Raw genomic sequence first — 71,325 nt, forward strand, 5'->3', positions numbered from 1 at the left:
AAATTCCTGGGAGCGGTATTGCTGGGTGAAATGGTATTTCTACTTTGAGCTCTTCGAGGAACCTCCATATTGCTTTGCACGGAGGTTGAACGAATTTACATTGCCACCAACAGTGTAGGAGGGTTCCCCTCTCTCCACATGCTTGCCAACGTTTGTTGTGGTTTTTCTTTTGGATGGTGGCGATCCTTACTGGTGTGAGGTGATATCTGATTGTGCTTTTAATTAGCATTTCTCTGATGACAGGCCATGTGGTGCATCTTTTCATGTGTCTATTGGGCACCTGAATTTCTTCTTTGGACAACTGCCTGTTCAGCTCCCCTGCCCACATTTTTATTGGAATACTTGCTTTTTGTTTGTTGAGGTGTGTTAGCTCTTTCTATATTTTGGATGTCAACCCTTCATCGGATCTGTCATTTATGAATATATTCTCCCATACTGGAGGATGCCCTTTTGTTCTGTTGATGGTGCCCTTTACTGAACGGAAGCTTTTAAGCTTGATATAGTCCCATTTGTTCATTTTTGCTTTTCTTTCCCTGGAGAGATATGTTCACGAAGAAGTCGCTCATGTTTATGTCCAAGATATTTTCGCCTGTCCTTCTCTAAGAGTTTTATGTTTTCATGGCTTCCATTCAGGGGTTCGATCAATTTTGAATTTACTTTTGTGTATGGGGTTAGACAATGATCCATGTTTCCTCCTTTTCTGCAGCCATCACCTCCGGCTCTGGAGCAGTGACCCAGACCACCAGCTGTGGGGCCAGTACATCAGGGTTTGGCAGCACCATCTCTGCGCCCTTCACATCCAGGGTGTCAGCAGGCCCCACTGGCAGTGGGGGCTTTGGGACAAGCGTGGCTGCCCCCCACAGCAGCTCCACCACTGGGGCATTTGGCTCTGCGTCAGGACGGAGTGGGAGAACTGGTCTCAAGAACCCTTTCTGGGGATCCTTGAATCCAGACTCCCTGGGTGCAGCTGGCCAGAGCACACCATCTGCTTTCCATGTGGCCAGCACGCAGCAGAACACGCCCGGGTTTTCAGGTGAGATTTGGAATGGGCTCGGTCTGCCGTGCCAGGCGCTGTCTTAAGTGCTGACACAGTCTCCGCTTTCGGAGCTGTATGCTGTGGTGAAGATTTAGATGTTATCACAGAAGTTATCTGTAAACAGCGTCAGGTAGCAGTGAAACCCATAACCGGAGGAGCTATTTAGGTAGTCAGCGGCAGCCTTTCTGAGACAATAGCAAACTGAGGCCATGGCCACAGTTCCAGGTTTGGGAGCAGGGACAGCGGCTGGGGGTGAGGACGTTGCAGGCACAGGAGCAGAGGCCCGAAGGCAGAGGTGAGCTTATGTTTTCATGAGCACAGAAGAGCCAGGTGTGGCTAGAGGTTATAAAGGAAAGTGGAACAAAATGACATTAAGAGACAGGCAGAAAGGAAGATCATTCACGGCCTTTTAAAATGTTCTATTCTTTTTGGTATCTATCTACAATTACCTTAAGAACCTTATGTTTATTTGGCTCCCCTCTTCACCAAGTACCCCCCCACAAACCCCATCAGAGTCACTGTCCATCAGCGTAGTAGCATGCTGTAGAATCACTACTTGTCTTCTCTGTGTAGCCTAGCCCTCCCCGTGCCCCACCACATTATACATGCTAATCATAACGCCCCCTTTCTTTTTCCCTGCCCTTATCCCTCCCTTCCCACCCATCCTCCTCAGTCCCTCTCTCTTTGGTAACTGTTAGTCCACTCTTGGGTTCTGTGATTGTGCTGCTGTTTTGTTCCTTCAGCTTTTCCTTTGCTCTTATACTCCAGAGATGAGTGAAATCATTTGGTACTTGTCTTTCTCCGCCTGGCTTATTTCACTGAGCACAATACCCTCTAGCTCCAAGCATGTGCTTGCAGACGGTAGGATTTGTTTTCTTCTTATGGCTGAATTATATTCCATTGTGCATACATTCATCTACTGATGGACACGTAGGTTGTTTCCATTTCTTGGCTGTTGTAAATAGTGCTGCGATAATCATAGGGGTACATCTGTCTTTTTTCAAAACGGGCTGCTGTATTCGTAGGGTAAATTCCTGGGAGCGGTATTGCTGGGTGAAATGGTATTTCTACTTTGAGCTCTTCGAGGAACCTCCATATTGCTTTGCACGGAGGTTGAACGAATTTACATTGCCACCAACAGTGTAGGAGGGTTCCCCTCTCTCCACATGCTTGCCAACGTTTGTTGTGGTTTTTCTTTTGGATGGTGGCGATCCTTACTGGTGTGAGGTGATATCTGATTGTGCTTTTAATTAGCATTTCTCTGATGACAGGCCATGTGGTGCATCTTTTCATGTGTCTATTGGGCACCTGAATTTCTTCTTTGGACAACTGCCTGTTCAGCTCCCCTGCCCACATTTTTATTGGAATACTTGCTTTTTGTTTGTTGAGGTGTGTTAGCTCTTTCTATATTTTGGATGTCAACCCTTCATCGGATCTGTCATTTATGAATATATTCTCCCATACTGGAGGATGCCCTTTTGTTCTGTTGATGGTGCCCTTTACTGAACGGAAGCTTTTAAGCTTGATATAGTCCCATTTGTTCATTTTTGCTTTTCTTTCCCTGGAGAGATATGTTCACGAAGAAGTCGCTCATGTTTATGTCCAAGATATTTTCGCCTGTCCTTCTCTAAGAGTTTTATGTTTTCATGGCTTCCATTCAGGGGTTCGATCAATTTTGAATTTACTTTTGTGTATGGGGTTAGACAATGATCCATGTTTCCTCCTTTTCTGCAGCCATCACCTCCGGCTCTGGAGCAGTGACCCAGACCACCAGCTGTGGGGCCAGTACATCAGGGTTTGGCAGCACCATCTCTGCGCCCTTCACATCCAGGGTGTCAGCAGGCCCCACTGGCAGTGGGGGCTTTGGGACAAGCGTGGCTGCCCCCCACAGCAGCTCCACCACTGGGGCATTTGGCTCTGCGTCAGGACGGAGTGGGAGAACTGGTCTCAAGAACCCTTTCTGGGGATCCTTGAATCCAGACTCCCTGGGTGCAGCTGGCCAGAGCACACCATCTGCTTTCCATGTGGCCAGCACGCAGCAGAACACGCCCGGGTTTTCAGGTGAGATTTGGAATGGGCTCGGTCTGCCGTGCCAGGCGCTGTCTTAAGTGCTGACACAGTCTCCGCTTTCGGAGCTGTATGCTGTGGTGAAGATTTAGATGTTATCACAGAAGTTATCTGTAAACAGCGTCAGGTAGCAGTGAAACCCATAACCGGAGGAGCTATTTAGGTAGTCAGCGGCAGCCTTTCTGAGACAATAGCAAACTGAGGCCATGGCCACAGTTCCAGGTTTGGGAGCAGGGACAGCGGCTGGGGGTGAGGACGTTGCAGGCACAGGAGCAGAGGCCCGAAGGCAGAGGTGAGCTTATGTTTTCATGAGCACAGAAGAGCCAGGTGTGGCTAGAGGTTATAAAGGAAAGTGGAACAAAATGACATTAAGAGACAGGCAGAAAGGAAGATCATTCACGGCCTTTTAAAATGTTCTATTCTTTTTGGTATCTATCTACAATTACCTTAAGAACCTTATGTTTATTTGGCTCCCCTCTTCACCAAGTACCCCCCCACAAACCCCATCAGAGTCACTGTCCATCAGCGTAGTAGCATGCTGTAGAATCACTACTTGTCTTCTCTGTGTAGCCTAGCCCTCCCCGTGCCCCACCACATTATACATGCTAATCATAACGCCCCCTTTCTTTTTCCCTGCCCTTATCCCTCCCTTCCCACCCATCCTCCTCAGTCCCTCTCCCTTTGGTAACTGTTAGTCCACTCTTGGGTTCTGTGATTGTGCTGCTGTTTTGTTCCTTCAGCTTTTCCTTTGCTCTTATACTCCAGAGATGAGTGAAATCATTTGGTACTTGTCTTTCTCCGCCTGGCTTATTTCACTGAGCACAATACCCTCTAGCTCCAAGCATGTGCTTGCAGACGGTAGGATTTGTTTTCTTCTTATGGCTGAATTATATTCCATTGTGCATACATTCATCTACTGATGGACACGTAGGTTGTTTCCATTTCTTGGCTGTTGTAAATAGTGCTGCGATAATCATAGGGGTACATCTGTCTTTTTTCGAAACGGGCTGCTGTATTCGTAGGGTAAATTCCTGGGAGCGGTATTGCTGGGTGAAATGGTATTTCTACTTTGAGCTCTTCGAGGAACCTCCATATTGCTTTGCACGGAGGTTGAACGAATTTACATTGCCACCAACAGTGTAGGAGGGTTCCCCTCTCTCCACATGCTTGCCAACGTTTGTTGTGGTTTTTCTTTTGGATGGTGGCGATCCTTACTGGTGTGAGGTGATATCTGATTGTGCTTTTAATTAGCATTTCTCTGATGACAGGCCATGTGGTGCATCTTTTCATGTGTCTATTGGGCACCTGAATTTCTTCTTTGGACAACTGCCTGTTCAGCTCCGCTGCCCACATTTTTATTGGAATACTTGCTTTTTGTTTGTTGAGGTGTGTTAGCTCTTTCTATATTTTGGATGTCAACCCTTCATCGGATCTGTCATTTATGAATATATTCTCCCATACTGGAGGATGCCCTTTTGTTCTGTTGATGGTGCCCTTTACTGAACGGAAGCTTTTAAGCTTGATATAGTCCCATTTGTTCATTTTTGCTTTTCTTTCCCTGGAGAGATATGTTCACGAAGAAGTCGCTCATGTTTATGTCCAAGATATTTTCGCCTGTCCTTCTCTAAGAGTTTTATGTTTTCATGGCTTCCATTCAGGGGTTCGATCAATTTTGAATTTACTTTTGTGTATGGGGTTAGACAATGATCCATGTTTCCTCCTTTTCTGCAGCCATCACCTCCGGCTCTGGAGCAGTGACCCAGACCACCAGCTGTGGGGCCAGTACATCAGGGTTTGGCAGCACCATCTCTGCGCCCTTCACATCCAGGGTGTCAGCAGGCCCCACTGGCAGTGGGGGCTTTGGGACAAGCGTGGCTGCCCCCCACAGCAGCTCCACCACTGGGGCATTTGGCTCTGCGTCAGGACGGAGTGGGAGAACTGGTCTCAAGAACCCTTTCTGGGGATCCTTGAATCCAGACTCCCTGGGTGCAGCTGGCCAGAGCACACCATCTGCTTTCCATGTGGCCAGCACGCAGCAGAACACGCCCGGGTTTTCAGGTGAGATTTGGAATGGGCTCGGTCTGCCGTGCCAGGCGCTGTCTTAAGTGCTGACACAGTCTCCGCTTTCGGAGCTGTATGCTGTGGTGAAGATTTAGATGTTATCACAGAAGTTATCTGTAAACAGCGTCAGGTAGCAGTGAAACCCATAACCGGAGGAGCTATTTAGGTAGTCAGCGGCAGCCTTTCTGAGACAATAGCAAACTGAGGCCATGGCCACAGTTCCAGGTTTGGGAGCAGGGACAGCGGCTGGGGGTGAGGACGTTGCAGGCACAGGAGCAGAGGCCCGAAGGCAGAGGTGAGCTTATGTTTTCATGAGCACAGAAGAGCCAGGTGTGGCTAGAGGTTATAAAGGAAAGTGGAACAAAATGACATTAAGAGACAGGCAGAAAGGAAGATCATTCACGGCCTTTTAAAATGTTCTATTCTTTTTGGTATCTATCTACAATTACCTTAAGAACCTTATGTTTATTTGGCTCCCCTCTACACCAAGTACCCCCCCACAAACCCCATCAGAGTCACTGTCCATCAGCGTAGTAGCATGCTGTAGAATGACTACTTGTCTTCTCTGTGTAGCCTAGCCCTCCCCGTGCCCCACCACATTATACATGCTAATCATAACGCCCCCTTTCTTTTTCCCTGCCCTTATCCCTCCCTTCCCACCCATCCTCCTCAGTCCCTCTCTCTTTGGTAACTGTTAGTCCACTCTTGGGTTCTGTGATTGTGCTGCTGTTTTGTTCCTTCAGCTTTTCCTTTGCTCTTATTCTCCAGAGATGAGTGAAATCATTTGGTACTTGTCTTTCTCCGCCTGGCTTATTTCACTGAGCACAATACCCTCTAGCTCCAAGCATGTGCTTGCAGACGGTAGGATTTGTTTTCTTCTTATGGCTGAATTATATTCCATTGTGCATACATTCATCTACTGATGGACACGTAGGTTGTTTCCATTTCTTGGCTGTTGTAAATAGTGCTGCGATAATCATAGGGGTACATCTGTCTTTTTTCGAAACGGGCTGCTGTATTCGTAGGGTAAATTCCTGGGAGCGGTATTGCTGGGTGAAATGGTATTTCTACTTTGAGCTCTTCGAGGAACCTCCATATTGCTTTGCACGGAGGTTGAACGAATTTACATTGCCACCAACAGTGTAGGAGGGTTCCCCTCTCTCCACATGCTTGCCAACGTTTGTTGTGGTTTTTCTTTTGGATGGTGGCGATCCTTACTGGTGTGAGGTGATATCTGATTGTGCTTTTAATTAGCATTTCTCTGATGACAGGCCATGTGGTGCATCTTTTCATGTGTCTATTGGGCACCTGAATTTCTTCTTTGGACAACTGCCTGTTCAGCTCCCCTGCCCACATTTTTATTGGAATACTTGCTTTTTGTTTGTTGAGGTGTGTTAGCTCTTTCTATATTTTGGATGTCAACCCTTCATCGGATCTGTCATTTATGAATATATTCTCCCATACTGGAGGATGCCCTTTTGTTCTGTTGATGGTGCCCTTTACTGAACGGAAGCTTTTAAGCTTGATATAGTCCCATTTGTTCATTTTTGCTTTTCTTTCCCTGGAGAGATATGTTCACGAAGAAGTCGCTCATGTTTATGTCCAAGATATTTTCGCCTGTCCTTCTCTAAGAGTTTTATGTTTTCATGGCTTCCATTCAGGGGTTCGATCAATTTTGAATTTACTTTTGTGTATGGGGTTAGACAATGATCCATGTTTCCTCCTTTTCTGCAGCCATCACCTCCGGCTCTGGAGCAGTGACCCAGACCACCAGCTGTGGGGCCAGTACATCAGGGTTTGGCAGCACCATCTCTGCGCCCTTCACATCCAGGGTGTCAGCAGGCCCCACTGGCAGTGGGGGCTTTGGGACAAGCGTGGCTGCCCCCCACAGCAGCTCCACCACTGGGGCATTTGGCTCTGCGTCAGGACGGAGTGGGAGAACTGGTCTCAAGAACCCTTTCTGGGGATCCTTGAATCCAGACTCCCTGGGTGCAGCTGGCCAGAGCACACCATCTGCTTTCCATGTGGCCAGCACGCAGCAGAACACGCCCGGGTTTTCAGGTGAGATTTGGAATGGGCTCGGTCTGCCGTGCCAGGCGCTGTCTTAAGTGCTGACACAGTCTCCGCTTTCGGAGCTGTATGCTGTGGTGAAGATTTAGATGTTATCACAGAAGTTATCTGTAAACAGCGTCAGGTAGCAGTGAAACCCATAACCGGAGGAGCTATTTAGGTAGTCAGCGGCAGCCTTTCTGAGACAATAGCAAACTGAGGCCATGGCCACAGTTCCAGGTTTGGGAGCAGGGACAGCGGCTGGGGGTGAGGACGTTGCAGGCACAGGAGCAGAGGCCCGAAGGCAGAGGTGAGCTTATGTTTTCATGAGCACAGAAGAGCCAGGTGTGGCTAGAGGTTATAAAGGAAAGTGGAACAAAATGACATTAAGAGACAGGCAGAAAGGAAGATCATTCACGGCCTTTTAAAATGTTCTATTCTTTTTGGTATCTATCTACAATTACCTTAAGAACCTTATGTTTATTTGGCTCCCCTCTACACCAAGTACCCCCCCACAAACCCCATCAGAGTCACTGTCCATCAGCGTAGTAGCATGCTGTAGAATGACTACTTGTCTTCTCTGTGTAGCCTAGCCCTCCCCGTGCCCCACCACATTATACATGCTAATCATAACGCCCCCTTTCTTTTTCCCTGCCCTTATCCCTCCCTTCCCACCCATCCTCCTCAGTCCCTCTCTCTTTGGTAACTGTTAGTCCACTCTTGGGTTCTGTGATTGTGCTGCTGTTTTGTTCCTTCAGCTTTTCCTTTGCTCTTATTCTCCAGAGATGAGTGAAATCATTTGGTACTTGTCTTTCTCCGCCTGGCTTATTTCACTGAGCACAATACCCTCTAGCTCCAAGCATGTGCTTGCAGACGGTAGGATTTGTTTTCTTCTTATGGCTGAATTATATTCCATTGTGCATACATTCATCTACTGATGGACACGTAGGTTGTTTCCATTTCTTGGCTGTTGTAAATAGTGCTGCGATAATCATAGGGGTACATCTGTCTTTTTTCGAAACGGGCTGCTGTATTCGTAGGGTAAATTCCTGGGAGCGGTATTGCTGGGTGAAATGGTATTTCTACTTTGAGCTCTTCGAGGAACCTCCATATTGCTTTGCACGGAGGTTGAACGAATTTACATTGCCACCAACAGTGTAGGAGGGTTCCCCTCTCTCCACATGCTTGCCAACGTTTGTTGTGGTTTTTCTTTTGGATGGTGGCGATCCTTACTGGTGTGAGGTGATATCTGATTGTGCTTTTAATTAGCATTTCTCTGATGACAGGCCATGTGGTGCATCTTTTCATGTGTCTATTGGGCACCTGAATTTCTTCTTTGGACAACTGCCTGTTCAGCTCCCCTGCCCACATTTTTATTGGAATACTTGCTTTTTGTTTGTTGAGGTGTGTTAGCTCTTTCTATATTTTGGATGTCAGCCCTTCATCGGATCTGTCATTTATGAATATATTCTCCCATACTGGAGGATGCCCTTTTGTTCTGTTGATGGTGCCCTTTACTGAACGGAAGCTTTTAAGCTTGATATAGTCCCATTTGTTCATTTTTGCTTTTCTTTCCCTGGAGAGATATGTTCACGAAGAAGTCGCTCATGTTTATGTCCAAGATATTTTCGCCTGTCCTTCTCTAAGAGTTTTATGTTTTCATGGCTTCCATTCAGGGGTTCGATCAATTTTGAATTTACTTTTGTGTATGGGGTTAGACAATGATCCATGTTTCCTCCTTTTCTGCAGCCATCACCTCCGGCTCTGGAGCAGTGACCCAGACCACCAGCTGTGGGGCCAGTACATCAGGGTTTGGCAGCACCATCTCTGCGCCCTTCACATCCAGGGTGTCAGCAGGCCCCACTGGCAGTGGGGGCTTTGGGACAAGCGTGGCTGCCCCCCACAGCAGCTCCACCACTGGGGCATTTGGCTCTGCGTCAGGACGGAGTGGGAGAACTGGTCTCAAGAACCCTTTCTGGGGATCCTTGAATCCAGACTCCCTGGGTGCAGCTGGCCAGAGCACACCATCTGCTTTCCATGTGGCCAGCACGCAGCAGAACACGCCCGGGTTTTCAGGTGAGATTTGGAATGGGCTCGGTCTGCCGTGCCAGTCGCTGTCTTAAGTGCTGACACAGTCTCCGCTTTCGGAGCTGTATGCTGTGGTGAAGATTTAGATGTTATCACAGAAGTTATCTGTAAACAGCGTCAGGTAGCAGTGAAACCCATAACCGGAGGAGCTATTTAGGTAGTCAGCGGCAGCCTTTCTGAGACAATAGCAAACTGAGGCCATGGCCACAGTTCCAGGTTTGGGAGCAGGGACAGCGGCTGGGGGTGAGGACGTTGCAGGCACAGGAGCAGAGGCCCGAAGGCAGAGGTGAGCTTATGTTTTCATGAGCACAGAAGAGCCAGGTGTGGCTAGAGGTTATAAAGGAAAGTGGAACAAAATGACATTAAGAGACAGGCAGAAAGGAAGATCATTCACGGCCTTTTAAAATGTTCTATTCTTTTTGGTATCTATCTACAATTACCTTAAGAACCTTATGTTTATTTGGCTCCCCTCTTCACCAAGTACCCCCCCACAAACCCCATCAGAGTCACTGTCCATCAGCGTAGTAGCATGCTGTAGAATCACTACTTGTCTTCTCTGTGTAGCCTAGCCCTCCCCGTGCCCCACCACATTATACATGCTAATCATAACGCCCCCTTTCTTTTTCCCTGCCCTTATCCCTCCCTTCCCACCCATCCTCCTCAGTCCCTCTCTCTTTGGTAACTGTTAGTCCATTCTTGGGTTCTGTGATTGTGCTGCTGTTTTGTTCCTTCAGCTTTTCCTTTGCTCTTATACTCCAGAGATGAGTGAAATCATTTGGTACTTGTCTTTCTCCGCCTGGCTTATTTCACTGAGCAGAATACCCTCTAGCTCCAAGCATGTGCTTGCAGACGGTAGGATTTGTTTTCTTCTTATGGCTGAATTATATTCCATTGTGCATACATTCATCTACTGATGGACACGTAGGTTGTTTCCATTTCTTGGCTGTTGTAAATAGTGCTGCGATAATCATAGGGGTACATCTGTCTTTTATCAAAACGGGCTGCTGTATTCGTAGGGTAAATTCCTGGGAGCGGTATTGCTGGGTGAAATGGTATTTCTACTTTGAGCTCTTCGAGGAACCTCCATATTGCTTTGCACGGAGGTTGAACGAATTTACATTGCCACCAACAGTGTAGGAGGGTTCCCCTCTCTTCACATGCTTGCCAACGTTTGTTGTGGTTTTTCTTTTGGATGGTGGCGATCCTTACTGGTGTGAGGTGATATCTGATTGTGCTTTTAATTAGCATTTCTCTGATGACAGGCCATGTGGTGCATCTTTTCATGTGTCTATTGGGCACCTGAATTTCTTCTTTGGACAACTGCCTGTTCAGCTCCCCTGCCCACATTTTTATTGGAATACTTGCTTTTTGTTTGTTGAGGTGTGTTAGCTCTTTCTATATTTTGGATGTCAACCCTTCATCGGATCTGTCATTTATGAATATATTCTCCCATACTGGAGGATGCCCTTTTGTTCTGTTGATGGTGCCCTTTACTGAACGGAAGCTTTTAAGCTTGATATAGTCCCATTTGTTCATTTTTGCTTTTCTTTCCCTGGAGAGATATGTTCACGAAGAAGTCGCTCATGTTTATGTCCAAGATATTTTCGCCTGTCCTTCTCTAAGAGTTTTATGTTTTCATGGCTTCCATTCAGGGGTTCGATCAATTTTGAATTTACTTTTGTGTATGGGGTTAGACAATGATCCATGTTTCCTCCTTTTCTGCAGCCATCACCTCCGGCTCTGGAGCAGTGACCCAGACCACCAGCTGTGGGGCCAGTACATCAGGGTTTGGCAGCACCATCTCTGCGCCCTTCACATCCAGGGTGTCAGCAGGCCCCACTGGCAGTGGGGGCTTTGGGACAAGCGTGGCTGCCCCCCACAGCAGCTCCACCACTGGGGCATTTGGCTCTGCGTCAGGACGGAGTGGGAGAACTGGTCTCAAGAACCCTTTCTGGGGATCCTTGAATCCAGACTCTCTGGGTGCAGCTGGTCAGAGCACATCCTCTCCCATCCACATGGCCAGGTCAAGTCAAAACACGTCTGGTATTGCAGGTGAGATTTCTAATGGGCTCTGTCAGCAGTGGCTGTTGCTGTTTTAAATGCTGAGATATTCTCCGCCTTTGGAGCTGTACACTCTGGTCCAGATTTAGATGTTGTTACAGACGTTATGTTTAAAGAGAATCAGGTACCAGTGTAACTCATCACCAGAGGAGGTATTTAGGTTGTTAGCAGCAGCCTTCATGAGATAATAGGAAACTGAGACAATGGCCCCAAATCTAGAGTTGGGAGCTGGGCCATCGGGTGGAGTTGAGGACTTTTCTGGGACAGGAGCAAAGGTGCCACGGCAGAGACGAGCTTATATTTTCATGAGCAGAGAAGAGCCAGTGTGGCTAGAGGTTTAAAAAGGAAGGTGGGATAAAATGACATTAAGAAACAGACTGAAAGGAATTTCATTCACGGCCCTTTAAAATGGTGTTTTTTTTTTTGTTAAACTACAATTACCTTAAGAACATTATGTTTATTTGGCTCCCCCCTTCACCAAGTATCCCGCACAGACTCCATTAGAATCACTGTCCATCAGTGTAGTAACATGCTGTAGAATCACTACTTGTCTTCTCTGTGTAGCCTAGCCCTACCCATGCCCCCCCACATTATACATGCTAATCATAATGCCCCCTGTCTTTTTCCCTGCCCTTATCCCTCCCTTCCCATCCATCCTCCTCAGTCTCTTTCTGTTTGGTAACTGTTAGTCCATTCTTGGGTTCTGTGATTGTGGTCCTGTTTTGTTCCTTCAGTTTTTCCTTTGCTCTTATACTCTAGAGATGAGTGAAATCATTTGGTACTTGTCTTTCTCCACCTCACTTATTTAACAGAACATAATACCCTCTAGCTCCATCCATGTTGTTGCAAATGGTAGGATTTGTTTTCTTCTTATAGGTGAATTATATTCCATTGTGCATATGTATCAAATCTTTTTTATGCATTTGTCTACTGATAGACACTTAGTTTGTTTCCATTTCCTGGCTGTTGTAAATAGCACTGTGACAAATATTGGGGTGCATCTGTCTTTTTTCAAACTGGGCAGCTGTATTCTTAGGGTAAATTAGTTGGTTTGGAATTCCTCGGTCAAATGTATTTCTATTTTGAGCTTTTTGAGTAACCTCCATATTGCTTTTCACAAAGGTTAAACGAATTTACATTCCCACCAACAGTGTAGAAGGATTTCCCTTTCTCCACAACCTCACCAACGTTTGTTGTTGTTTGTGTTTTTGATGGCGGCGATCCTTACTGGTGTGAGGTGATATCTCATTGTGGTCTTTATTGGCATTTCTCTGATGACAAGCAATATGATGCATGATTTCATGTGTCTATTGGCCATCTGAATTTCCTCTTTGGAGAAGTGTCTGTTTAGCTCCCATGCCCATTTTTTAATTGGAATATTTGCTTTTTATTTGTTGAGCTGTGTTTGCTCATTATATATTTTGGATGTCAACCCTTAACCAGATCTGTCATTTATGAATATATTCTCCCATGCTGTAGGATGTCCTTTTGTTGTGTTGATGGTGTTCTTTACTTTACAGACGCTTTTAAGCTTGATATAGTCCCATTTGTTCATTTTTGCTTTTGTTTCCTTTGCCTGAAGAGAGACGTTCAAGAAGAAGATGCTCATGTTTATGTCCAAGAGATTTTTGTCTGTCTTTCTCTAAGAGTTTTATGGTTTCATGGCTTAGATTCAGGTCTTTGATCCATTTCAAATTTACTTTTGTCTATGCATTAGACAATGATCCATGTTTCTTCCTATTTTGCAGCCATCACCTCGGCCTTTGCAGCTATGACCCTGACCACCACCAGCGGGACCAGTACCTCAGTGTTCGGTGGCACTACGTTAACGCCCTTCACGTCCAGGGTGTCAGCAGGGCCCGCTGGCAGTGGAGGTTTTGTGATCAGTATGGCTGCCCCCCACAACAGCTCCACCACTGGCTCATTCAGATTTGGGTCAGGACGGACTGGGAGAACTGGTCTCAAGAACCCTTTCTGGGGATCCTTGAATCCAGACTCCCTGGGTGCAGCTGGCCAGAGCACACCCTCTACCATCCACGTGGACAGGACACTTCAGGACACGTCTGAGATTGCAGGTGAGATTTGGAATGGGCTCGGTCTGCAGTGCAAGGCACTGTTTTAAGTGGTGAGACAGTCTTCGCTTCTGGAGCTGTACCCTCTGTTGAAAATTTAGATGTTATCACAGAAGTTATCCATAAACAGTACCAGGTAGCAGTTTAACTCATGACTGGATGAGCTATTTAGTTAGACAACGGCAGCCTTTTAGAGACAGTAGAAACCTGAGGCCTTCGCCGCAGTTCCAGAGATGGGAGCAGGGACAGCAGCTGGGGGTGAGGACATTGCAGGCACAAGAGCAAAGGCCCGAAGGCAGAGATGAGCTTATGTTTTCATGAGCAGAGAAGAGGCTGGTGTGGCTAGAGGTTTAAAAAGGAAACTGGGGTAAAATGACATTAACAGACAGGCAGAAAAGAAGATCATTCATAGCCTTTAAAATTTTTTTTCGTTTTTTGGTATCTATCTACAATTACCTGAAAAACAGTAAGTTTACTTCGTTCTCCCCTTCCCCAAGTACCCCACACAAACCCCATTAGTGTCCCTGTCCTTCAGCCTAGTAAGATGCTGTACAGTCACTACTTGTCTTCTCTGTGTAGCCTAGCCCCCCCGTTCACCCCCACATTATGTATGCTAATCATAATGCCCCGTTTCTTTTTCCCTGCCCTTATCCCTCCCTTCCCACCCATCCTCCTCAGTCCCTTTCCCTTTGGTAACTGTTAGTCCATTCTTGGGCTCTGTGATTCTGATGCTGTTTTGTTCCTTCAGTTTTTCCTTTGTTCTTATACTCCAGAGATGAGTGAAATCATGTGGTACTTGTCCTTCTCCACCTGGCTTATTTCACTGAGCATATTACCCTCCAGCTACATCTATGTTGTTTCAAATGGTAGAATTTGTTTTCTTCTTATGGCTGAATTATATTCCATTGTGCATATGTATCACATCTTTTTTATCCATTCATCTACTGGTGGACACATAGGTTTTTTCTTTTTCTTGGCTGTTGTAAACAGTGCTGCGATAAACATAGGGGTGCATCTGTCTTTTTCAAACTGGGCTGTTGTATTCTTAGTGGAAATTCCTTGGAGTGATATTCCTGGGTCAAATGGTATTTCCTTTTTGTGCTTTTTGAGGCACCTCCATATTGCTTTCCACAATGGTAGAACAAATTTACATTCCCACGAACAGTGTAGGAGGGTTCTCCTTTCTCCACAACCTCGCCAACATTTGTTGTTGCTTGTTTTGGATGGTAGCTGTCCTTACTGGTGTGAGGTGATATCTCATTGTGGTTTTAATTTACATTTCTCTGATGAGAAGCAATGTGGCCCATCTTTTCATGTGTCTATTGGCCATCTGAATTTCTTCTTTGGAGACCTGTCTGTTCAGCTCCCCTGCCCATTTTTTAATTGGATTATTTGCTTTTTGTTTGTTGAGGTGTGTTAGCTCTTTCTATATTTTGGATGTCAACCCTTTATCGGATCTGTCATTTATGAATATATTCTCCCATACTGGAGGATGACCTTTTGTTCTATTGATGGTTTTCTGTACTGTACAGAAGCTTTAAAGTTTGATATGGTCCTATTTGTTCATTTTTGCTTTCCTTTCCCTTGCCTGGGAAGATATGTTCATGAAGGCACTCATGTTTGTGTCCAAGAGATTTTTTCCTGTTGTTTTCTAAGTGTTTTATGGTTTCATGACTTACATTCAGGTCTTTGATCCATTTCAAAATTACTTTTGTCTATGGGGTTAGACAATGATCCATGTTTCCTCCTTTTTTGCAGTCATCACCTCGGCCTTTGCAGCTATGACCCTGACCACCAGCAGTGGGACCAGTAGCTCCATGTTTGGCGTTACCACCTCATCGCCTTTCACGTCTGGGGTGTGAGCAGGTCCCGCTGGCAGTGGGGGCTTTAGGATGAGCATGGCTGCCCCCCACAGCAGCTCCACCACTGGGACATTCAGCTTTACGTCAGGACGGACTGGGAGAACTGGTCTCAAGAACCCTTTCTGGGGAGGGTTGAATCCGAACTCCCTGGGTGCAGCTGGCCAGAGCACACCCTTTCCCTTCCACATGGCCAGCACGCCTCAGAACACGTCTGGGATTGCAGGTGAGATTTGGAATTGTCTCGGTCTGCAGTGCAAGGCACTGTTTTAAGTGCTGACCCAGTCTCTGCTTTTGGAGCTGTATGCTGTGGTGAAGATTTAGATGTTATGACAGAAGTTATTCATAAACAGCATCAGGTAGCAGTGTAACTCATGACAGGAGGAGCTATTTAGGTAGACATTGGCCACCTTTCTGAGACAATAGCAAACCGAGGCCACGGTCACAGTTCCAGAGTTGGGAGCAGGGACAGCGGCTGGGGGTTAGGATGTTGCAGGCACAAGAGGAACGGCCCGAAGGCAGAGACGAGCTTATGTTTTCATGAGCAGAGAAGAGGCCGGTGTGGCTAGAGGTTTAAAAAGGAAAGTGGGATAAAATGATATTAAGAGACAGGCAGAAAGGAAGATCATTCATGGCCTTCAAAAATTTTTTTCTTTTTTTGGTATCTATCTACAATTACCTGAAAAACAGTAAGTTTACTTGGTTCCCCCCTTCCCCACGTACCCCGCACAAACCCCATTAGTATCCCTGTCTGTCAGCCTAGTAAGATGCTGTACAATCACTACTTGTCTTCTCTGTGTAGCCTACCCTCCCCGTTCACCCACACATTATGTATGCTAATCATAACGCCACCTTTCTTTTTCTCTCCCCTTATCCCTCCCTTCCCACCCATCCTCCTCAGTCCCTTTCCCTTTGGTAACTGTTAGTCCATTCTTGGATTCTGTGATTCTGATGCTGTTTTGTTCCTTCAGTTTTTCCTTTGTTCTTATACTCCAAAGATGAGTGAAATCATGTGGTACTTGTCTTTTTTCGCCTGGCTTATTTCACTGAGCATATTATCCTCCAGTTCCATCTATGTTGTTTCAAATGGTAGGATTTGTTTTCTTCTTATGGCTGAATTATATTCCATTGTGCATATGTATCACATCTTTTTTATACATTCATCTACTGGTGGACACGTAGGGTTTTTCCTTTTCTTAGCTGTTGTAAACAGTGCTGCGATAAACATAGGGGTGCATCTGTCTTTTTCAAACTGGGCTGTTGTATTCTTAGTGGAAATTCCTTGGAGTGATATTCCTGGGTCAAATGGTATTTCCTTTTTGAGCTTTTTGAGGTACCTCCATATTGCTTTCCACAATGGTAGAACAAATTTACATTCCCACGAACAGTGTAGGAGGGTTCTCTTTTCTCCACAACCTCGCCAACATTTGTTGTTGCTTGTGTTTTGGATGGTAGCTGTCCTTACTGGTGTGAGGTGATATCTCATTGTGGTTTTAATTTCATTTCTCTGATGAGAAGCAATGTGGCCCATCTTTTCATGTGTCTATTGGCCATCTGAATTTCCTCTTTGGAGACCTGTTCAGCTCCCCTGCCCATTTTTTAATTGGATTATTTCCTTTTTGTTTTTGAGGTGTGTTAGCCCTTTCTATATTTTGGATGCCAACCCTTTATTGGATCTGTCATTTATGAACATATTCTCCCATGCTGTACGATGCCCTTTTGTTCTGTTGATGGTGTCCTTTACTGTACAGAAGCTTTAAAGCTTGATATGGCCCCATTTGTTCATTTTCGCTTTCCTTTCCCTTGCCTGGTAAGATATGTTCATGAAGAAGTCACTCATGTTTGTGTCCAAGAGATTTTTTACTGTTGTTTCCTAAGTGTTTTATGGTTTCATGACTTACATTCAGGTTTTGATCCATTTGAAATTTACTTTGTCTTTGGGGTTAGACAATGATCCATGTTTCCTCCTTTTTTGCAGCCATCACCTCGGCCTTTGCAGCTATGACCCTGACCACCAGCAGTGGGACCAGTAGCTCTGTGTTTGGCGTTACCACCTCATTGCCCTTCACGTCTGGGGTGTGAGCAGGCCCCGCTGGCAGTGGGGGCTTTAGGATGAGCATGGCTGCCCCCCACAGCAGCTCCACCACTGGGACATTCAGCTTTACATCAGGACAGAGTGGGAGAACTGGTCTCAAGAACCCTTTCTGGGGAGGGTTGAATCCCAACTCCCTGGATGCAGCTGGCCAGAGCACACCCTTTCCCTTCCATGTGGCCAGCACGCCTCAGAACACGTCTGGGATTGCAGGTGAGATTTGGAATTGTCTCGGTCTGCAGTGCAAGGCACTGTTTTAAGTGCTGACCCAGTCTCTGCTTTTGGAGCTGTATGCTGTGGTGAAGATTTAGATGTTATGACAGAAGTTATTCATAAACAGCATCAGGTAGCAGTGTAACTCATGACAGGAGGAGCTATTTAGGTAGACATTGGCTGCCTTTCTGAGACAATAACAAACTGAGGCCATGGCCCCAGTTCCAGAGTTGGGAGCAGGGACAGCGGCTGGGGGTGAGGACGTTGCAGGCAGAAGAGCAAAGGCCCGAAGACAGAGATGAGCTTATATTTTCATGAGCAGAGAAGAGGCTGGTGTGGCTAGAGGTTTAAAAAGGAAAATGGGTTTAAATGACATTAAGAGACAGGAGAAAGGAAGATCATTCATGGCCTTTAATACTTTTTTTCTTTTTTTGGTATCTATCTACAATTACTTGGTTCCCCCCTTCCCCACGTACCCTGCACAAACCCCAATAGTATCCCTGTCCGTCAGCCTGGTAAGATGCTGTACAATCACTACTTGTCTTCTCTGTGTAGCCTAGCCCTCCCCATTCACCCCCACATTATGTATGCTAATCATAAGGCCCCCTTTCTTTTTCTCTGCCCTTCTCCCTCCCTTCCCACCCATCCTCCTCAGTCTCTTTCCCTTTGGTAACTGTTAGTCCATTCTTGGGTTCTGTGATTCTGCTGCTGTTTTGTTCCTTCAGTGTTTCCTTTGTTCTTATACTCCAGAGATGAGTGAAATCATTTGGTACTTGTCTTTTTTCACCTGGCTTATTTCACTGAGCATATTACCCTCCAGCTCCATCCATGTTGTTGCTAATCGTAGGACTTGTTTTCTTTTTATGGCTGAATTATATTCAATTGTACATATGTATCACATCTTTTCTATCCATTCATGTACTGATGGACAGTTAGGTTCCTTCCATTTCTTGGCTATTGTAAATAGTGCTGTGAGAAAAATAGGGATGCATATGTCTTTTTCAGGTTTTTGCCTGTTTTTTTCTAAGAGTTTTATGGTTTCATGACTTATATTCAGGTGTTTTATCCATTTTGTATGTACTTTTGTGTATGGGGTTAGACTATGATCCATGTTTCCTCTTTTTTTGCAGCCACCACCTCGGGCTTCGGAGGTATGACCCTCACCACCAGCAGTGGAACCAGTAGTTCTGTGTTTGGCAGCACTACCTCATCGCCCTTCACGTCTGGGCTGTCAGCGCGCCCTGCTCACAGTGGAGACTTTGGGTTGAGCATGGCTGACCCCCACAGCAGCTCCACCACTGGGGCGTTCGGCTTTGGGGAGGACAGAGTGGGAGCACTGGTGGCACGACCCCTTTCTGGGGTGGCTTGAGTAAGAACTTCCTGGGTGCAGCTGGCCAGAGCACACCCTTTCCCTTCCACGTGGCCAGCATGCCTCAGAACACGTCTGTGTTTGCACATCAGATTTGGTATGGGCTCGGTGTCGGAGTCCAGCTCCAGCTGAGGTGTGGGTCACGAAGGAAAGGACAGTGTCAGCGAGTGAGATCAATGAGGAGACGAAACACCCAATTAAAGTTGTAACATCTCCTGACATCAAGCGGCAGGGTCTTTATTTTTGTATCTTTTTACGGTTTACATAATGTTGAACATTTTTTAAAATTATGAATAATACAATCCTTTTTCTGTCAGTTTACATAATTTCAGCTTATCACCCTTAAGTAAATATCACTATTTCTTCTAATAGTAGCCATTTAACATTTAATTTTTAACTTTCCCCTAGTCTATTGTGATTAGTAATTCATGTAAGCTATGTGGTAGGTGCTAAACAGAAAATGGCGTAAGACAGTGTGTGGGTTAAGCATGTGGGCTATGATTTTTACTTTAAGTGTGTAAGATTATATAGACTTTTAGATATGTGTCTAAGGCTATATAAAGTTTAAGCAGGTTATATAAAATGCAAGCCATATGCCTTTTGGTTATTAAGTGTAACTATATTATTAATTAAATCCTATCCTACACGTGGGTAGAGGCTTACATCTAAAATCTAGGGCTGGTACTCCTATCACCCATTCCTTAACATTCCTATGAATACAACAAAAACACCTTATTCTTTTATAATATTCATTCCACAATTTCAGATGTTTACACCTTTCCTCCTGCGTCTACAGGCACCAGGGCCTTGCAGTCAGTCCTCTTTATCCTTTATATAAGAACACTAAATCTGCTCTTACTACCTTACTATTAATATAGTAATATTTTATAAATTTATCGTAAACTTTTATATATGGGATATTTGTAAATATAAATTTTATTTTGCTCATAAATTCTATGAGGGCGTTACCAGAGGTGTCTTCTAATATTATAAGCAACATAAGTGGGGCCCTGGGCAGTGGGGTCTATTAATCTTTATTACTTTGCTGTTTCATATATGTTTCTTGGGAGAATGGGTTTTTCCATGGCCTAGGTTCCAATAACTCCTTGTCTGCCAATATTCTAAAGAAATCCCAGTTAGTCATGTTTGAATTGTTACAAAGGGGAGGACAAACTGCATCTAGGTTTAAGAGAGGCCTGGGTTGTTCTACCTCACTTATTTGTGGCAGTATGCCTGGAACAGTTGGTCCCATAACACTGCTTTCATTTCCGGAATTGCTGCTTTGATCAATATTGTGGGTTATGTTGTTTACTAAAGATGAATAATCTTAAGTACATAAGATTTCCCATATATGAGCCCAATCACCATCATAACTGCAAAAATAAGTGCGGGAATTAGCAGGGGCCAGCTATGAGGTTTCTGTTTTCAGGATTCCTCCTCGTGCCTGGACCTTGTCAAACACTGCAACAGCTCGGTCTACAGTGCCAGGTGCTGTTTTAAGTGCTGACACGGTCTCTGCTCTAGGAGGTGTATGCTGTGGTGGAGAGAGAGATGTTATCACAGATGTTATCTGTAAACAGTTTCAGGTAGCGGTGTAACTCATGACCGGAGGAGCTATTTAGGTGGTCAGCGGCAGCCTTTCTGAGACAATAGAAAACAGAGGCCATGGCCATAGTTCCAGAGTTGGGAGCAGGGACAGCGGCTGGGGTTGAGGACGTTGCAGGCACAGGAGCAAAGGCCCAAAGGCAGACACGAGCCTAATGTTTTCATGAGCAGAGAAGAGCCAGCTGTGGCCAGAGGCTTCAAAAGGAAGGTGGGATAAAATGACATTAAAAGACAGCAGAAAGGAAGATCTTTCATGGCCTTTTAAAATGCTTTTCTTAAAGTACTAATGGAAGTCACTATAGAATTTCAGGCAGAAGTGATTTTATTTCCATTTGGAAGATGCATGATAAGTAGTTTGGGCCCTGGTAGCTTCCATTTTCCTCACTGAATAGAAAAGCTCCTTGGCGTGGGTTAGGGGGAGATGTATACCAAGGAGGGCCTCTCTCAGTAGTCATTTTGGAGAGGGGGAGAAAACGACGTGTGAGAGCTGTGCCGGGCAGTTCTGAAGTCTGGGAAATTGTGGTTAGGAATTTGAAGCAAGGCCGGTCAGCACAGTTGTGTCTGCCCAGCAACATTCAGTCTTGAGGTGTGGACCTAAAATCAGTGGATAGAGAGTAAACCCAACCTGGTTAAATGGCACAGGGAGCAGGAGGGGCACGGGGCTGACTACAGGCCCTGATGAGGCAGAGGATCTGGAGTGGGTGCGGTTGGCACGGGAGCAGGGACAGCACTGTGCTCGCAGCTGAGATCTGGGAGCAAGAGCAGTTCCTGGTTGCGATAAGGTGTGACCCCCCAGAGGTTGGGTGTGGGGGAAGATTACGTGCAAGGTCAGCACCTCGGGGGGGCACCCTCCCCACCTCAGGCCTAGACAGATACAGTTACATGTGAGAGGATCTTCCCAGAGAGCCGCTGTGGAGGGTAGCCCAGCACTGGGCAGGAGTCTCCATGAGGGCAAGCATGTGCAGGAGACCGAGTTCGAGTGGGCCTGTGGGAGGATGGGGGCTGACTCTGGGGTGGGGCTGTGGTGAAGTAAAGGAGCGGTGGCAGGCAAATGGGGAGGAGACATAACATTAGTCCTGAGAGAAGAGAGGTCCACTCAGTGTCCCACTCAGCTGCGTTGTGGTGCCCAAGGGAGTGCAAAGGTTCTCCTCAGGTGGCCAAAGGACAGCTCGGGCTCTGCTGCAGTTGTGGGTGGGGGGCTGGGCAGGCTCACCTGGAGCACAGAGGTTAGGACCCAGTCACCCCATGTGCTTCCTTACCAAGGGGTGAGCTGGATAGCGGTGTGGGCTAAGGGATCCTGTGGGGATGCGTTTGCAAGCAGACCTCCCCCCAGTTCATTATCACCTGCTTTGACACCTTTTGCTTGTGGGCCTAGTTTTCAGTTCTTTGCAGTCTCTCCATTCTAGGCACATTCACACCCACCTTTGGTCAGAACACCCCTGGAGTAGGTGCATCAGGCAGCAGCCTCTCCTCTGTGGTGTCCTCAGCACCTGCCCAGGGCTTTGCTGGACCTGGAACCTTTGGTAAGCTGCAAGTCTCTCTAGTCAGGGTGACCTGCATATTCCTTGAAGATGGGGTGGGGTTGTTGGGGAAGCACTGTCTATTTTCCTTGGTCCTTGTCCCCACCGCAAAAAAGAATCAAAAGGCAGAGACACAGTAGTGAAGCAGAGGAAAAGTTTTATTTAAAGTTACTTACAGAAAAAGTGCAGGCAACTTCAGAGAGAGACAGCACCCTGAAAGGTTGAAAAGAAAGTTTAAAGTGAAAAGGTTATGCACTTAGGAAGTGCAGGCGACCTCAGGGAGAGGAGCACCCTGAGAGCTTGCGGGTTCCCCCTTTTAAGGATTCTTCAGGAATGTGACTAAGGGCTGGGGTTGCAGAGCTGTTAGGTGGTCTCTGAATAATACTTAGAACTAACTTAACACAAGCAACTTCCTGCTGTGATTTCTCCCTGGGAGCTGAGCCTTCTTGGTCTGGGAGCATATCAAACAAGACTGCTTCCCCTGCCCCCAGGGTGGGCCGAGTTATTGTCTGTTTGCTAAAGAGTAAGTTAAGAATCTTCTCAACTTCCTGGGTATTAAAACACAATCTTATTTTTAAGATGAAATCCTTCCTGCCTGTGACTATGTTGTTTATGCTGGGCTTTATTAATTGCCCAGACTGCAAACTACTTGATTAGGGCCAAAGGAGAAAAAAAAAAAGCATGTAGGTTAACTCAAAAAAATAAGCTGGGCCTGCATGATTAACACAATAAAGCCATGGGCTATGCTGACATATCCTCCTTTCTCTGGGGAATATTCAAACATTCCAGGTCAAGTTGCTCCAGGCTTTTTGAGCTTTAACTGATCCACTCTGGGTCATTTTTAGTGGGCTTTTTCCTGGCCTTATTCTCTTTCCATCCCACTCATATCTATTTTCCTGCCTAACAGGGTGTGGTCCCTTCCTCTGTGGGAAAAAAACAGGCTAATAAGCACAAGAAAGTTGTGACCTCGCTGGCAGTCAGGTGCCACTGAGGAGCCATTTCTGGCAGAACTTCTCCCAAGCCACTGGAAAGCCAGGTGGCCTCCTGCCTCCTAAGGAACCCAGCCTGGGAAGCCCTGTTGAAGCACCCAGGGTTCTGTTGGCCTGGCCCTCCACAGGGTACGGCACCCAGAGAAGCAGTCTCTGGTAGTAGCCTCCCTGATGAGGTCCTTTTCCACTGGTGCAGGATCAGGGATCCAAGAATTCCAACAGAAAACACAAGCGATAAGCACATCGGCAAGAGGTAGCCTACGTCCCTTGCCCCCACCCTGGACCCCTTACCTGGATAGGGAGTTCAAAATAAAAATCATCAACATTCTAATGGAGGTATGGAAAGACATTCAAGAACTCAGGAATGAATTCAGGTCAAAGATCCAATCGTTGAAGAGCACAATGGAGGGTACTAAAAGCAGGTTGGATATGGTGGAGGAGACAATGAATGAAATAGAAACTAGAGAAGAGGAATACAAAGAAGCTGAGGCACAGAGAGAAAAAAGAATCTCTAAGAATGAAAGAATATTGAGAGAACTGTGTGACCAATCCAAGCAGAACAATATTTGCATTATAGGAGCACCAGAAGAAGAAGAGAGAGACAAAGGGATAGAAAGTGTCTTTGAGGAGGTAGTTGCTGAAAACTTCCCCGATCTGGGGAAGGAGATAGTCTCTCAGGCCATGGAGATCCACAGATCTCCCAACACAAGGGACCCAAGGAAGACAACACCAAGACACATAGTAATTAAAATGGGAAAGATCAAGGATAAGGACAGACTGTTAAAAGCAGCCAGAGGCAGAAATAAGATCACATACAAAGGAAAGCCCATCAGGCTAACAACATCAGACTTCTCAGCAGAAACCTTACAGGCCAGAAGGGAGTGGCATGATGTATTTAATGCCATGAAGCAGAAGGGCCTGGAACCAAGAATACTTTATCCAGCAAGATTATCATTTAAATTTGAAGGAGGGATTAAACAATTTCCAGTAAGCAAAAGCTGAGAGTTTACCTCCCACAAACCATCTCCGCAGTCTATTTTGGAGGGACTGCTATAGATGGAAGTGTTCCTAGGGTTGGGTAGCTGTCACCAGAGGTAGTAAAACAACAGTAGGGACGGTGGAGCAGCTGATAGCGAGGCAAATGCAAAATTAAAATGACTATCCCCAATGTCAATCAAGGGATAGACAAAAAGTACAGAATTTGATACCTAATATATAAAGAATGGAGGAGGAAGAAAAAGGAGGAGAAATAGAAAAGAACTTTTAGATGGTGTTTGTAACAGCATACTAAGTGAGTTAAGTTAGACTCTTAGATAGTAAGGAAAGTAACCTGGAACCTTTGGTAACCACAAATCTAAAGCCAGGGTATTATGCTCAGTGAAATAAGCCAAGCGGAGAAAGACAAATACCAAATGATTTCACTCATCTGTGGATTATAAGAACAAAGGAAAAACTGAAGGAACAAAACAGCAGCAGAATCACAGAACCCAAGAATGGACTAACAGTTACCAAAGGGAAAGAGACTGGGGAGAATGGAAGGGTAGGGAGGGTTAAGGGTGGGGAAGAAGAAGGGGTATTATGATTAGCATGTATAATGTGAGGGGTGGGGGAAAGGGGAGGGCTGTGCAACACAGAGAAGACAAGTAGTGATTCTACAACATCTTACTATGCTGATGGACAGTGACTGTAATGGGGTTTGTGAAAACAAAAAAAAGAAGAAATGGGTCTAATTTAGGAGGGATTAAAAATGAAAGGCCTTATCCTACAGTAGGGGAGAATATATTTGTAAATGACCCATATGATAAAGTGTTAACATCCAAAATATATGAACTCATATGCCTCAATACCAAAAAAACAATAACCCAATTAAAAACTGGGGGAAGGACATGAACAGACACTTCTCCAAAGAAGAAATCCAAAGGACCAACAGGCGCATGCAAAGATCCACATCACTAATCATAAGGGAAATGCAAATTAAAACCACACTGAGTATCACCTCACAGCAGCCAGGATGGCCACTATCTGAAGACAAGAAATAACAAATGCTGGTGAGGATGTGGAGAAAGGAGAACCCTCCTACGCTTTGGTGGGAATGTTTAAATTGGCGCAATTGCTGTGGAAAACAGTATGGAGGTTCCTCAAAAAACTGAAAATAGAAATACCATTTGACCCAGTAATTTACACCCCCCAAAAAAACAAAACCCCTGATTTGGAAAGACATATGCACCCCTATGTTTACTGCTGCACTATTCGCAATAACCAAGGTACGGAAGCAACCTAAGTGTCCATCAATAAAATAAAAGATAGATAAATTTAAATAGAATAAAGGATAGATAAATTTATCTATAGGATAAAGAAGATGTGGTACATATACATAATGGAATATTATTCAGCCATAGAAAGAAAAGAAATACTGCCATTTCCAACAACATGGATGGATCTCGAAGGTATTATGCTCAGGGAAACAAGCCAGACAAAGACAAATACTGTATGATTTCACTTATTTGTGGAATATAAAAACAAAGCAAAACAGAAGGAACAAAACAGCAGTAGACTCAGACACTGAGAAGTGACTAGCGGTTACCAAGGTGGTGGGGAATGAGGCTGAGGGGGATAAAAGGATACAATAACTCACAATCACAATATAATCTGGTCAGAATAGTACAGCATGGAGAACATAATCAATGATTATGTAACATTTTTCTACGTTGATTGACAGTAATCACACTAGAGGGGTGAGGATTTAATAATATGTGTAACTGTTGAAACACTGTGTTGTATATTTGAAACTAAAAGACTGTATATCAATGATACTTCAATTAAAAAAAAAGAAAAGCCTTTTAATTAAAAAGATTTTCAATATTAGAATTCATTACTAAAGGTCAACCACGGTGTTTTCATATCTTCTAATCTCAGCATGTTAGCCAACCACCTATCTTTGATTATAAATTTAAGGAGTTGATGGATTAGAAAAATCTTTCCCCCATGCACCTAATTCAAGAACTGCTTTTCATTACTCCCAAGAAAATTATATTCAAAGCAGACTGACATTTCCTATAATCTAGGATTCTGTATTACTTTTTATAGAAAAATCTAAGAGATAGCTTTCATAAATACATTTATGTTCCTGGTGGTGATGACAGAAGATTTTAGAGAAGACCTAAATTCCATCAGAAAATACTAACAACGATCATACTGCAAAAATTACTTAACATCAGCTTTCCCTACAAGTAATGTCATTTTATTATTAATTTTTCTTAAGTTGGGGTAACCTGTTTTGTCTCCTTTGTGTGAATGTTTGCAATGCCCAAAACATTCCATTAAATTCACTCTATTATTTAACAGAAAACACTTACATTATTTGTCCTCCAATGGTTGACTTGCCAGCATCTAAAAGTAATCATCAACAATGTGTAAACCAGGTGTAAAAGACAAAAACCCCAAATACCAACAATTAAATACACCAACAACTGAAGGCATCATTTAGCTGATATAATTACATCTTGCAACAGCAACTGAAATGATAGGAATTTGGGGCACACGCTCTGGCTAGTTACCTTCTTCTTTGTAAAATGAAGCTGCTAAGATCCCTTGCAGCTCAACAATGACTGAGAACTGCTTTACTGATATACAAATGAATTTTTGGACAGATTCCTCCCTGACCGTTAGCTTAGAGCACAGCAACAACAGAATATAAATTACCCCAGCGGAGCCTCAGTGGACAGCAAGAGCAGACCAGGACTGAGAGCTCCATTTAGGTGGTCAGCCTGCCCTTCACTCTTAGCAGATACAGTTGTGCCTTTACAAATTTCAAAAGGGGGCTCGCTACTGAAAAAGGAGGGGAAGCCAGAGACAAAGAGAAGAAAAAAGGACACATAATCCTGTATTTTCCTTTCACAATTTTGGGAGTAAGTCAGAGAACACCTGAATAAATAAAATAGGGTTTTGTTTTGTGCTAAACCAGCAACCTGACTAGCATCCACAACTCACTCCAATTAATTTCTTACATTACGCAAAATCAAACTATGTAGTAAAGTGAATCCTAAAAAGTTAACAGAATAACTGAAGTTCAAACAAAAAAATAGGCACATTTTCTAGACTGTTAATTAATAAATGTCATAATATGCTGAGCCATCATCAGTGGTCTAGAGACCAATTATGCATCATACAAATATACTGTAGCTTATTTTCTTCCAGCTTCTATTCCATTATACAACTGTTCATCGGCCCAACCTTCAAGAACAAAGTGCTGCCACTTTTTTGCCAGCTAAAAAATCAAGTTAAAAGTCAAGACATTTAGATCAATTCCAGTTTCACTAAACATCTCCAAGTAGCCAAGTAAGATGTTCTGTTTGTTGTACACAGTAATTCTGGTCATTTCTTATTGCTGTGAACCCAACTTACCTACATGCCCAATGAATACAACATTTACATGTTCCTTCTTAGGAGCACCTGGTGGTGCAACCACAGATTTGGGTTTTGGTATCTCCTCTTCCTCCTCCATCATCTCCTGGGCACCTTCCTCTGGGGGCCTTCCACCTCCCAAGGAGCCACCCACTGGCTCTGCTTCACTGATTTCTTCTTTGTGCTCCCGTGATTCTTCTGGGGACATTTCTGTCTCCCCATTTTCTACTGAAATAAGGTATTTTAACTCAGTATTCTGGTAAAAAATTTAGAGTCTATACTTTAAAACACAGATGCTTTCAAACAACAAATAGAACTTTGCATATTTAGTTCCAGTTTCCAATGTCTAGTGACACATAGGAAAGTATCTTTCACAACAGAAATGGATAATAGCTTTCAAGCTGGCCTCACTGCTGACATCAGGGCTCTGACTCAGACACTACAAGAGATTGCTATTTTTATAAAGCTCCATTTCATAAGGACAAACAAAATGTGAACAGGAGATGTATCATTCGTAACAGCCCAGTAACTCCAGCGTCAAAATGCCCTGACAGTGGAAAAAAGGGAAAGTTTAAAACCAGAACACAGGATTTAGGGGCTCCTTTCTTTTCCCTCTACAAGTAATATCTTTGGTATCAACTTTTTGGAAATATAAAACCCTTCAAATTAACAAAGTTACATAAAGGAAGGAATTTCTCACAAAGTAAATGGAACAAGTATAACTATTTAAACTGACTAGCATTCTTCCACCCAATTCCTCTATATTGACAACTACTAAATTTATCACGGCATGGTTAATCCAAACACAAAGATTCAATGCCAGTGTTAACTGTAGGGATTACAATAATCATAACACTTACATTTGCACCTTAAATCTTGAGAGTGAAAGAGTTTCATAATACTGTATTAATATGGTCAGAAATTTTCTTACCAACAGTTTCTGAAAGTTCCATGCTAACAGCTGAATTTGAACCTAGACAAGAAATTGAGATATAATATACATTTACAAAACAATATCTAGCTCTATATACTACAGACAACTTAAATGTTTTCTCAGTCAGATATTCAAAGAGTCATATTATAGATGCTTACCTTCACACAACGATTGTTCCTCTTCAGAAGGTTCCACAGGTGCTATTTAATAGAAATAAGTTATATTAAAAATTGGAACTATACATCTATTTTATTTATGTTCTAAAATACAGTAAAAATGTAAGTTCAATAACCCAACAAAAATCTCAATAACCCAGACCTAACTAATGGCAACTAACTCAGGTTTCGAACTACAAATCTGTTTAACCTACTTCTAAAAACCTGCCAATCACAGCCAATTTTCAAACCTTTTAGTAACTGAAATGTACTCATAAAAGTATGCTTATTCTCATATTTTGCTTCAAAAACTTTTCTATCACAGATATTTAAAGAGTAATCGGCAGCATACACAGATCAGATTAGGAAGATTTTGCTCAACGAAGACACATTACTTCTCTAGTTTCTCTTGGTAGCTGTAGTCAAAGAAGGCTGTGATTAGCCCTTTTAAAAATTCTATAATCATACATGTTTTATCATCAAGATCCTTGAATAAATTCTATTTGATACCAATGAAGTTAAAAGGACATTCGTATAAAGTCCCTGAAATGTGTACGGGCCCTTATAACAAACATCTCAGAAAAGATGATTAAAATGACACTGGTTTTGTCCCTCTATTAGAATTGTAAGATCAAGCAACAATCCAGTTTCCACAATTGTCACACTGAAAATCTACTTTGATATCACTGAAAGAGATGTATGAGAAATATATACTGATACTTACATGTTTAAGTTTCTTTTTATATCTGAAAGCCTAATGATACTCTGGTATGAAAGTGCCCTTGCTTTAAAGAATCTCCAAGATGCAAAAAAGACACTGAAGAATTTGAAGTCACAGGAATCCCGCACACCAATAAACACTGAATTGATAATCTGTCAAAGTCATATTTAAAATCACTCCACGGAAAGTATTAAGACCTGTAAGTCAAGAAAAGTTTTCGGCCCAATCTTCTATAATGTGCACTAGTGAAGAAAGGAGTTTCTTGACCCTGAAAGGTAAAGGGCAACCAAGATCTCTTGAGAAGTGACATGCTTAGTGTCACTGCTGATGATCCCACACAGTGGTATTTGGATGACCTTTGAACGGAAAGACACCTCAGCCAGCAACAACAGCATGGCTTCCACCGCGGCGCGGTGCAGCTGGAGAGGAGAGGCTAAGCGCAGAGGTAACAGGGGTGACACCGGACAGGTGCAGGAAGGAAGAGTGAACGGTCTAAGACACCCCAACCTACGCGATTAGCAGGATGTTAACAGAAATGGAAAAAGCATTTGAACTAGGTTTGGAAGAAACAGGAATTGTACTTCACAAAAGACTTTTTTTCACTTCCTATTTCAAAGAAAAGTTTACAGGTATAGTAAGGAAAAATCACTCAACTTCCAGAGAAAGTCAGGCAGTGCTAGGTGATCAGGCGGACGTGCCAACCTCAGGATGGAGGAGGCAGCAGACGCTGGTGCTGAGAGGCCAGCACTGGGCTGACTCCTGGTTTTAAAGCCTAGAGTGTCATGTACAAGTTGTGAGAGGCAATTATTTCACTGAATCATGGAAATGACATGCCATCTGCCTGACAGGATTGCTCAGAGCACTGAATGAGAGTACACATCTGTTTAGTATCAATTAAAGAACTCCTCGCACCTAGGAGATATTCAACAAGTGACTCCCCACTCCCTAATATGTAATGAGCCGTCAGTTCAATTCTATCAACTAACATATACTGCACATCTATTATGGGTGCAGACAGGGATAGAAACACTCACAAATCCACACAGTGCTGGAGGCAGGGTTGGAGGTTGTGGCAAGTTACCCTAAATCCACTTAAATGTTTATTGAGCCCTCATGTGCTGATTGCTATCTTATTTAACCACCCCCCAACCCTATGAAGTAAGCGGTAACTTACCTAACATTCTGACATATTAGAATGGGCTCCTCCAAGTTACACAAATGCTACCTTGCCCTTCCTCAGACAGCCCTTGCTGAAAATCCCTCAGTAAAAGTAAACCGAGTAAGTGATGACACAGTTAGGATGGTCAAGCATTTTAAGGCAAGGAAGACTGAGACAATCAGTATGGGGGCTCTCTCATCACTTATAAGACATCCCAAACTGCAAATGGGCATTATAAGACCGAACAGTACACACACCTCAACACCTGTTCTACAACCAAGTCTTAGATTTACAAATACACAATACATGCCTAAGGCTGTAAGGCACCTCTCAGGACAGTGACATCAGTCGTAAGACTACCTCCATGGCTGCATAATGCAGCATAATAACTGCTCATGGTTTTATTTTTCAAAACACCCTACATTTATAACACATTTGTCTTCAGTTTGTACAGCTTACAGAGGCAGAGACAGGGTCAAGTACAAACAGCAATTAAGTTATTAATATACACGTAATGATGACATTAAAGGGCCTCAAAATAAGAAGCTGACAGTAGTTTCCCCAGGATGGAAGAAAAAGAGCTTATCCTTGCATTCAGACCACGGATCACATTACAATTCAAATGACAATGGTAGCAACATCTGCGAACTGATGTTTTTGGAACAATGAACCAGAAAAATCAGATACAGCAACACGTTCTTTACATTTAAACTTATCAGTGTATTTGTACCCGTCTCTTCTCTCACACACATATGCATTCACACACATCTCCAACCCTTTCTCATTCTACTCCTATTATTCATAATATACATCACATCCAGATTTACTGGCTACTAATGCGCATAGGCTTAGAATTCTACCAGGTCCAAAGTTACTTATTCATGGCTGGCAAACATACCCATTAAGGGCTTGATTTTCAAGTCCTGCATGCTTCATATCTGCTAGTCGAGCAGAAGTTAGTAAACCTCCCAAGGAATGAAAACAGTTTCATATTTTCTAATGGTATCTCCATGTTCAGAAGATACATCCTCATCAGGAGCACACCCTCGTTCAAAAAAGAACAATTCTAATTAGGTGGGAAAGTTTATCAGAAGTGTACTAGTTTATAAAACTGCCATACCTCAAATTAAAAGAAACTAATGCTATAGTTGATGATAAAGGAAGATTAATGAACTGGCTGTGATACAAGGTACATTACCAAAAGTTTTAAAACAAGAAGTGAAAGTGTTTACCAAAAGACAGTCAGGCAACAGAACTGACTATGGTTTAACACAGACGATACTGTGAGTCTTAAAACTCTTAGTTAAAAGTTGATAATGGTGCAATAAGCCAGACACAAAAGATCACATGTACAATTCCATTCACACGAAATATTCAGAACAGGTAAATTCATACACTCAGAAAGTAGATTGGTGGTTGCCAAAAGCTGGGAAAAGGGGAGTGTTAAATGACTGCTAAAGAGTATGATTTCCTTTGGAGGCGATGAGAACATCTGGAACCTTGAGGTAGTAAGCTGCACAACGCTGTGAATATACCAAATGCCACCGAACTGTTCACTTTCAAATGGCTAATTTCATGTCATATGGATTTCACCTCAATTTTTAAAAACACAAATTTTTTTTTTAAGATTTGATTATGGATCAAAGGACTTTAACACAGAGACTCTTACTTGGCCAGTTCATGTGAAGGCCACACTGGTGGTGGGCTGTGAAAGCCAGGTTTCAGTTCAAGTTATATTTTAAATATAACGTCTGGCCAATTCTTAAGGTGCTTAATCCACATAGTCCATAAATCAGCAATTTAAGTGTGTACTGTTTTAGATATATAAAACTAATCTTTCATCTCTTTACACACAAAACAACAATATGTAAAAGTCATCCTACTTAAATTTCTTAGTCCTGTTAGCTAAATGGTGTTCACTATTAATGAATAAAAACTTCAGTGCTGTCGCAAACGTCACAAGTGTCTTACACTACACTGAAGTAAGAAACTGTGTGACAAAATTCTGTCCAATACAAGCTTCTGCAATCATGGAAATGTTCTGTTTCTGTGCGGTGATATGACCGTCACTTAGCCACATGTGGCTATTAGGCACTTGAAGGTGGCTGTGAACAAGGAACTGACTTTTAAATTGAAACATTTAGTTTTAATTAAAGAGCCATAAGTGCACAGTTCTAGATCCCCTTAAGGATTCTCCTCAATTGTAATACAAAACTTTCCACTTTTATCCCACCACCCCGCCCACCCCATTACCCAGCTTAGGATGGCTCTTCTGAGCTCCTCTAGGGTAGGACCCTTCTTGCAGCTGTAAGCACACCTACACACAGATCTCAGTTCTGGTTTCCTAAGACATTAGAAACTTCCAGAATGACTGTGGTTTTCTGAAATACAGAGCCTTTTCCCACCTCCTGTAAAGTCTCCACAGGCTGAAACGGTGTACATACCGGTTAAGTATGTAATTCATTGTGCCTGGACTGTAGCCGTTTCTTTTGGTTTTCATAGGTCACTAGTTCCTTATAGTCTTATCACTTCAGTTTTCTCACCATCTGTAGCAGTCCACCTATATATTTACTGCATTTCCATCAGGGTTCAATAGACTAAAAACAACTTTGTATGTGTCAGTTTTCCAAGAAGGGGTTAGAGAAACAATACTGAAGAGATGCTGAAGTACAATTTGCGTAAGGAACTAAAAATTCTCTAGCACCCAGATGACCATACACTCCCAACCAAATCTGCCTGCCTGAGGTATTTCTCTCCCACAGACAATACTGAAAACCAGTAAAGGCAGACATCACAGCCAAACGCCCACACAACACATGAAATGTCCATGGTTTTGCCTTAACTACCTATGCTCTCAAAATAAAAAGGTACAATGCTATAGCGGTGAAGAGAGCTGTTTCAAATTATCTCACATTATTTCCTAAAATGTAGGAAGAAGTAATTTCAAAGTAGGGCATTGCCTACTTATCACAATGTCACCCTGCTACTACTGAGACAGAACAGGGAGGTGGTGCCATAGGCCACAATCTCACAGACGTGGTTTCTGAAAAAGTGTCTCAGCCAAAAAGACCTTTTCATAGCAAATAACAGGGAGAAGACTAGCTGAGTTACTATTACTAGAATAAACTTTGAAATCAGACATAGAGTTTAACCCTGGCTCCTCCACTTACTAGGAGATGTCACCTCATTTATTTAGCTTTTCTGAGCCTTAATTTTCTTATCTATAAAAGGACTCAACATAACCTCAATAACCTCAAGAGATTGTTGTGAAGATAAAAGCATATGAAGCAAGTAACTGCTCAATAAGTTTATTATTACAAGCTTTTCAAAGCCCCATATTAACAAAACTTTTGAAGAATAAACACAAGAAAGGCAAATTCTAGGGCCTCTCTCAGGAAATCCATGCTGGTTGGTGGTCAAGATGTTAGCCCCAGGGATGCCCTTCTCCCCAGTCAACAGCACGGTGTAATGGAAAGGGCACTAAGCTAGCAGTTGGCTAACAGATTCCAGACTCCACTGTTGCTGAATCGGAGTCACTGAGTATCTGTAGGCTTCAGTTTGTTTCTCTGACAAGACTGTACTACTGCCAGGGTCACTTTCAGCCCTAACATTCTACGAACTATTCATTCACTAAAAGCAATGACACACATCCACCTGAGTGGGCTTTCTGTAGAGTAACTGAGATCCACTATGTTTTTCAAACAACCGTAAAACATAGGTTTATTTATAATTTATACCCCATTTACTTAAAAAATACTGTAGGTGAACTTAAAATACTTTGCAGACAACCAACCATCCAAAGGAGCTGGACACACCACTGAGTAGTACAGTGGCCCACTGTGGTTCTATAGAAACGGTCAATGCAGAAATTGCCCCAACAGCATTCTAAGGCATGCACTTTCTGCTTGTTTCAAGGCGAGTGGCTTACAATTACCTGGTTGGAATGTGGTTTGGATTGCGTGTAACCACTCTTAGGTTAGGCTGGTGAAAGATGCTCAAGAAATCCTTACTGTTTCTCTCACCTAGAAAGCAGAATTATGATGGGGAACTGGCTCAACTTGGAGTACTGTGACAACTAGATTTCCTAAAACAAAGTCACTTAGGAAAAAAATACACCTACAGCCTAGCCTGCTTTGTTAAAATCTACTGAAAACAAGGACACCACTTTTAAGAAGCTTTGGTATGAATCAACAAACGACAGCTTAAAAGGAAGCCTAAGGATGTCAGAATAATCAAGAACTTTCACCTAGTGGCCATATTCTTGCTTCCCAATAATTTAAGAACTGTGAATTTAATGATGAAATTCTTAATTAACATGCCCAGTAGACATACCAGTAAATAAAAGCTGCTCCAAAGAGGGTCTATTCTCAATCAAAATTTCATAATGGCAGTAACTCACTGTTAGGTATGAGCACCAAGCAGTGTAAAAAGGTAACTGATGCTCTACTCTAGCAATTTCATAGCAAGCTGAAATAAAATACCAAAACACAAGAAATGTAAATTTTATGTGAATTATATCTGAACTTAAAAAACAGTATGGTATTAACAAAGAAGAGTACCAGAAAATGTATCTCTAGGTTTATGATTAGGATAAGATTGAAATGAGTTACAAAGGGCACCTATGAACAACTCCTCTGCTCAGCTTTGAAACCCTCTCAAGCATGTTATGTCTTCCATTAGAGTAAATTGGGGGTCTGACCCCTTTCTAGACTCCAGGACTACGATTAATTCATCTTGTGGTGTCACTTCAAGTGCCCAGCACAGTATCCTGCGTTCTGTAAACACAAACATGTTTGTTCATTAATTGCTATACATCATTCTGAGCAGAAACCAGACTTACATCTCAAAAAATTCCATTCTAATACTGCCAACTCACCACAAAAGACTATTGAATCCTTTTCATTCCTTTCTCTTCGACTAGAAAAACAGTAATATTTTAACACTCTAAGACATTTCCTCCCCAGCAAACAAAAACAAAACAAGGCTTAAAATTTGTCATCTACTCTACTTCCCTAACTCGCCCTGAGAAATTTTAATCGCTATCTTTTCTTGCAGTACAATTCCAGAGGTGGTGAAAAACAAGGGACAGAAGAAAGCCATGTACAAAACCTGCAGTAAATAAAAGCTGCTCCAAAGAGGGTCTATTCTCAAGCAAAATTTCTTACCAGTTCAAATAGCTGCTCACAAGGAAAGCACTGGTTCATGTAATGCCTTCACTTACTCCCTAAATCCTCACGCTGGAGCCATTGCAAGCATGTAAAATCATGAAATAAGAGCCCAAATCTAATAATTGGTTAAGTCAAGATAAGAAATAACTAGCTAGAAAACGAGGTAGGAAAAGAAATAACACTCCTGGAACAGTATTTCCCCCTCACCTTCTCTGCCTACTTTACTTACTGTCCCACTGAAGACTTTGTTACTGTAGAGATTTCAGTCTCATGGGAAAAGGAAAATCCAGTCAAGAACCTCATCTATCTTCTGTCTAAACTTATCTCTCAGTCAACAGGTATCACTTAAAATCATAATAAAGTCTAAGAGCCCTTCTGAACAAAACAATTACGTAAGATTCTGCACTCTACTCTGGTGACCCTGAAGAGGTCACTTTTGAGACTACTCAGTGATTAACAAGCAGCCACCACGTACTAGTGACGGTTGCATTAACTTTGTGCATATACTAAAAACCACTGAAGCATACACTTAATGGTGAATTCTGTGATATGTGATTATATCTCTGTCACTAAAAAAAGAAGAAAATCCCTTCCCCATAAAAAGATATCCATCAAAAACCAAGTACTATGAAACAGAACATTCCTCTTTAAAATTCAGATTCCATAATACAATGTGCTACGTTTTGGAGATAGTTCCTCCTCTGAGGACTGCTGGTTTTATTCTATACTCATTTTTTACTGGCAGAGTTCTGAGAGATGTTAAGGGTGGGATGGTGAAAGGACACCACACCATTACTAGAGAAGCCTGGATGTTCTACAAGTCCAAGTTCTATGCTCTAAAACTTTTGTGTCCCCCTCAAAAATTCATATGTTGAAATTCTAATGCCCCATGTATTGGACTTAGGTGAGGTTTTCTGGAGGCCGTAAGTCATAACGGCAGAGCCATGACGAATGCATTTCACAAAACAGCTCCTTTATAAAAGAGGCCCCAGGGAGCTCCCTTGCCCCTTCCACCATGTGAGAACAAGAAGCCAGCAATCTGGTCTGAGAGAGGGAAGGAGGCCCTCATCTGACCAGGCTGGCACCCTGATCGCGGTCTTCCAGCCTCCTGAGCTGTGAGGGATAAATTTTGTTGTTTACAAGCTACCCAGTCTGTGGTACGGTACTACACAGCAGCCCAAATGGACCAAGACACCAAGTAATCCTGAATTAAATCGCTAAACTTACTTCTCATTCAACAATAAAAAAGAATGAACTGTGTGCAAATTGAAACTCAAAATAAGTACATTCTAGCATAGAAAATGTTTGTTCTCTTACACAGAACCCTTGTCCTCCACATTTTCATTCATTTCAGGACCTCTACTTTAAAGAGTATCACGTAGTCAATTTACTTGGATCCACAGAGAATTGAACTTAAATGAATTACACTTGGTTACACTTAATTTGTATTCTACTTAATCATTCTGTTGGAAACCTGTATTACTTTTTCAGAGAGCTAAGATCAACACTGAATCCCAAGTTTTTACTTGGGAGGCTGGAAACAGGCATAACCACCCAGCAGCATTCTACTTAAGGTGGATGACACTGTGCAAAAACTTTTATGGTGACTGGTTGCTCAAGGAACCACCAGAAAAACCCAACTAGCCTATTTTCAGGAGAAACGACAGATATTCATCCTGGACAGGAACACTTAAGAAGTCATTCAGTGTTCTACCTCTAGACTTCCTCCTTCAAGAGCTCTTCCTCCTATCCAGCTTAAAAACAGGGACCCTACCACAAATTTCAACAAGGGCTTAACAACCAAAGAAAACATGCTCCCCTTGTGTCTATTTCCTCACTATAAAAAAACTTGCAACTTTTATGGCTCCCCCTTTGTCAATTTCTAAGGACAAGTTTCCAATTTTTTCTCTGCTTCTTCCAGGCATAGTTCTCTGCTATGATGGTGGTACTTCATGGACCTGTATGGGTTCAAACATGCAATCCAACAGTCCCACATCTCTCTGGACCTCAATTTATAAACCATTCTTTTCCAAATAGACAACCCTAAAGAGGGCACTTTTTAAAATATGAACTGGCATTTTGTAGAAGCAGTTGACAAAGTCAGTAACACCAAAATAGTTTGATAAAACTGAAAAAAACTGACCACCAAGTAACAAAGAAAGTACTTTTCTTATAACCGCTTCCTTACATATTTTTACATCTCCACTTCTAACAGTGTCACAGAGAAAAGGATTAAGAATAAACCAGCAAGTTGGCACATACCAGTAAGAGGAAAGACAGCTCTTCTACCTAACAGGTAAAGCCTAGTCACCCAACAATGTCTACTCCAGATCACTGCTCTGAGGATGGCTGTCCCTTCCTGACTCACTGGCTGATGGGTGGACAAGCTGGAAATGGAGTTCCAAGTCTAGCCAGAGTGGTGCTGGTGGCTCCAGAGTGAGGAGGGACGGCCAAAAAAGAAACAAGAAAATGGCTGGATAAAAGGAATCTGCATGATAAGGTATGGGGAACCGGGCACTTTTAGGGGTTGGTAAGTGAACTTTATTTAAGTAGGCCAGATGGCTTGATCTAAGCAAAGAAATAAAAGCTAAGCTTTCTTGTTCAAAGGCAAAACATCAAGTAAAATCAAACAACCAAATTCAAACTGTGCTCACATATGTACTTACTTCACAGAAGTACTTCTCCAAACTCTCTGCCTCTACACAGAAAACTGTAGCAAGTTTCTGAAGAAGCTAAACTCCCAGAGCACTTTCATGATGTCCATTTACCTAGGAAATACAACGTGGAACTTCAAAGAGAAATCAACAATCTATTCTCACAAATTGCCAAGAACATCTGTGATCTGGTTCTCCAATACCCTGGCTCACCAAGGTACATTCCTTTCTCTCTTTAAGCCAATATTGACAGTTCCTAAAATAAGCACTTTTTTATACAGGGGAGAATAGTTAACTTCACTCATTGGACATTCCCAGAAGATCAGTACCCGAAAGCCTGTCATCCTATCACTTAAGCAGCCCCGAAATACAGAAAGCTTTTTAAAGACCAAACCTGACTTGAAACCACACAAAACATTCTACTAGCTATGGTCAGAATGGCACGTGAGAACTATTAAGCTATAATACCAAGTATCTGAACAGACTAATTACTGACACGTGAAAATAAAGAGTGACTTACAATACCAAGCAGCCTGAATAAGGTATCCGATTTTGACACGTTTAAAATTCTAAACGTGTCATTAAGGCGAGAAGTCCCACTTAAGAAAAAGGGAAAACAAATCAATGTAGTTTCCTATACACATTACGGGAGGAACTCTTACTTTTAACACTGTGAACTTCACAAGCTTACACAATGCTGAGGACTAAAAGATCTCTGAAGTGAGGGCCAACAGTTTCTGCCGGATCACAAGACTGCAATGCATCTTGGGATTCCTTCAGGACACTTCGGTGCCAGATACCCAAAACGTTAATTACAGTTTCAAAAATAGAAGTTGGAGCAAGAGACGCTCTCTCGCCTAGGCATAAGGTGAAGGGAAAACTCGGGCGCTCGTCCTCCCAGCTCCTCGGGTCTGGCTCGCTCAACGTCCACCCACCTCCTGGTTCCATCTGTCCCACGTCTGGGCCTCGTGGCACTGATGGCCGCGGTCCCCTCTCCGTCCCATATGGTTCTCAGTTCTAGTGGGTAGCTGCGGTCCCCGGGGAAGGGACGGGCTCTAGATCCCTCCCGTGTCGCCGACACGCGGCTACCGCTCCTCCGGGCCCTCCGCTGCGCCCGGGCCGCCCCACCCAGGGCTGCCCGCGCCCGGCGCCGCTGTCAGCGCCCCACGTGCCGCCGGGCCTCGAGGCCGCGCGTTCCCCGCCCTGCGGGGCAAGCCGCAGACCCGTCCCCCCACCAAACCAAGGTGGGCTCCGGCCTCCCGCTCGGCTGCTCCCGCGTCCCGGCCCCTTTACCCGAAGGGCCTCCCGCGCCACTGTCGGCTCCATGGTGGTGGGCGCCGGCGCGGCGCCAGCCGGGGGTGGCGACGGCTGGGCCGGGCCACGCAGGAAGGACGGCACGAACTCGGCGGCGTGGACGTTGGGCACGAAAGGTTTGGCACTGACGTTGAGCTGCCGGCTGAAGGCCGCGCTGAGGTGCTCACGCTGGGCCTCGGCGGCCACCGCCGCCAAGGGCCCGCCGGCACCGCCGCACGGGCCCGACCCGGGGGCTTCCATGTCCGCCTGGTCCCAGCAGTCGGGCGCTGAGTCGCTGCTGCTCCCGCCGCTGCTGCCCGGATCCACGATCGGGGGTGGGGTGGGGGGGCGCGTGTGTGATGAAGAGAGGGCGGGAAATGGAGGAGGAGGCAACAAGCCGGGGAGGAGCAGGCCGCGCTGACCCCGGGAAGTGGGAGGCAGAAGGGCTGGGGGATAGCGACAGAGTCCCCGGAGTCCCTGCGGCAGCAGCTCCAGTCCCCACTCCGAACTCGCGACAACGGTGGCGGCGGCGGCAGCTCAACCCTGCTCGTGTGGACCAGCCGATATCCTCCCACCCAACCCAGGCACCTCCAACTGCCTCACCGGCCACCCCACGCCCGGCGCAGATTGTTCCTTCGCCGCCACCCTTACCTGAGCCTCGGTAGTTCTCGGCTCCGTTCGTCCCTGCTTCCGGCTATGAAGCACGGCCAAAGACGGAACTACGAGTTCCGACAGGGCCCGCGTGACCCCGTTGCGGTTTTCCCGGGGGCCGATGGGAGTCGGAGTTCCGTGGCCCGGAGCAACCGGAAGGGTCTCCGGCTCCCGGCAGGCAGCGCGAAGAGGCGGGGACCTGGTCGCCCTCGCGGCTCCACCTGTCACCGGGTGGGGCAGCGCAGGGTTGGGTCTTGGCGCCGGTCCGTGCGGGGCCTCCGATCCAGAGCCTTTCAGCTGTCGCCGGCGGTCCACTCTGTCCTGTGAGGCACAGGATGAGGGAAAACCGACAGCAGTTCTACGGGGGATAAAGCTTTCAACCACTGGACATCCCTTCCTTCCCTTTCACCGGCCTCTGAGCGTTCTCCGTCGCACAGTCTCCCTACGTTCATTCTCTTCCCACCTTTCTTCTCCCCGCCTCGAGCAAGATTTTGTCCTACATTATGACGCCCAACTTAGAGCGTCTCTCATTTCATGTATTCATTTGGTAGAACAGACAATAAACCGTAAGACATTATAACTTAACCTACAATGTGGCTCGTAAGGCGCTCGGGTCCAGGCTCAGCGCCAACAGAGGGCATTATTAACTGGAAGCCCCTGACGATTCACTGTCTGTTTGACGAGTCTTCCAAACTTTTCCATCCCTTCCTCCTCCCGGTCCAGGGCTTTGCAAATTAAACAGGATTGCCATATTCCATGACGTACCCAGCTGTACCCAACTATTAGGGTGAGTTTGGTGCGTCTAGCTTCTTTATGCACCATTAAATGAAGTGGTTTTCTTTTGAATGGCCAGATTTGCTGTAAGTATAACCGCAGTACTTCACTGACTGCATCTCACCGTGACTGGGTGCATTTAGGTAAATGTGGGAAAAGCACGAACGAAAGACAAAGATAAATACTTAGACCCAACTGCATGAAGTAGGAAAATAACGTTGCCCTGAGCATCTGTTGTTTTCCTGTAATTCACCCATGTGGAGTCCAAATCAGATAAAAACATTGTCGAGATTTTTCTGCAAGGAGTCTAGACAGAGTGCAACTAACCTTCTAAGAATTACAGAGCAAAGGCTTGGACACATGGAAAAGATGGTTCTTAACTTTATGTTAAGGTCCAAATCTCGATTTAGAGGTGAATTTTACTTTTTAATATTTGTATTTTAAGGATAAAAGGGAATTCAGCTTAATGAGGTAGGTCAAAAACAAAGCTGTCAGGTATGCATTAAAATAAGTCTTACACTAAAGTGGTTTGAAATTGTGTTTAACATTAAACTGGCAATTTTATGGATACTTTAAAAAATACACAACACTTAGGCAACTGTAACTGTAAAGAAACCTCTGTTATAATAGCAAAGCTGGCTTTCAGTGTCTCCTCAGGCCTGTGGTCCATAATCCCTGGAATCTGGACATTGATTTTTCCCTCCAATAATAGGTAATGTATTCCTCTGATTAATACAAAGTTCTGGTTACAGCTTATTAATATAGTTCTCTGAAGACCCAATAGAATCTTTCCTAAGAGTGTCCCACTTTCAAATGATCGTCCTCAGATTTACAGAAACATCTTAACAATTGACATAAAAATCAGACCTTCATATATGGGAAATCTGCTTTACTCTTGAATTAGTTAATATTTTTATCTTACACTCACAACAAAAATAAAATACAGTGTGTCTAAAGTAAAGCACCTTCTCACTCAAGGTTTGCACCCCATAACCTGCTCCTAAGAAAATGTCAACGCAAGCAGCTTACTCAAATAGTGAACCACACTGTAGGATGCCATACCTCAAGATATATCCCCCAAAGGGCTACATATGATCATGCTGATAGGTTAGTTCTTCACCTCTAATTAAATTAGTAGTGTTTCTTTGTGCCTGGTACTTTTTCTAGGGACAAGGACAGAAACGGCTAAGCCTGCAGATGAGAAAAGCAGTAGATGTCATTAACTTCCCTGTCCCTGAATAGAATAATTATGGATATTCAGGCAAGAATCCACTCCATTGATTTTCAAATGCTTTGACCTGCCAGGGTTGAGGCACTGCTCCAGCAGGAAAGTGAGAAGCTCTTCTTGATAATTACTGTCGTGCTAAAACTGAGCAACTCGAGGTCAGGGGCTTTTCTTCAACTTCTTTATGTTCCCAATGCCCAATAGAACGCCTTGCATAGAAAACATGCTTAGTAAGTGTTTAATGAATGAACGGGTGAATCAATACGGAGTTTAGGAGGACACTGCCCTTCTATACTCATCTAGGGCTGTTGAGACACAGGATGATCAACTTTAAGAGAGTTTTTCCAAGGACATCCTGCTATTTTTTGTGAATGTGCACACGGGGTTAGCTTAACAACAGCTTTACTTTGGAAAGCTATGCTTATTCATGGTCTGAGGCATTTTACGACACATCATTCCCATTGCCCAGTGCAAATTCCACCACCTGGCATTCCTAGTAGTTACTCTTGTTCTATGTGGTTTTCCTCTCCTCCCTTAGCTATTCTACCTTTAAATTTAATCAGGGTCTCAGCATTTGTAACTTTTAGTCAACTGCACAGTATTTTGTTTGTTTTTTAAATCTTTTTATCTTTTTTTTTTTGAAGCAGAGTAAATGTTTCATGTAAAGTTGGTTGCTAAACGAGAGAAAATGTGCAGGCGACCTCAAGGAGGACAGGCGCCTTGAAAGGTTTAAGTTTTATTTGAAGAAAGAAAGTGCACACTCAGAGAAAGGGGAGTGTGGGCTACTTCAGGGAGAGAGACACGCTGAAACATTGGGAAAAAGTTAAAAGTGCGGGTGGCCTCAGAGAGAGAAGCCAATCTTTTTTATCTTTTAAAAAATCTTTTTCTCTTTTATACTTCTGAACACAAGGCCAAATGAAGGTCCCAGGGTTTAGTGGGTGAAAACACATCCACGTGAATGGACCCTGATGCAGCAGTCCCAACTCCTGGGAATGTTTTCTATGCCCAAGGGTGAAAAGCTATCCTTTCCAGCATGTTTGCAGTAGCTCCAAACTTGAAACAACCTAAATGTCCCTCAACAGGGAAATGATTAGCTAAGTAATAGTATATGAATATTATGGAATAATATGCAGCTATTAAAGGAGTGAAAGAGACAAGGTGCCAACATAGAAATACGTTTATAATATATGGTAAAGCAGGGAAAGAACAATGACGTAGTAGTGTAATAAACAGTAAATCAATCTCTCTCATACAATCCTATTTCTTTAAAAGTATCTAGTTTTTCCCTCTCTGGAATGCTCTTTCCCTAGATCTTCACCTCTCTAGCTCATTCACATTCAACTCAATTACCGTGTCCTCAGCTCAGAGGCCTCTCCTAGCCACCCTGGCCCTCCACCAACCCACGTCACTCTCTACCTTCTTACCTAGTTTTATTTTTTCACAGCACTTACACAATCTGAAATTCCTACTGGTTCCCATGCTTACTGCCCTTTTCCTCCTACCAGAAAATTAATCGCATCAGACTGTGCTCCAGTCACCTGCATCATTGCCTGGCATGGATCAAGTGTTCAGTAAACATTTTGGAGAGAAAGAGACACATGCATCTTTTTGTACATCATAAAACTTTTAGAAATGTGGACAGTTAAATATTAAACAGTTAATGGAAGGTGTACTAATGGAGTGGGATTGGATGTGGAGAGGAGAGCAGCTGGGAGAAGAAGAAAGTGCAATTTTGTACTTATACTATTATGTTTGGGTTTTCCTACAATAAGCAAATTGCTTTTTCCAAAACTTTTTAATGAGGTGAAATTTATATAACATAAAATTAACCACTTTAAAGTGAACAAGTCAGTAGTGTTTAGTGTAATCACAATGTGCAGCTTCCACCTTCATCTAGTTCCCCAACATTTTCACCGTGGCACACGGGCTCCCGTAATCATTATATGAACGCTTCCCATTCCCGTGGGAACTCGCTCCCCTCTCTCCTGTCCTCCTTGTCCCCATATCCACCAATCTCATTTCTGTCTCTAGTATTCACCCATTCCAGTCATTTCATACTAATGGAATCATACAATAGATCATCTTCTGTGTCTGGCTGCCTTCACCAGCATCATATTTTCACGGTTCATCCATGTTGTAACAGATGTAAGAGCTTCATTCCATTTTATGGCCAAATGATATTCCATGGATGTACCACTTCTTATTTATCCATTCTTCCGTTGATGAGCAACTTGCTTTTGTAACTTCAAGACATTAAAAATAAAAGAAAGGATAAACAGGTGAATCACAGTAAGGTACACAGTCTACTTAATTGTATCAGGGCAATGTCAATTTCTTGGTATTGATAGTGTATTATAGTTACATAAGGTGTTACCATTGGGGAAAGTAGGGTGATAGGGGACCTCTTGTAATATTTTTGCAATTTCTGGGGAGTCTTTAATTATTTCCAAATAAAAAGTTAGAATGTTAAAAATGCTCATACCAACAAAAAAGAGAAGTTTTCTGAACAAGTAAAGCCCACTTGTAATTAAACTGACTTTAGCCTTGATTGCTATGTCTTTATTGAAGGTTTTTTCTGCCTTCCTTAGTTAAATTTGTTTGGGCCATGGATAGCCCTGGGGAAAGGATCTTCTTTTCACTTTGAGAATTTGTAAATATAGAACAGTATCAAGAATCACAAACACCTACCTATGTAGAATCCCCAGATTGTCCATTGTTAGCATCTGATCACCTTGTTTTATGTTTTAAGATCAGAAATAAAGTAGTTCTAATACATATGTTGCCTCTTTTACTCCCATCCCAGTCAAATTCTACCCTCCCCAACAGGCTATCATGTATGAAATGTGATCCATTTAATCTATTTAGAAACATTCACATATACAACATATAAATCAATGAAAACCACCTTATTGTTTTAAAATTCATATATCATACATAAAACCTGTTTTCATGCCATGTGTTTGTCTCTTAACTGTGATAGAGTAACTCCATCGATGTTTATACCTCTTCTTTATTCACCCATTTCCCTTTTAGGCTTTTATGTTATTTCCAAATTTTTGTTATACCCACAGTATTTGTACAAATGTGTCTGGATACTGTCAGAGGCAAGTTACAGAAATTTAACTGGATTTAATCAGAAGAAATGTATTACCTTACATAACCATGTTAAAAAACAAAATTCAAGTGAATAAATTTTCAATACCTTATTGTCACTATTCAACAATTCATGAATCGGGCAGCATCCAATGGAGCAGATAGAATGGAGCTCTGGGGAGTTAAACCAAAGGAAGGACTTTTATGGGCAGAAGGGAGCAAGAACAAAGCAGTTACACTAGCAACAGGTGGATTGGTGTGGCAAGTTTTATGCTCTCAAGGGATGGCAGAGGTCTATCAGGCAGGGTATATCAGTAGTGTTGACCAGGTGAGCCCTGACTGACTGTTTTCAGATCGTATTTCTGGGGGAGCTGAAACTGTAACTAAGTTTCAGTTTGGTTATGTGGGGCTTAGGATAAATGACTCCATTTTGGACCTAATGTCCTGTTTCTAACAACCATAAGCCCTTAGATAAGACTGACTTGAGTCCATTGTATCAGGAGCTTAATGACCTCAAGGACTTACACCTTTTCATCTGTCTGCTGCCCTGCGTGTTGGCTTCATCATTAGGCTGGTTCCCAGACGGCTAGAGTCCTAGATGTTAGGTCTGGAGAAGCAAGGGAGTGCATCTCATCCTGCAGCTGTCTTCTAGGATCAGGAAACTTTTCTCAGAAGCCCACCAGGAGCTATCTCCTCCCATGTCATTGGCCTGAATTGGGTCACATACCCAATCTTGAAAAGGAGATCTCTCTCTCCTTATTGTGGTTAAATATACATAACATCATATTGTTTCCTCATTGGCTGTACCATTACACATTCTCACCAGCAACATTATTACCCATTTTGCACAAGCGTTCTGATTTCTCCACATCCTCTCCAGCACTTGTTATTTCCTGTTTTGTTTGTTTTTAGTAACAGTCATCCTAATGGATGTGAAGTGGTATCTCCCTGTGCAAAGGCGATCTCTTAAACCAGTGGTTTACACTGGTGGTTGTACATTAAAATTGCCCCAGGAAATTTTACACCTAACCCACCTCTAGACTCTGATTTAACGGGTATTGGTTAGGACCTAGGCATTGATACATTTGAAATACACCCCACTGTAGGGCCTCTGATTGAGGCCAAGCTTGAGAACCACTAGCCAGAGACAAATGTTCCAGCAAAAAAGGGATGTTGGGGAATCAATTGTGTTCAATACTACTCAGAAGTAAAATTGCTGAGTCCTCAGTTGGATTTCTGTACTTACTTTGTAGATCCAAGTCTGAATTATTCTTAGAAATTTAGAACCAGAAGTAAGTAGTCTGTTAACCCAGGTAAGTATCAGGGACAGAAAATACACTGCTTGCTGCTTAATTTCCTCACCCAGCAAACTTTGTTTTTGTCTGAATTGGCAGCAAATTAATACATTTCTTTACTTCAGTGGTTCCACTGGTGAGGCTGGACAGAATCCAAGAAACATCTGTAATATGGTTCACTTTACTTCCCCAACTCGTTTAGTGTATAAGCTTCATCAGGCGGCCTCCCTCTCCCCACCTGCCAGAGCCATCTTCGCCGGAGGGTGCCAGGTCCAGCCCTGGCCCACCTGCAGCAGCTCTGATGTGCATCTGATGGGGTCGGGGAAGTGGTTTATCCCTGAAGCTTTACCGTGCTGGGCTAGCAACTGGTTTTCCTCTGGTCCCTTAAGGGGACTTTTGTTTCCCCATTTCTTGCTGCTTTGCCCCTCACTGGGTCCTTGTAGGATCTCTCTTTAAATAATCTTGAATCTGGCTTTGCCTTGGAGACCTGTGTGGGTGGTGCCACCTGTGCTGTTCTGCTTCCTCCTGCCAAGTCCAAGTCGGTGTTTTGCCCCAACCCTCTGCCAGTTTGGCCCCTAAAAGCTTGGTGGTTCAAGACTGTTAGCCTGGCAGATCCTGGGGCAATGCCTCGATCCAAGGAGGGAAGCCCTTGGGGCAGGCAGGGTGCCTGCCATCACTTTCAGCTGCCGCCTGGCCCACCTTGCCACAGGCCTCACCAGGCTCAGCTGCCTCCCCGGATTGTATGTGTAAAGCTTTGTCCTGGTACTGTGTCTGATGCTTGTCTATTGCTCTTTAAATTGAGTTTACAGGAAGAATCAAATTGTGTGAGTGACGGCATGTTGGTAATGCTGGACTTAACTGTTTCAAGTTTCTGGGGCCTAGAATTCAAAGTGGACAGTAGCACCACTTTACAGCTATTAAATGGTGTTTTGACTTTTAAGGGCTGGCAGCCCAAGAGGATGGGGCTGAGGGGACACAAAGACCTCTTCCCTCTGTTGTTTCTCCCACCTACCTGAACTCACTCTAGGCCAGATGGCCCCGAGTATGTGTTAGGAAACCACACTTAAAAATTCTTAAGTTTTTTTCCCTATAGGGCCTTCAGCCCTTCCCCATTCTTCCATCATTCCAAAACCACACATCCCGGGCCCAGGAGCCATACTGCCGTGCCCGACCTCTTCGGGAGAAGTATGAATGCGTGTGTCTCAAGTTAATAAAAGAATATTTAAACATTGTTTAACAAAATAAAATTTTATTTTTGATTTAAGCTAAATTTCCTTTTAAATTCCTTCAAGCTTGGTTCATTGAGGTGGTTAAGTACAAATGCTACTGACTAGGAATTACCTATATAGTTAAGCTATGCCTGTGTGAAGAGGCTCGAATGCTGTCCCTGGCAGCTTTCCTCACGGACTAGAGCTCCTTCTGGACACATAGTGTCATTCTTACCTTATAAATGTGGTGTAGATGTAGCCAGTCTCCCCCGCCCCCACTGTGTGACGGAGGCAGACTGTTGTGGTGGGGATGACTCCTCCCGCCCCACCGACCTTCCGTACACGCGTAAGACTGGCACTGAGGAGGGGGGTGAACCTCAAGTCCCAAATACCCGGTCGGGTCTGAGGGCTGGGAGCTGGGCACAGGTCTAGCAGTCAAGCTTCTAGTTATACCCTATGTAAGGCAGAGCCTCTTAGTTTAGTGCTCAGAGCTTGTTTACCTCAGTTCCCAGGTAGTGAGACAGGGACCGTAGATGTAGTCAGAGTAGGATGAGGGCCTCCGGAGGAGGCAGGGCGGGATATTTGCAGTCAGAGCAATGTAACTACATGTAAGGAAACCACCCCCTACTAAAACTCTATGTTAAACATTAAGATCTAGAATCATTCTTCAGTGAGATCAGTTAATGTTCTCCAGATAAAGAAGAATAGCATGTTTTATGATGCTAATGATTCGTAACCATGTGTAAGATTCACTCTCACATGCTAAAAGGCCCAGGCCTATGTGCTGTCTTTCCTCCTTCAGATCTGACAGGTGATTTTGCAAACTGAGCAACTAACTTAGCATGCAGACCCAGCTGTAGACGACATGGTTAAGGGCAGGAAGAATTCCATCTTAAAGATAAGATTACATTTTAACACCCAGGAAGTTCAAGAGGCAAGATTCTTTAGCAAATAGACAATACCTCAGCCCACCTTGGGGGCTGGGCAGGCAGACTTTTGATGTGCTCCCAGACCAAGGTGCCGGTGTACCAGAGAAAACAAGGCAGGAAATTCCTTATGTTAATTTTTAATATTCAGGAACCACTTAACAAGTCCACACCCTAAACTCTTTCACGTTCCCAAATATCCCCCTAGATGATGCACCACTACAGACTCTCTTGTCCCTTCCTGGTATGAGCCGGGAGCTCCATTCTTTCACTTTATCTCTAAATAAAAGCCTGTACCTTGCTCTCCTACCTTGAGTGTGAAGCTCATTCTTCGGCTTCATGAACAAGAACCCCAGCATCAGTAGGATGGCTGGTCCAGGAGCTGCCAGGAAAGGTGTTCTGGCCCAGCCTGAGTGTGAGTATGAGTGTGTGTGTACATGTGTGTGCACTGGACAGGAACGGGAGGCTGGGACTTTCCATTAAAAACTTAATTTCTGTGAGTCTAGTTGGAATTTTTAGTATGAATGTGACATTTTTCTCCTTGCTTATGTCATTAATAAAAAAAACTGTGACCTATTGTAGACCATGTCGTGCCTTTTATTTTTGTGGGCAGCAGAATTCTCTCATCATTATGAATATGACCCATGGAAGGGACCCAAAGTACAAAGAAATCCACACCTTTCCAGCTGGAGAAACAGGGTGGAAGTCTAGGGAAAGGAAATCCTGGGGCAAAATACCTCTAAAAACCGAAATCAGTCCAAGGGAGAAATAAAGTTTCAAATCCATTTATTGCTTACAAAACTGCAGTTCAGCCCATCTGTCTCCTGCTCAAGCAGCAGCAAAAACCCGCCCTCCCCTTCACCTCTCAGGTACAGATAAGCCCTCCCTTGCCCAGGTAATTACCCATTGATACCGAGATGAACTTCTCTCCACCCAGGAGGAATAACGCAAATGCACTAAAGCCATACTTCTTTCCACCTCTGAACACCTATTGATATGCAGATGTACAAAAGCCTGGTGGGATATTCTGGAAATATTACAATTTTACCCACATCGTCAATGCAACTCTATGAAGCGTGTATGTGAAAACTGAGCAATGGTTACAGAGGGCGGCAGACCTAAACTAGAGTTTCCTTCGGCTGGGAGATTCAGACACATCAGTCTTTAATTACAATAACAAAGTAACAATTGTAAAATATAATCCTGAAAATGGGAAAAAGCACCCCATCAACCAAACACACAAGTACTTTCATTTTGACATTGTCTCAACCCTAACACATGGCCACGTTTTGGGGCAATTGTAATCATGGTGCACACACTCTTTTGCATGGGGCTTCCTTAATGTACTATCATTGGCCTTCCCTGTGTTTCCAACATCTTTATAATTAGGATTTTCAAATTACTACAAGAAATCTCTTCCTTGTGAAGAGGGCCATGATTTGCTTAGCTAATTCTCTGTAGTGGAGTTTCGGTGCTTTCCACTTTTTCACTATTATAAACGACACGGCAGAGCATCTTTCTCCAAAGAGCTCTTGACTTCTGCTGAGTTCAATAGACAAATTCCTAGGGACCAGAGATTTCATGCTGACAGGCAATGTGGTAGAAAACTATGAAGCTGTGGGTTACACTGAACTGGGCTGGAATTCTGGCTCCATTCCCCCGTGGGGGGTGCTCCTCCATTCTGTGTTCAACTGTGGATCAAGACTCAGTGGATCAATCATTTTAGTTAGCATTAAAAAGAAAGAAAAGTAGGAGAGAGTATATTACCTACAGAAGTGTTTTGTTAAAGGTCTCCTAAAATGTGTGTACTGGTTGTAATTTTTTTTTTCTTTCTTGGAGTTGCAGGCGAACAGACTGGGAGAATGTTCCTTTTATCTTTTCTGGGTCCCATTTTTCCCAATCTGTAAAATGAGGCAGTACCCTGGACTTCCCGAAGATTAGTGTGAACACGTATTCTCAGGCGATCCATCCACCCCATCTCCATGCCACCACCAGCCTGGCTTCAGGCACTGTTACTTTCCGCTGGTCAGCAGAGAGCAATGGCCCCTTCACTCTGTGCCACTACAATTCATTCTCAACCCAGGAAGAGTAATGGTCTTTAAAACCTAATTTAGATTGTGTCACTTTGCTTAAATTGCTGCAACAGTTTTCCATTTCCTTACCTACTGAGAGTTGGTAGAACAGTCCAAATACGGCAAGGGGTTACCATGGCCTGCAAGGCCCTTCACCACCTCTTCAAGCCCCTCTCGCCACCCTTTACTCGCTCACGCTCTCTCCAGTCACCCCCTCCTGGCAGGGTCTTTGCACCTGCTGCTCCTTCTGGAACCCCTTTCCTGCGGATCTTCCCGGGCCGTCTCCTTCTCATCCAGATCTCAGCTCAAAAGTCGTCTCCTTCGAGTCGCCCTCCGGGGCTGCCCGCCTCCTTGTCCCGACGTTCTGGCCCACGACTCGATTTCCCTTCTCGGCATCCGGCGTTCTGGAGCGATGTGGTCCCATTCCTCGAGGCCTGGCTCACGGTCTCCGACGGCTGTGGGAGCCCACCCGGCGGGGAGGCGTCCTGTTTGGCCGGCCGCCTCCTGACGCTCCGGGGGCTCTCCCACAGGTGGGCCCACGAGCCAGAGCCCCGCGGCTTCGCTGAACGCCAAGAACCGCAGCCCCGGGGCCTCTACGGCGTCCGCATTTACGTTCCGGGTCAGGGGGCGGAGCCGCCGCGGCGGCGCTCCACTTCCGGGACGGGGCTGCCGGCGGGGCAAGGCGCGCTGTCTCCCGGACTGTCTGGAGCTCCGCGGCGGCAGTGGCGGCAGTGGCGGCGCGCGGAGCAGGCACCGTCCCGGGGAGCGGCACCATGAGCGGTGAGTGGCGGCGGCGCCGCTGTGACCCGCCCCGGGCGCCTCGGCTCGGCCGCTCCAGCCGCGCGGTCCGGCTCCGGGGTCCCCGCGTCCCGCTCTCCGCAGACCCCCGTTGCAAAGCTCCCGGTTCCCTGATGCCAGGCACGCCCAGTTCCTGGACCCGGACACCCGCAGTTCTCAGGCGTCCACGCTCTAGTCCCTGACTCTTGTCCATCACTTACAACCAGCTCCTAGACATCTGCCCCCCGTTTTCCTGCCTCTGCCAATGCTCCTACCTCTCTGCCCCGTTACCAGACTCCCAGTCCGCAGACCTCCAGTGTCTCAGTCCCTCTTAACTCCTAAAACTACTGAGACCCAGTTCTGGCCGCCCCCCCTGCTCCCCAGTCATTCCCACCACCAAGGCCTCTTGTACCCATTAACTCCAGTCTCCACACAGGCAGAGTGTCATCTCTGGAGACTTAGCCTGCTGATCCCTGAGCCCCGTGACCTCCTAGCTCTCAGTCCCCAGAGGTCTCTGAGTTCTCCAGCCTCTTTGTCTCCCCTGTCCCTTCTATTCTCTTGTATCCTGTCCCCCAGCACTTTACTGTTCCTGTCACCAGTTGTTCCCAGTCAGCCTGAGTTTCCCTTTCTGGTCCTTGCTTCTTACGTTTTGGTTATTTTTCATTCTCCAGCCCCTTCTAGTTCTTTTCCTAGCTTATTTGAGGTCTCCCTTGTCCATGCCTGCAAACCTTCCCTTCTTGTCCAATGCTGAGCCCATCTGGGGACCATCCTTTGGTTTTCCCAGTCCGCCCCTCTCCCTCCCATCAGTGAGGAATGAAGTTTTGGTGGGGAGGTTGGGAGGGACAGGGAAGTGCATGTGGACAGCTTGTCCTCAGTGTATTTGAAGTTTAGTCCCTGAACTTGATGGTATTCTCAGTCCTTTCCTCTGAAGAGATCTCCGTGGTGTGGTGCTAAGTCATTCCTGGGTGTTGCATGTGGAGGTGGGAGTGACTCAGGGAAGCCTCTCGGGTTGCCCAACTGGGATCTGGATTTACTTAGGAGGACTCACCTACCCTCACCATCTGTTTTCCCCTCTCTGTGGAATCGCCTCTGAAGAGTCCTTGTGTCCAGCCCCCTTGGCCCTAGCCTTTAAGCCAGGAGTTTCTGGAGGTCAGAGGGATCTGTCTCTCTTCATTTTTCACTTTCTGGTTATCTCTGGATCATTTTTTACAAGTTGTGTGCCTTTTGTTTTGCTAGTCAAGAACAAGATTTGTCAAATTAATGGTCCTAATGGGGGAGCTGCCAAGGGGGTTTCCAGAGAGGTAGTCCAGCTTCTGTTGCCAGAGTGAATGATTTTTGGCCTAATTAAAGGTTTTGGTCCTTGAACATTATTGATACCACAAAAATGTGATAATTTGGTTAACCACCCGAGAGCTCATACAGCTTGGTTTAAGTGCAGGCCCTGGAGCCAGACAACCTGAGTTCACATCCTGCCTGTGACCCATAAAACTGTGGATTTAGAGCAAGTTACTTGACTTGAAAGTAACTTTCTGGAAGTCCCAGCAAAATGGGGATAAATAATAGTACCTGTCACCTAGGCTTGTTGCAGTGATTGAATAACTACAGGTAAAGTGATTGGTACTGTGCCTTTCACATGGTTTGTAGTCAGGAACTTGGAGTTGTTTTTGTTTCAATAAGGACCCATGTGGGGTTCAGGTGGGATGGTTTTCTAGCTTAGCTCTGGGACAAGGGCTGAAGCTAGGCACTCCCTGAAAATCTCTTCCTTTTAATATGACAGGGAGTCTCAAGTTCACAGTGCTAGGCCATTCTCTCTTCTGCCTTCTTATCAGGAACAAGTGAAATTGACAAGCCAAGGGAAACTGATCAATGTATTTTTCAAGGAGTAATTTTCAATCAAAGATAAAAATGTTTTAAAATTTAATGTAAAAATATCATTAGGTCTAAGGCCAAACAGATTACAAAAGGAAATCAACAAATGGCTATTTCAGGAAAGGCTTTAAGGATGAAAGCCTTCTTTTGGAAAGATTCTAATTAAGGTAGAAGAAGTGGCTGAGGATGGAAGGGGGGATGTCCTAGGTATTTTCAATCATTTTCTCTTTTTTCCTGTTTAATTGAGAAATAATTGACATACATCATAAGTTTAAGGCAAACGGCATGATAACTTGAATTAATTTGTTGTGAAATGATTACCACAATGGATTTAGCTAACATCTATCTTCTCACATACATACAATACAAAGAAATGATAGAAGAATAAAGGAAGATTTTCTCCTTGTGTTGAGAACTCAGGTTTTACTCTCTTAGCAGCTTTCTTGTATATCATACTGCAGTGTTAGCAATAGGCGTCATTTTGTTCATTATATTTCTAGTACTTATTTATCTTGAATGTGCAATTTGTACCTTTTGACCAGTTTGTACTTATAACTCCCCCTCGTTTCTTGAAAATACAGTTGAAATGGGTTTTTCCTACCTGTGGGATTGATAGTTGGCACATAGTAAAGTACTGTGGCATGAAAATATCTCCTCTCTTTTGTCCTTTTTTAATAGAAAAATTTGAAAATCACCAAAGTGGAGAGAATAGTCTAGTGAACAATTACCAACTCATGACCACTTCACCTGTCTACCTGTCTACCTATTGCCCTTCTCTCCAGTTTACTTTGAAGCAAATCTCAAAACACTGTAACATTTCATCTGTAAATATTTTGATAAGTATCTAAAAAGTCTAGGGACACCATTTCAAAAATGTGACTCATTTCCAATATCATACCTATAAGAAATTAGTAATAATTCATTAATATCATCATATTGTTCACATTTCCATTGCCTTATAATTTTATAGTATATTTTTAAGTCTTAGGACCTAAATAAGGTTTAAGCAATACAGATTGGCTTGTCTTTGAAGTTTTTTAGATCTCTTTGTGTTTTTTAGTTTGTTATTGTTTTAGTGTTTAGTTTATTCAGAGTTGTGCAAACATTACCATAATCAATTTTAGAACATTTTCATCACTCCAAAAAGAAACTCGTACCCATTTGTACCCATTCCTCATTCTCCCTCCCCTCAGCCACAGGCAACCACAATTTTACTTTCTCTCAGTATGGATTTGGCTACTCTGGATATTTCATATAAGTTAATCATACAATATGCGGCCTTTTGTGTCTGGCTCTTTTACTAAGTATCATGTTTCCAGGGCTCATCATTTGGCCTGGATCTTTCTTCGGTCCTTTTTGTGGCTGAATGCTGTTTTGTTGTATGGATATTAAATATTTTGTTTATGCATTCTTCAGCTGATGAACAGTTGACTTGTTTCCACCTTTTGGCCACTGTGAATAATGCTGCTGTGAACATTCATGTGCACGTTTTCATTTTTCTTACGTAGATACCTGTGGGGTAGAATTGCTGGGTCCATTTCAGGAACTGTTAGACTGTTTTCCAAGGAGGCTGCTCCATGTTCCATTCCTCCCAGCCCTGTACGAAGGTTCTGGTTTATTCACATCCTTGTCAACGGTCATTTTGGTAATAGCTATTCTAGTGAGTGCGAAGTAGTATCTCTTTGAGGCTTTGGTTTGCATTTCTCTAATGATTAATGATGTTGAGCATCTTTCTATATGCTTGTTGGCCATCTGTATGTTTTCTTTGGAGAAATGTCTACTCAGATCCTTTGTCCCTTTTTTGAGTTGTTCTTATTGTTGAACTATAGGAATTGTGTATAATTTCTGGATACAAGTCTCTTATCAGATAAATTATTTACAAAAATTTTCTTCCATTCTGTTTTCTCACTCTCTTGATGGTGTTCTTTTTTTAAACTATATGCCTCCTTTCATCTCTTTTTTCCCTCTTGGATTTTTTTGTTGAAGGAAGCTGTTTATCCTGTAAGGTTTCTTGTGGGATTTTGCTGACTGCATCCTTTTGGGGAGGTTTGACGTGTTTCTCAGTTTCTTGTATATCCTATACATTGGAAGTTAGAGTCTGCTATATATTTAGTTGAAAATGTTTGAGCAGCGTCAGAAGTTAGATGGGTTAAAGGCCGAATACATTAAGTGCAAATAACCAGGAAGTGGAACGGCTAGGTAGTTCATACACAGGACAAATGGGTATCATGAGGCCAGAAACAACTAAGATGACCGTCAAAAGAAGAGGAGTGGATAAATATATGTGGCAGGGTCACATGACAGAAAACCTCAAAGATATTAAAGGGAATAAAAGGCATTTATAAACATCACCATGGCTATATCACAAACAGTAACATTCTCTGAAAAAATATTGGGGTGCAGAATTATACCTAAAATGTGTATATCTTGATGCACAGTAAAACATGCATATGAAACAATGTTTATAAATTCATGTAAATATGTAGATGTAAACAAATTGGCGGTCGCAAGGGCACTTGCCACATGTGGTGGCTGTATTAGGGGGGTAGTGGTCAAGATTTATTTTCATTTTCTTAAAGAATTCAGTAGGTGGGAATCCTTGATTACCAGTGCTGCAAGATAAGGAATTCTGATTTTCAGATAATGATTTTGCTCTTACTGGAAAAGTAGACCTTGTAAGGCCAGAAAGTCATTGTGATTCTTAACACTGTCTTTTGTAAGGTCCTCAGTGCTCCTTCCATTAGTAATTATCCTGTCAAGAATCCTTCTTAAGTTGGAAAGACTCTGAAATCCCCATTTCAAGGATGGGGAAACCAGGCCCTGAGAAGTCAGAGAATTTGTGGAAAAGACAAGCTCTAAGGGTCTGATACACCAGAGTTTGGGGCTCTGTGGGTAATTTGCTGCTGTTTCTTGCTTGATGTTTATGTACATTTTGGCAATTTTTTTCTTATTTTTCTGGAATGTTGAAGGTCATGCTTTTCTCTTTGGCATTGACTGGGTCATCTCCAGCAGTGGTCTGTAGTTGGCATAAAGAATTGGTTGCAACGAGTGAATGGAAAAAAGAATATTTGTGGTTTTCATTCAAAGCAGGGAAAGTGATGATATCAAGTTTTTTCCCCCTAATGTAGGCACTGGGTTGATCTATTGTGACGACTGTACAAAGTAAGTGTTCCACTGTCTGCAAATATTTGACCACCTCCTGCGCAAGCAAGTGGCAATGGACTAAATCTCATTGACACTGACTCTCCTGCTTCCCTGTTGCGTGGCTCCACCTGGGTAACCAATGGGCGTCAAGTTCTTAGAGCTCTTAAAATGTACAACTAAAATCTAAAATTTTATGAACTGTCCAAATTCTGGCAATGTGAGCACAATTCCAGATAAAGGACCTTCCATTCTGATACCATCTTGTCTATACGTAGGCCGTGCATTCTCAGTGGGGGTGATACCACCCTCTTGGGGCCAAAAATTGGTTCTCAAGGGAGACAAAAATGTTACTGTTAGGCACAAAGCACAGATATGCATGTACTGCATGAACAGATGTACAATATATCTGTGGTATTAAAATTTCATGGAGGGGGTAATTTTAAGAAAAAAATGTCTTAAAAGGATCCTAAGGGGAAAGTAATGAAAGAAAGGTCAAGAAACACTGATACAGGTTTAAGTACTTTTACCATTATCATATACATTTTCATTTTACTTTAACCCTTAACATTTCAGGATAAAACTTCATATTGACCACTTTTTAAAAAATTGAAGTATCATTGATAGACAATCTTACGTTGGTCACAAATGTACAACACAGTGGTTCAACAGTTACCCATGTTATTAAATCCTTACTACCTCTAGTGTGGTTACTATCACTGTAGAAAGATGTTACAGAATCATTGACTATATTCTCCATGTGGTACAGCCATCCCTGTGACCAACTTACATTGTGATTGTGAATTATTGTGCCCCTTTATCCCTCACACCCTCTCCCCTGCACCCACCCCAACCACTCCCTCTTGGTAACCACTAGTCACTTCTCAGTGTCTATGATATTGAGCCCTTTTATGGATTTCATAATCCATCATTAGTCCATCCTTTTGCATGTAGCAGAATTTGTAAAGTGTTTGACTTTACTCATAGAAACAGCTTATTTTCCTCCCTTCTGTTCTTTTCTATTTGTTGTTCTTACTATAAATAATGATGCAGTTAACAGTTTTGTTCGAGGGAGTTTTCCTTCCTTGCAATTGATAGTGTGTAAAATAACGTCTTTAGGATGATTTCCCTGAAGGAGCATTAACATGTGTTGGTCCTTCTTAGTTTCCCTGCCTTTCAAAGTTGTAGTGGTTTAAAATACTTCCGGGAAGAATGAGGACTCTAGTGGAGCAGAGTCTGGCCAGAGATTCAGGGTTCAACGGTGAGCAGACATTTATTGGCTGACAGTTTGGTGCATCTTCTATCACTTAGCAGAGGGCTGTAGTGTTGGTCTCTGTTGAAGTGAATTAAACAAACCTACCAAAGAATGTCTTGTCGGGGTCATGGGTGTGTTAGCCAAGATTCTTTCCAATTGCGTGTGGCAGAAGCTGATTTCAGCACAATGGGAATTTAAAGTGTCTTATAGTGGAAAAGCCTAGAGATAAGGCTGTCTTTCGGCTCAGTTGTATTCGAGTGCTAGAGTCATCAGGACTACCTTTCTGTCCCACTCATAACTCTTGTTTCCTTTCTTGGCTTCATGAGGGTGCCTCGTCCATGGAGGCGAGGTGGTTCCTACCGGCTCCTGGTCACATCCTGCAGTGTAGCAATGCCTGAGGGAAGAGCGGGCTTCAGAAGTCCTCAGGCTGACTCACCATCCTGGAACCCATCACTGTGACTCTGGTTGACCAGGTCTGGGTCACATGCCCAGTCCAGAGCCCGAGGGGGATGTCTGACCTACTTATTGTCTGGGTAGAGGCTGAACTAAAGGTGAAGGGCTGTTGTGATTTTGAGTGGGGTGGTCAGGGAAGACCTCACAGAGAAGGTGGTACCTGAGCAGAGACCTGAGGGAGGGGAGAGTGACTTCTGGGTTTTGCTCCCGAGCAGCTGGAAGGGGTAAGAATGACCTTTTACTGAGGTGGGAAGGCAGTGGAGGAGCTGGTTTGGGTGTGGGGTGAAGAAGTTTGAAGCCTCCAGGGGAGTGAAGACTGTCCAAGGCAGCACCCTGTGGGGCCTGTGCTCCTGGGCTCCCTAAAAGGAGGGAACCTTGAGCGCTCACTTCTCATTATTCCTTGCCTGAGTCTGCACATCTTGTAATCTGCTCTTTCCTCCCCCATCATAGAAAAAAAAAACAACCAAGAACCCACAATGACATTAAAGACTATTGTGAAAACACAGAATGTACCTATTCATATTGCCTCTTTAGCACATTAAATATTTGGACTTTTAGGTGTTCCCCTTCTGTCCTTGTTGAAAGCGTATGTGTTTCATATAACTGCATGAGTCTACTCTGAGCTAGTGTTTCCACTTATAGTCGAGCACCCATCCATGTTCTTACTCATCACAGTTAGTGAAAAAGACTGAATGACATTCCACCAAGTGGACGTACCACAGTTATTTAACCTTTCCTCATTGTAGGAAAAAAATGTAAATTAATTTATAGTGTTCTAGGGTGGGACTGGCACTCGGTTTCTGTAAAGGGCCAGGTAGTAAATAGTTTCTGCTTTGCGGGCCATCTGGTCTCCATCCCAACTACTCAGCACTGTTGCTGTACTAAAAAAGCCATGAAGGCCGTAAGTAGATGGAAGGATGTGCTGTGTTCCCATTAAACTTATTTAAACTTTTAATTCCTTCATCAGAAGATGGAAATTAAAGCAAGTGATGAATGTACAGTCCCTTACTCAGCACCTGGAAGATAGAGGCACTGGTGAAATAGGTATTTGGGACTTTTCTCAGTTCCACCATTTCTCCTCCTTAGCTTAGTTTCTAAGGTGTCAAGCAGGTATTGTGATATTTCTGTAGATTTTGCTATGCACTGCCACGTGGCTTCCCAGAATTCACTGTGCCAAGGTGTGGTGTCCAGTGGCACATCCGTGCCTCCCGGTAGCTTTACCAGCATTGGGCAACTTCATTTTAAGTGTTTCTTGGTGAATTTGATGGTTATATAATGTAGTAAGTTTATAATTTGTATTTTCTTCAGCCATGGGGGGAGATACATTCTCTCTTCAAAGTGCTGGCACAGTGCCTTTTTAGTGTTTTTTGTTTTTCTAAAGCAGGGATTGGCAAACTGGGCTGGCCACCTGTTTTGTGAATAAAGTTTTATTGGAACACAGACCCATCTATTCATTGACTATTTAGGGCTGCTTTTGCTCTACAGTGGCAGAATTGAATAGCTGTGACAGAAGCCATCTGGCTTGTAAAGCCTAAAAGATTTAACATTTTGCTCTTTAAAGAAATGTTCGCTGACCCCTGCTCCAGAGTAAATTCTTTGCCCATTTATGAACCTGCTGTCGACTCAGTCTTTGATCTTAGACATCACAGGGCCACTTGAACGGTTGGAGCCTTGAAGCAGAGCCTGTCTCTCTCCATTGTGCCGTGGTGGACAGTGTGTCCTTTTGTTCGTGGCCAGCTGTGCCATTTTTCCGCACAGTCCTGGGAGCCAGCACCCTGACTTTGGGGAAGAATGACGTCCATTTCATCTGTTTGTGTGCTAATGCCGGAGCAGACGGAACTGCCGCTTCACTCTGTGTTACACACGCCAGCTGCCCCCCGGTCCTGGTGCGTTTTGGTTCTCTCTGTTCAAGGCAGCCACTTGGGGAACCACACAATGAGCCCTGGAGTCTTGGTTCAACGACTTGAGTTCCTTCTGGGAGCGGGGTTGCTTTAGGGCTCAGTTTCCTTCCCTGAGAAGGCTCATAACCCAGGGGAGATGCCAGAAGCCGGCTCATGGTTCCTGCAGTCCTTCCCGTCTTAGGGACTGTGTCAGGGCCATGGTGTGGCTGGAGGGCTGTGGGAACACCATTTAGAGGGCGGGAAGGCCACTCAGAGAAGGTGACGTCTGAGCCAGCCGTTGGGAGGTTGGTTTGTCTTTGGTCGTGCTTTGCAGTGGGATCCGTTTTTCTGTGCAGAAGCTGAGCTGCTCAAGAGGTTAGCCTGGTCTTGTGGAGATTGGAAGGCATGGGCTTTGGGACAGTGTTGAGTCTGTCTCGGAGCCATTCCTTGGGCAAGTGATCAGTGTTGCCCAGTCTCAGTTCCTTAATCTGTTACAACAGGGCTGTCAGCACCCGCCTTGCAGGTGGATGTGAAGGTTTAGTGTATATCTCAGAAGGGAACATGGTTAGCAGATCTGGCCCCGAGGCATGTTGTGTTTGGTTCTTGCAGAGCTGGCTGAAACACTGCTCTACAAAGAGTGTCATTAGGTGTTACCTAATTACATGAAAATCTGAATTTTCAGCTTCTCTTGGGAAAAACAGGAGTCGGGGCAACCCTGTGCTGCTGTAGCTGTGAGGCTGTGAGGCGCCCTCCGCAACGGTCATCTCTAAGGGCATCCGCCTTGGTTCCCACAGGCTCTGCCTCACCCCTTTTCTGCCTCCCCTCCCCCCGCTGTTCTCCACCTGACACTGTGGGCGTTGGAAGGCTCTGGTCTTGGTCTTGCACATGCCTCTGGCCTGTATTGGGCTACCCTTTCTTCCCCTCTCCTCCTCCACTTACACTTTCTTTCCATTTCTTTATTCGGAATGGCAGTGGATTTTTGGGGGGGTGTGGAAATCAAGCAACAAAAATAGCACAAAACTCACCACTGGGCTGAGTGCACCAACCCTCCCAGATGCCTGCAGATGGGACTATGACTTCTAGTCCCTTGCAAGGCTCTGATGTAGGGTGTTGTTCTAGGATCAGGGAAGATGGGAAATGATTAAGATGTGGCCTGGTCTGCAGCCTGCTGGGGACCCTTGACATGTAACTGTCATACTGCTTACTGGGTGGCTGTGAAGTCTGGAAACATAGGCACTATTTAAATTTTTAAAGTCCTCCTCTGATTAATTCTGCTAGGGCAGTGGGTGGACAAACCATGGGCTGTGGGGTAAATCCAGCCCAAGCCTGTTTTTGTAAAAAGCTACCCTCATTTATTGATGTGTTGTCTGTGGCTGCTTTCGAGATGCAAGAACAGAGTCAAGTAGTTGTGACTGTATAACCCGCAAAGCCTAAAATATTTCTTGTTTGGCTTTTTACAGGAAAAGTTTGCTGACCCCCTGTTCTATGGTGTGTTAAAGGTGCAGGTTTATTCAGTGAAAACTGGAAACACGTCTTCTGAGACGGCACACCGTGTGTCTATGCGGGGCTTGAAAGAAGTGCAGTGCCCCACGGGTCTATGTGGGGCTTGATAGGGATGCAGGGTGAATTGCAGTGTGCATTGAAGGGATCCAATAATATCATTGAGTATATCATGTGTTTGTTATATAGTATCAGTAAAGCATTTACTGTGTGTGGACCTGTGCTTCCAGATGTTACGGCCACTGTGTAGTTAATTCAGTGCAGGGTGAAGGAGATGGCAACAAAAGGGCCTGGGGCCAGAGCCCGGAGCAGCAGCCGTGGTGGTAGCTCTCAGGGAGGGCCTCGCTGCTCTTGTGATGGAAGAAGAGAGCTCAGAGCAGAGAAATGGGGCTGCAGCAGGAAGGCACGTGGGCAAAGGCATGGTTTTTATTAAATATGGGGGAGATATTACAACATCTTTGTATGCTGTAAGAATTGCTACATGAGAAGACAAAATTGATGATGTGGGAAGGAGAGGGACAGTCACTGGAGTATGTCCTTGAGCAAGTGAGAGGAGATGGGATTCAGAGCACAGGTGGAGGTTTGCACTAGCATCTTGGAGCCCCAGTCTCATCATCTGTGAAATGGGATAGTCATACTTACTCTGGAGCAGAATTTCTCAACTGAGGCACTGTTGACCTTTAGGGCTAGATACTTCTTTGTTGGGTCCCACCCTGTACACTGTAGGGTGTTTATCAGCACCCCTGGTCTCTACCCACTAGATGCCAACAGTACCCTCCCAGTAGTACCAAAATGTCTCCAGACATTGCCAAATGTCCTCTGGGAGGAAGTCACCCCGGTTGGGAATGGCTTATCTATACCCACTCCGTGGTAGAGCCCTTATCAGGAAAGTCAGAACTCTCCTTATTTGAGTGTGCCTGTTGGCCTGTTAGGAGCCTGACCCTTGCAGAGGTTCAGGACCACCTAGCATGAGTCAGACCCGCCCCTCAGTGAATCAGAAATATGAAAGAGAAGGAGCATGGGCTGGCTTTTCTCCTGTGACTCGGGTGGGGCCTGGGTGCATCAGGAGCAGGCTTGCCCACCCTTAGAGGAATCCTAGTGTAGTTGTGCCTTTGACTTGGAATGTGCTCTGGGCCAATAGCTACCTGCTGCAGACCTTCCCCTTTAAAATATTTGTTTATTGAGGTGAAATTCACAGAACAGAAAACTATTTGTGTTTTTAATACAGTTAAAACAGTGTACAATAGTTAAATTATAAATTTAACAAATATACAAGAATTAGCCATTTTAAAGTGTACAATTCAGTGGCACTTAGTGTATTCATAATGTCATGCAACCATCATCTCTATCGAGTTCCCCAAACATTTCGTTATCCCCAAAGGAAATCCTATATTCATTAAGCAGTTACATTCTGTCTATGTGGATTTACCTATTCTAGTCCTTCCCAGTTTTAAAGCACAGCTCAAGTTCCCACTTTTTCAGTAAGTGTCCCCTGGGCCCCAGTGAGTGGCAGCGTGGTGTGGAGGAAACAATGCTTCCGAGTCTGGCAGCTCAAAGTCTCAGCCTCAGTCCGTGCCTGCTTGCTGTGTGACCTTGGGCAGAATTCCTGGCGTGCAGTGGCACCCAAGAAACTTGGCCTTCCTTTTCTTTTCTCCCTTAGAACTGCACAGCGCTTTGCAAGGATTAGCCTTAGACCAGAGTAAAGCCTGGCCTGACTTCACTTCTGCCACTGTGTACCGAGGCAGGGAAATACCACTCTTTAAGTGTGTGTGCGGACTTCATCAAGTGACCTGATCTCTGTTTACCTTGACCTCCGGGGCTGTTGCCAGGATTAGAGAAGTAATATATGTTGAGTGCCTGGTGCATCTTGCCCATTTTCCCTTCCCCAGATGCCATCACTTTTATCCACCCAGGGCAGTGAACACAGAGGTCTGGAGTGGATTGCTTTGCCCAAGCTTTGGAGAGAAGCTAGCCAGTTGAAATTCCTTAGAGCTGTAAGTCTCACACCTCTGGGATATGGAGTTGCCAGCAAGGGTAATCTGTATAAAGTGGTAACATGTGTAAAGTGCTTAGTATGGACTAGGTACTATTCTGGGGGCACGGCATACGTTCACTCTTTTAATAGACTAGTTGGTGCACAGATGTTAAGTAACTTGCTGGTGGTGTAAGATTTGAACCCCGTTCTCAATCCCTGATGTCCCCCCAGGAGGTCACTGAAGGCTAGAGGGTTGTGGTAAAAATTAACATAGGATCCTGAGGTTTTAAACATTAAAGACAACACTGGAGCCAGGTGATTAATTTTTGCAAGTCAGGTGATTTCTGAGTTAGAGTAGGGAAATCAGCCCTGCATTTCTTTGACAGGTCTGTAGACCTCTGTGGGTATCCCCTGGGTGCCTTTCTATTTTCTATTTTCATTTTTGGTGGTGATCTAACAAGAAATAAAAAGAAGCCTGTTCTTACACCTGAAGCCAATATAATATTGTATATCAACTGTACTTCAGTAGCACCACTGGTGCATCTGGTCAGTAGTGTGGATTCAGGACTGCCCTGCGAGGAGAAGGAAGGATGTGGGAAGGCTGGGGCTTCACAGAGAAGTCACTCCTGGACTGGCATTGGGGCTGGGACTGCAGGTTTGTTACCAGGGTTGAGAGTGCTGGGCTGAGCCAAGAGCTGGTGGACTTGAACTTTAATCCCACCTCAAGCACCTCACTTCCCATGGAACTAGCCGTGGGTGAAGGTCTTTTCCTCTCTGAGCCTGAGTAGTCTCGTGAGTGGAGCCACCTCTCCTTCTTTGCCAAGGGTTAATGGCAGTCACTTACTGGCTTAGCCCACAGTTGAGGCTTGGGGGGTGGGGTGGGGGGTGGGCGTCGGCTCCCTGCTCCTCCTAGGTGGCTGCAGTGCTTGAGACTAGAGGATTCTTCTTGGCTCTGGCAGGGGTGCTGTATTCTCCTCTTTGTCACTGGGAGAAGGCAAGAAAGACCCGGACCCTTGATTGCTCTGCCTGTCTGCCTCCACAGAGGCCCCACGTTTGCAGACTGCAGAGCCAGGAGGGCGTGATCTCATGTAGCAAGCAGTGCCCGGAGAAGGGAAGTGACTGTCCCAGTCACATGGCCAGCAAGCAGCCCAGCTGGAATGAGAACTCATGATGCCTTGTGACTTCCCACTAGAGCTCCTCATAGCCCTGAGCTTCCTGGCTGTCTCCTGTAGTTGATAAATGCTTCCAAGGCCACCCGTGCTTCCTCCACTCTGTGAGACCCCCTCCTCTTAATCCCCTTTAAGGGCTGGGATGGCCACAGGTGCTCCTTCCGAGGTCAGGATTGTCTCAGTTGGGTGCACTTCCAGCTTGCAGAGTGATTGCAGCCAGGGAGAGTGCATGGAGGCTGAGGCCTCAACAATCTCAGCCTGTTCCTCTGTACAAGACACGCTTTTCGTCCCACCATGAGGAGAGGCTTTGTAAGGCAGAGAAGGCTGATGACATCTCATCTAGAAAAAGCAGTGGAGCAAGATACCATAGGAAAGATCTAGAATCACTGTGTATATTAGGAAAAGTCGGTGCTAAATCCTTGCTAATCAAGTGTAGGTCAGGAACCAGTAGTGTCAGTATCTCTTGGGTGCTGGTAAGAAATACAGAATCCAAGCCCCACCCAGGCCATCTGGATCAGAACATGCCTTTTAACAAGACCCCAGGAGATTTGTGTGCACATGAAGGCTTGAGAATTATTGCTCTAAAATTTGTCAGTACTGAGAAGACGGAGATTTTAATTTTCTTTGTATGTTTTTTTTCCTGATTTGTTATTGTGTTTTTTCACATGACTTTTTCTTATTGTGGTAAAATATCCATAACATAAAATTTCCTATCTTAACCATTTTTAAATGCACATTCAGTGGTATTAAGTACATTCAAATTGTTGTAGAGCCAGCACCACCATCCATCTCCACAAGTCTTACTGTCTTGTAAAGCTGAAACTCTGTCCCTATTAAACACTAACTCCCCATTCTCTCCTACATCCGGCCCCTGGCAGCCATGATTATACTTTTTGTTTCTATGAGTTTGACTGTTCTAAGACCCTCATGTAGGGTGGAATGATAATGGTATTTGTCTTTTTGTGCCTAGCTTATTTCACTTAGCATAATGTCCTCAAGGTTCATCATGGATCAGAATGCCCTTCTTTTTTAAGGCTGAGTAATATTCCATTGTATGGCTATACCTCTTTTGCTTATATAATCATGTCTTGATGGACATTGGGTTGCTTCCACATTTTAGTTACTGTGAATAATGCTGCTATGAACATGGGTGTATAAATATCTCTTTGAAACCCTGCTTTCAATTCTTTTGCATATATGCTCAAAAGTGGAATTGGTAGGTCATATGGTAATTCAGTCACATGAATTACATTTATGATCAGAAAATAGCAAAGACATTTCAGGAGGGAAAACCTTATCAAGTTTCCAATTTTCATTGGCCAAAGTCAGGTGGAGTTGTTGGGTGCAGTACTTGGAAAAAGGAAGAAAGAAAGCCTGATTTCTCTGTTTTTGTGTTAGAGAAGAGTAGAAATTAAACCTTTTGCTGAGCAAAGAACAGGATTTATTGATAGACACAGGCATCAAGAGAGATGTTTGAGGGCCTTGGGCAGATGGTGTCTCCCATCATCCTTAATGATGTTTCAAGATGGCCTCTTGTCTAGTGGGAATGATGATGATGTGAGGCTATCCATTCTCAAGATCTCTTCCAGGAAAAAATAACAAGGGCAGCATTTGGGAAGTCAGTTGTATTGTGTGTCTGTAGACTGTTTACTGACCTTTTCTCTCCAGACCTGGAGTGAGGCAGGCACCCTATGTAGTGGTCTTGGCAGGCTTTTGAGGGGTGTAGTCTGGAGTCAGGATCCTAGTTTTGCTGATTAGTATTCAAATTAGAACAAAACCTAAACCAGTTGTCATGGTCCACAAGGCTCTTTGTGACTGGCCCCTGCCTGCTTGTCGGCTCTTTACTTCCTCTTTTTTTGTTTTTTTGCTTATTACAGCAGACTTCCTTCTGGTCCTACAGGACCGGAAGCCAAGCTTGTTCTTGCTTCCAGGCCTCTCCTGGCTGGCTGCCCTGCCTGAAATGCTGGTCTCCCAAATCTTTCCATGGTTGCTCCTTCTTTTTAGAAAGGGCTCAGCTCAGATGTATCTGTGAAGAGAGTTCTTCCACAACTGTCCTACTGTCCTGGCTAATGGGGATTCCTTGCCTCCTCCCCGCCTCATCTCATTTGTTTGTTTGTTTGTTTGTTTTTATGAGAGAGCATGGCAGAGGCTTTTATTTGGAGAGAAAGCGAAAAGACAGATCTCCTGGCTCAAGCCAGGAGTGACAAGAGAGCCCGGGGGTGGTGCCTTGTCTAGGGGTTTTATAGGCAGTTGAGAGACAAAGGGCTAGGAATGTACACCTGCTAAGTGGTCGCAAATACTTTTGAAGAAACACTAAGTTTCTTATCAGTCTTCCTGGTTATTTACAAGAATTTTACTGCTCTGATTTCCTCCCAGGATAGCAACTTCCTGGTCTGGGAGCATATCACTCAAGGCTGCCTGCTTTGCTCCCAAGGTGGGCTGAGTTATTGTCTTACTTTTTAACTAATTGGGTTTTAAGATGGAATCCTTCCTGTTTTTACTATGTTGTTTTGGGCTTGCAGTAGTTCTGGGCTTGCTTGCTACATTGCCCAAGTTGCAACAAATCATTTGTTTAGGGCTGGAAGAAGAAAAGCAGCACTTGGGTAAAGTTAGAAGAATAAGCTGCCCCCCCTCCTCAGTGGGCCAAAGCAAATCTCACAATGGATTGTCTTGCTTTGTTTTTTTCCAGAGGCCCTCACCCTACTCTGTCTAAGCCCATGGTCCCTGTCTCATCCCCCCCTCTACAGATGGAGACCCTAGCTGCTGCTAGGGGAAAGGGGGCGATGACTGCTCTGGCTGCTTCATGCTGAGAAGGGGTGCAGTTAGGGGTGCAGCTAGGTCTCCATCAGTGGTCGGTCAAGAGGGCCTCAGCAAATGGGCACTTCCATCCTGGGTTCTATTTCCATCACCATTTGTAGTTTTATGGCTTCTAGGCAAGATAGAACAAATTGTGTTTTAGGTTCAGTAGCAATATCTGGAGTTGGATTTTCCATTCTGGAAGAACAGACTTGACAAGGGGATTAAAGAATGTATGGCTGAATATGAGGATTAGAAATAGTAAAACTCTAATTGATAATCAGAGCCAGATACCTTGGGGAAACTAGAATTCTGGATCTAGTCTATGTCTGACTGATATTAGGATTCAATATAGATAGGGCTGCATTATTGAAACAACTATTTTCTCTAAAATCACCCTCATTTTTATTAGAAGTAACCAATTTAAGAAAATAATTAATACTTGGCTTGATTATTTGTGTAAGTGCAGTAAGAAGAGCAATTGATTACATAGACTCTTTTAAATGTGCTTTGCTGGAACTTTTTGTAAGGAATTTCAGATTGGACTTTTAAAGGCCTGTCAAGGCCAGAAAGCCAAGCCACACTTGCTATCAGGTTTTGCTTGCAGTACCTGTGGATTTGGGTGAATTCCTCTCTTCTTGAGGTCTCCAAGACATTTTGAGGTTCTTGCACTTGCCAGAAAGTGACTTTCTTTACTCACCTGGTAAGACTGCTGGGAACCCTGTAAGCAAGATACCAACCAGGCCAGTTCTTCTAATGGGCTTTGTTGGCTCTATAAAGTCAATCTTAGTTCTTTAAAGCTGTCTGTTCATATCTGAGTTTACACACGTGTCTCTCAGGTATGACATTCCCGTCAAAGCCTTGGTAATATAACCAGTGTTTTTAATTGGTCTTGTTACAAGGAAAGCAGATTCTTACTGAGCTTATGCAAATAAACATACTGCCATAAAATATAAAAATATTCACTGAGAGTTTTTAAATTCTGGAGGGATCAGTTAGAAAGACAAATGTTTCAGTTTTGCTTATAAAGTATTGTCATTTACTAAACTGTTAAGAGAAAAAACTTCTATTTCAGTTCAACTTAAATTAGCATTAATACTTAATATTTTTTTATTATAATTTTCTGGAAGTTTTAGAATGCCCAATTATCACAAGCGCTTGTCTTTAAATCAATTTTTATTAACACCATCTGGAGGTAGAAAAATCTTTCATTTGCACACTGTGACACACAAACATACAGATTGAGATGTAATGACTAGTTAGCAATACTTTTCATAAAAACATATACACTGACAAACTGATACAAAGATTTGAGTTACTAATATCCAATTGCCTTCTTTCTTTTTAGCTTATTTTATTAAAAGCATCTCAGTTTTCAAGAATACACTCTAAGGGTGAGCAGTTTATATAACTGGGTTAAGGTTTAGATGGCCGCAGATGAACAGGGCCGATGAAGGCTCTGTACTGATAGGGACTGTGTGAGTCCAGGGGGCTGGAAATGAAATGCAATTACAATTCTAGCACCAGTTATTTAAAGCCAGGCTGTATCGCAGAAGATAAATTTTCATCTAAGGGAGTCCAGTTTAAAAAAACTCCCAAATAAAAAAAAATTTTATTTTGGTATCATTAATCTACAATTACATGAGGAACATTATGCTTACTAGACTCCCCCCATCACCAAGTCCCCCCTCACATACCCCATTACAGTCACTGTCCATCAGCATAGTAAGATGCTATAGAATCACTACTTGTCTTCTCTGTGTTGTACAGCCTTCCCTGTGCCCCCCCTACATTATGTGTGCTAATCATAATGCCCCTTATCCCCCTTGTCCCTCCCTTCACAGCCATCCTCCCCAGTCCCTTTCCCTTTGGTAACTGTTAGTCTACTCTTGGGTTCTGTGAGTCTGCTGCTGTTTTGTTCCTTCAGTTTTTTCTTTGTTCTTATACTCCACAGATGAGTGAAATCATTTGATAGTTGTCTTTCTCCGCCTGGCTTATTTCACTGAGCATAATACCCTCTAGCCCCATCCATGTTGTTGCAAATGGTAGGATTTGTTTTCCTCTTATGGCTGAATAATATTCCATTGTGTATATGTACCACATCTTCTTTATCCATTCATCTACTGATGGACACTTAGGTTGCTTCCGTTTTTTGGCTATTTTAAATAGTGTGGCAATAAACATAGGGGTGCATATGCCTTTTTCAAACTGGGCTGCTGCATTCTTAGGGTAACTTCCTAGGAGCGGAATTCCTGGGTCAAATGGTATTTCTATTTTGAGTTTTTTGAGGAACCTCCATATTGCTTTCCACATGGTTGAACTAATTTACACTCCCACCAGCAGTGTAGGAGGGTTCCCCTTTCTCCACAACCTTGTCAACATTTGTTGTTGTGTTTTGGATGGTGGTGATCCTTATTGGTCTGAGGCGATATCTCAGTGTGATTTTAATTTGCATTTCCCTGGTGATTAGTGATGTGAAGCATCTTTTCTTGTGTCTGTTGACCATCTGAATTTCTTCTTCGGAGAAGGGTCTATTCAGCTCCTCTGCCCATTTTTTAATTGGCTTATTTGCTTTTTGTTTGTTGTGGTGTGTGAGCTCTTTATATATTTTGGCAAAAACCTCCCAATTTTTGAGGATAATGATGAACCCAATAAGTAGAATAGATTTCAAATAAAAGGATTTAGAAAACCGGTTTTATATTGGTAGTAGTTCTTGGGACTTTTGACCATTTTTCTTCCTTTCCTGCCCAGAGGTGGGAGATCAAGGAGCGGCAGACACCGGGAAACTTTTCACTTGATACTTAACAATGGTAGCTGATGCTAATCATCCTTGAAGTGGCTAACAGGTGCCCAGACACATTTTTATGAGCTTAAAAGTACAGCATTTAGTCAAGAATAAGAGTGAAGCATAGATCTCCTACATTGCAGTGGTGAGCATTGGGTTCTGTGAAATTGATGAAGTTAGAAGCACACACAGAGCATGTAAAGAAAGTAAAGAGCGCCTCTGCCTCACCCAGAGGCCAGGATGGCCTGAAGAAGCAGGCTGGAAGTCGGAGACGGAGACAGAGACAGAGAGAGACACTCCTCATGGATACCCAGTCGGGCAGTCAGGGTTTGATTCTAGACATGTGGGCCTCCGAGAAGCCGCAGAAGTGCAGCCTCAGCCTAGACCCTCGCAGTTGCCCACAGCCTTCCTCAGTCCCTCGCATCCAAGGAGATGCCTCTGAAGGGGAATCCTGGCCTCCACTCAGGTGACATTCCCCGCTCCCAAGGGAGACGGGGGATCCACTGAGGGAGACACAGGGGAGCCTGTCACTCGAGACTTTGAGATTGGCAGCCGGGTTAGTCCCATTTAAGTGGCTGATGAGTGCCCGATTTTGAGTGCCATAGATGGCTTCCTTGTGTAAGGACAGTGAAAGAAAAAGCAGGCTTGGATGCCGATACTCACCTCTGAAGTTATCCTGGATGAGCCCCCAAAAATGATGTCGGGGTTCTTGTTCACGGAGCCGAAGAATGAGCTTTGCGAACAAGGTAGGAGAGCATGGCAGAGGCTTTTATTTAGAGACAGGACTATAATATCATCTCATTTATTAGTTTACTTAGGTACTGTTTGTTTCTTCCTAATAGAATTTTCTTTCCATGAGAAGATGGCTCTTTTATATCATTTAACTACTATGTCCCCAGCACTTTGAATGTT

At 44.0% G+C, this 71,325-nt stretch overlaps 2 protein-coding genes and 1 long non-coding RNA gene across 13 annotated transcripts in view; 2 read left to right on the top strand and 1 right to left on the bottom strand.

Moving 5' to 3' along the window:
- Nucleotides 1-11,613: 11,613 nt before the first annotated feature.
- On the bottom strand, nt 11,614-40,323 carry LOC130685052 (eukaryotic peptide chain release factor GTP-binding subunit ERF3A-like). 11 transcript variants are annotated; one of them, XM_057508238.1, is made up of 6 exons: nt 40,221-40,323; nt 28,578-28,619; nt 28,417-28,458; nt 27,486-27,713; nt 26,438-26,471; nt 17,760-17,937 (listed from the first exon to the last, which is right to left on the bottom strand). In XM_057508238.1, the coding sequence occupies exons 3-6, from the start codon at nt 28,436-28,438 to the stop codon at nt 17,760-17,762; spliced, it is 462 nt and encodes a 153-aa protein (XP_057364221.1). In that variant the 5' UTR covers nt 28,439-28,458; nt 28,578-28,619; nt 40,221-40,323. The 11 variants fall into 11 exon arrangements, 8 of the variants coding, with proteins under 8 accessions (XP_057364226.1, XP_057364221.1, XP_057364222.1 ...); XM_057508239.1 differs by lacking the exon at nt 40,221-40,323 and adding an exon at nt 38,289-38,390; XR_008999486.1 differs by lacking the exons at nt 17,760-17,937; nt 26,438-26,471; nt 27,486-27,713; ... (1 more) ...; nt 28,578-28,619; nt 40,221-40,323 and adding exons at nt 11,614-11,691; nt 35,154-35,229; nt 37,912-38,390; nt 39,570-40,198.
- LOC130685056 (putative nuclear envelope pore membrane protein POM 121B) lies at nt 14,793-17,375 on the top strand. The gene is made up of 2 exons (XM_057508259.1): nt 14,793-15,519; nt 17,272-17,375. Exons 1-2 carry the CDS (start codon nt 15,327-15,329, stop codon nt 17,373-17,375), a joined length of 297 nt encoding a protein of 98 aa, XP_057364242.1. The 5' UTR covers nt 14,793-15,326.
- Nucleotides 40,324-51,455: 11,132 nt separating the features above from the next.
- The window catches only part of LOC130685058 (uncharacterized), a 25,109-nt gene continuing 5,239 nt past the window's right edge, over nt 51,456-71,325 (top strand). The window contains exon 1 of the long non-coding RNA XR_008999493.1: nt 51,456-51,593. This is a non-coding gene — a long non-coding RNA (uncharacterized LOC130685058). The remainder of the gene's footprint in view (nt 51,594-71,325) is intronic.

Source organism: Manis pentadactyla, chromosome 10, assembly GCF_030020395.1.
Source record: "Manis pentadactyla isolate mManPen7 chromosome 10, mManPen7.hap1, whole genome shotgun sequence".
NCBI classification, from domain to species: domain Eukaryota; kingdom Metazoa; phylum Chordata; class Mammalia; order Pholidota; family Manidae; genus Manis; species Manis pentadactyla.

Bases quoted from the DNA above. Each gene is read 5' to 3' on its own strand.
- LOC130685052 (XM_057508238.1), bottom strand. From the start codon at position 28,438: ATGGAACTTTCAGAAACTGTTG. The intron at 27,714-28,416 runs GTAAGAAAATTT...ACCTTATTTCAG, and splicing joins GGAACTTTCAGAAACTGTTG to TAGAAAATGGGGAGACAGAA. The intron at 26,472-27,485 runs GTAAGTTGGGTT...GATTACTTTTAG, and splicing joins TGTATTCATTGGGCATGTAG to ATGCTGGCAAGTCAACCATT.
- LOC130685056 (XM_057508259.1), top strand. From the start codon at position 15,327: ATGAGCATGGCTGCCCCCCACAGCAGCTCCACCACTGGGACATTCAGC. The intron at 15,520-17,271 runs GTGAGATTTGGA...CCTTTTTTGCAG, and splicing joins GAACACGTCTGGGATTGCAG to CCATCACCTCGGCCTTTGCA.